A 72089-nucleotide genomic window follows, 5' to 3' on the forward strand; every position below is an offset into this window, starting at 1 on the left:
GATTAGGCATGAATGTCTTACAGGGGGCTGGGGAGGGAGGGCTCATAATTCTGTCAGCCCCACCTGGGGAATACCTGCGGGCTAGCAGCTGTGAGGTGAGCCAGAAGAAGCAGCCCCACTGGGCAGTCTGTGCTCCAAGACCAAGTCAGAGCAAAGGGTTCCTAGTGTCTTCCATTGACCAAATGATGTGGGCAACGCAAGTGAGAGAGAAAGGATATTCAGGCAGCCTAAGGGGCGACAGGCCTCAGAAGAAAGAAGCCAAACGTCAACATCTCTCAGGCATGAGCAAAGGAGCAAACAGTGAGCTAGATCAGTGCTCAATGAGGGAGGTCAGGACTGGTGCTGGTGCACACACTGTGACCAGTCCACAATGTTGAAAAAGGACAGAAATTGAGAACAAGCCTTAGGAAAATTTTAGAGCAGTTTGACAGAGTAATTTTCTGTTGTGGAATATGATTATTTAAATTGCAGGTTTATTTTTTTATGTCTTTTCTTTCCATTTCATTTTATTAGCAATTCTTTTTTCTTTTTGCGGTACCCTCACTGTTGTGGCCGCTCCTGTTGCGGAGCACAGGCTCCGGACGCGCAGGCTCCGCAGCATGTGGGATCCCCACTCAAACCTGCAGTTTCAACTCAAGCACTCAAGTCCTTGAAAAATCCTTCTCTGATCCACTCAGCAATAATTAAGTTGCTCCTTTTCCCAGGATCCCAGATAGCAGTGAGCATATCTTTAGTGTAGCACTTACCTCTTTGTGTTTAATTATCGTTTTACTAGACTTTTTTCTCCTCTAGACCATGAGTTCATTGAAGGTAGAAACCATGATCTGTTGTTTTCCTGAAATTCACAGCATGGTTTACAGAGCCCGGTGTGATCAGGCCTCTGTATTCCTCTCCTGTCTTATCTGGCCACACTGTGCATCTTGCTTTCAACTCCCATACCGCACAGACCTTTATTCAGTTCCAATTCATCATGTGCTCCCCCACTTCCAACCTCCCCATACAGTCTTCCCTCCTGCTTGCAATGCCCTTTTTTACTCCCTTGAACGCTGTCCCTGAAAACTGTGCTCTTTGTCTGTCCCTCAGCTAAATGTTACTTCTTCCAAAAACTTAATCTGAACTTCCAGACCAAGGGAGGTCCCTCTGTTTTACTCTTCCAAGACATTCTGTGCTTCTTCCTGCACCATTTTGCACTTATTGCAATCGTGTGACTCATACCACCTCACTCAGGTATAAGAGATGTGCTATTATTTAATTTTCTAAGTAAAATTAAATCTGATTCTGAACTTCCCACTCACCAGTGTGTGGGGAGGAAATATCAAAGTCAGTCATGTTTTTGCAAGACTGTTAGAGTACAGAATTCTGAAGGCCTCTGGAATGCCTAGGACTTGGAGTAAGGGCCTCTAGTCTTTAATCCACTGTGACCCATGATGACTGCTAAGATACTCATCATCCAGTTTGTGGTTCATTCAAATACAGAAGGCCTTGGTGCTTCATGCCAAGCTTTTGGGCTCCGTGAGGCCCTAGAGTTCTTTCTATCTATCTATCTATCTATCTATCTACCTATCTCATGACATCCAGGGCTCTATCACCCAAGTGGCCCCCTACAGCCACCTTCCTCCGAGGCCCCAAGACTTTCCAATGTGCCACTGCCCCCAGGACTGTAATTTTTGCTTCTAGCCCTCTGAGCACCAATCTCACCCCTAATATTCACAGGGGCCAGAACAAGAGAAAAGTAGAGGCTTATGTATCATACATTCAAATATTTTCAAAGTTACAAACCAAGCCAACAAACTATTCAATGAGTTCTATTGTTCTGTGATAACATATATACCTTCATAATTTCCTGGAAGGCCGCATTCAAGTTAAGAATCCTTGGATTCCTCAGTGTCCCATACTGGAACATGGTGGCCTAATCATAATTGGTCCTTATCTCATACCCCCAGCTGCATCCCACACTCTGAGGGGCCTCACATGCAACTATGTGGACTCCCCAGCCTGCAGAACCAAGCTGTATCACACCCCTGCAAATAGCCATCCTTTGGCCACCCTTCAGGACTAAGGTACTCAACTGGCAGGATAGGATGGACCAGAAGATGCTCTAGAAGGTGAGGCTGTTTGGATTGAGAATGCTGGATCCCAGGCACCCAGAATGCAGTCTAAAGAAGAGTGCTCAGGGTCTAGGTGGGCATATTCCCTCAGATCCACAGACTCTTCAAGAATGACCGAAAGAGAGCCAGAGCAGGGCTCCGCAAAGCGTGGGGCCCAAAGCAAGGGCCTCTCTTACCTGGGTCTGAGGGCAATCCTGAGATCAGATCCTTAGGCCTTGCTGGGACTAACTTGTCAGCACACAAGACGAGACACCAGAAAATAAACTTATTCAATATGCTAAATCAGTATTAGTTCAACTAATACTGATGTGTGGAAACCAAGAGGAAGGGCCACCAAGCTGTTGCTAAGCTAAGAAACAAAATCAGTGTTTCGTGAAATTTTATAAAAAATATTACCAGTTTTACCAGGAAAAAGTACAGTATTCTGTAATGAAAAGTTTGAAATACATACTTTAAAGCAAATTTTTTCTTTAATGCAGAACTTCTCAGAGCCTTTAATGTAAGAATGTGGCCTGTGAATCTTCAAGTAGGCAAATAAAGTAGGTGACATTTTCCAAACTTGTATGGGCATGTATATGCCTAGGTGTGTGTGTGCTCAAGCACACACCTGTACACACATGCATAATATATCTCTTGGCATTCTGAAAATGCTATGAATCAAATAAAACAAAATCACTATAACAGCCAGAGTTCTTGAGTGCAAGTGACAGAAATAAAATAATTAAAAGGAAGATTATACTGAAATAAATTAATTCCCAACCATCACTACTTCCTTATGTCATAGGGAAATGCTAACAAATAATAAGTAAAAAAGCAAAACCAAGATGCAAAAGAACATGAGTCCCCCCCAACCAAAAAAAGAAAGAAAGAAAAAAGAGATGTACAGAAAGTCCTAGAAGGAAATACAACAAAATGTTAACAGTGTTTTTTTACTGCTTGATAGCTTATAAGTAATTTTAATTTTATTTAGGTACATGAATTACATTTGTAAGTATAAAAATAAATATTTTTAAAATGAATCTTTCCAAATATAAAAGAAAACTTGTCCCAAGGCCAAAATTTTCAAACTCCCTGTTCACAATTTTCAAATCCTTCCGGATTTCATAAACTTTGATAATGAGTTTTTCTAATTATTAGATGATCATTTAAGTTCCATATTACCTGAGGATTTTTGAAGCAGTAAACAGTATTAAAGCTCTTTTTATGCCTTTTACATGAGTAACTAGGATATTATATAGAAATCACAATTCCAGTAAATTATTGACACTAATGGTATACCAAATCCCTGTTGTCAGTAACTAGTATGGTCACCACTAGTCAGCACTATTGATAGGATCTCATAATGAGGAACTCTAGATAATGCTTGCATATAACTTGAGATAATTCAACTTCACAGATAATTTCACTTTTTCCAATCAAAATTACCTCTTTATTAAAATAGCAACATAAATATTAATAAATTTATTCTTTATTAAAAAGAAATCAGAATTAACAAGGAAAAAAACCTCACAACACTACCCTAAATAACACCAGTCAAAATGAAATAAAAACAGCAATTATAATCCATTATTTTAAAAATAGCAACAATTAAGAGATTACATACAAAAACTTTGGAAATGCAGTCAAAATTGTGCTCAGAGGTAAATGTATAGCCTTATGTGTCCTATTATTAAATAAGAAAGAAGTAAAAATCAATGAACTAAATCATTAATTACAAAGAAATATTCAGAAAACACAAAACAAACTTAAGAATAAAGAAGGAATTTTAAATGATTAAAAGTTATATTAATGATGTACAAAACAGAAAAAATAGTTAAATGTTGGTTCCTTTAGAAGACTACCAAGTCTAATAAAAAAAAGAAAAATGCAACTAAAACGATTAGAAGTGAAAAAAGAGCTATAACTATTAATATAGAGAAAAATATTTCCAATTATAAGATTATATGTTGAGGACTGCTAACAAATTTTTTCTTTTTCTTTTCTTTTTTTTTTTTTTTTTGGCAGTACGTGGGCCTCTCACTGTTGTGGCCTCTCCTGCTGCGGAGCACAGGCTCCAGACACACAGGCCCAGTGGCCATGGCTCATGGGCCCAGCCACTCTGCGGCATGTGGGATCTTCCTGGACCGGGGCACGAACCCGTGTCCCCTGCATCAGCAGGCGGACTCTCAACCACTGTGCCACTAGGGAAGCCCCAAATTTTTCAATTCTATGAAAATGCATGATTTTCTTTAAAACTGTTATTTTTTTAAATTGATACTCAAGAAATAGTAGTTAACCTGTCTAAGCCAAAACCATAGAAGAAAATTTAAATTTTTTCAGATAATTATCTTCCACTCACCCTGAAAAAAGCTTGGGGCCTAAACTGTGCTATGGGTGAGTTCCTCCAAACCTTCAAAGAACAGGCAATTCCTACACTCTATACTAATCTAGAGTACGGAACAACATTTTTTTGTAGCTGTTTAAGATAGAATTAAAAAATGTAAAACTATAGTCCAATCTTATTCATGAATATAAATACAATTATCCTAAATAAAATGTAAGGAACTGAATTCAACATGATTGTACTAAAAGAGGAAAAAGAAAACAAAAAAACCCATGATGAAATAGGATAGATCTCATGCAGAAAATAATCCAATATTGAGATATCTAGTAATATAATTTATTATAAAAATAGGCCACATGATCTTCTCTAGTGCCCAGAATATGTTTAATATAATTCAACAACAACTTTTAATAAAATGCTTAGTGTACTTGAACAAGGAGACCACTTCTTTAGCCTGGTAAAGAACTCTATTTCAATCAAACAGCTAATATTAAAAGCTGGTGAAGTATTACTGGTATTCCTAAAAAGTCAGGAATAAGAACAAAATTAATACCATCATATATTTAACATATGAGGTATTAATATTGTAAATAAAGAGAGAAAATTACTATTAATTATACTTCAAATGATTGTCTACTTAGAAGAGAATCACCTAGAAAAATTAGTGAAAGAGTTCAGAAAAGTTACCAATTACAGAAATCAATAGCTTGACCCAACAAGGAGCAACCAGTTATAAAACATAATGTGAAAATGATCCCAACAAAGATATAAAATATCTAATAATATAATTAACAAGAGATATGCAGGACCTACAAAATTACTGAAAAATATATAGGAAGCCTTCAATAACCTTGACATGCGACAAGTTCCTGAATGGGAAAATTATTATTACAAAGATGGCAATTTTCCCCCAATTAATCTATAATGTTAAAGCAATTCTAAACAAAATGCCAATTTCTTTTGGAAACTGGCCAAACTATAACTAAAGTTTACCTGGGAGAGTAAATGCACAAATATAGCTGAAAACATTTTGAAAAAGAAGAGTAATGTTTACCCCATAAAAAAGTTAATCACACAATAAAGCAAATTATAAAATGACAATAATTAAAACAACATGGTTCAGGAATAGAGGATACCAAAACAAAACAAAACAAATAAACAAATAACTAATAAATCCAGAAACCACTCCAAGTACATGTAAAAATTTAATTTTGATAAATGTGGAATTTTTAAAACAGTGGAAGAGGGCTTTTTCAATAAGTGATGATGCAGCAACTAAATAAATATTTAGAGCCTTAATCACATCTATATCAAAAATAAATTCCATTTGGAGTAAAGATTTAAATCTAAAAAAATTAAAATAAAAAAAATAGACAACTATTTATATAACATTGAGCTGGAAGAAGAGTTTTTCAAACATGTCAACAAAAGTAGAAATCATGAAAGAAAAGATAGATTTATCTAAATAAAAAATGTAATATTTCTATATATCAAAGACATCATGAATTAAATTGGCACATATATGACAAGGGGCAAAATATCTGCAGCAAATGGAATAAACAAATTATTAGTGGTTAGTGGTTTTAATGTATAAAGAGTTCTTACAAATCAATAAAAAGTGAACTCCCAACAGAAAAATGAGCAAATGTGTTCATTTATTCCTTTAACAGATATTTATTGTTCAACTAGTATGTGCTAGGTATTGTGCTAGGGGCTAGGAATACAATGTGGAAGAACCTAGACATCCAGACACAGTCTCTTTCATTCTTTCCAATATGGGAAACACAGACATAAAAAGTAAATAAACAAATAAATAATGTTACAATTTGAGATAAGGAATTCAAAGAAACAAAAAAGTGAGATAGCAAATAGGAGGAGAGAGGTGAGGACTATTTGCAAACAATGCTCTGGGCAGGCCTTTTTTAAGATGTTGTATTTAAGAAGTTATCTAAAGGGTTGTGGTTGGGGAGAGGATAGCCAAGGAGAGCAGCTTAAGCAAAGATAACAGCATTTACTAAGCCCCTGAAGTGCAGAAAAGATCTTGGCATGTTGGAGGAACCAGTGTGGCTACATCATGTTGAGCAATAAAGAGAGGAACATAGGTTTGGAGAGATAGGTAGGGATCAGATTGTACAGAACTCTGTGAGTCACGGTAAAGGGTTTAGATTTTATCTTACAATTTACTCAATTCAATTTAGGAGTAAGGTCACTGTTGCAACTCTATGAAGAATGTATTGAAGTGGGTCATGGGTCAAGAGTGGAAGCAGAGAAAACAGGTAGGCTGGCTGTCATAATAAACAGGTGAGAAAAAATAGTGATTAGAAGTAAGGGTTGGCATTGAAGATGGAAAGAAGCAGACAGATTAAAGATTTATTTGGGGGACAAAATGGATATATTATGCCAGTCTATCTGATGTAGGGGAGAGATGAAAAGAATCTAGGATGATGCGTAGGTTTCTGGCTTGAGCAACTGGTTGTATGGTGGTACTCTTTACTGTAATAGGGAAGATGTGGTAAACAGGTTTGGGGTGAGAATGAGGAATTCGATTTTGGCCATGTTAAGTTTGAAAGATCTGAGTCATTCAAAGGAAGATATCAAGCAAGCAATTAGATATGTGAGTCTAAAACTTAGAGGAAAGGTCAAAGTGGGAAATATAAATTTGTAACTCATTAGCATAAAGCCAGTACCTAAATCCATGGAAATGGAAAAGATCCTCCTGGGAAAGCACATAGAAAAAAAGAAGAACCCAGTGGAGGTGAAAAACCTCAACTTTTCAAAGTTAGGTGGGAGATAGAGCATAACATTAGGAGTGAACAGTGAAGCAGGAAGAAAACCTGGACAGAATAGTGTCTTGGATATGAAGAGATAATCTTTAAAGAAGCAGGAAGTGGTCAAGATGAGGACAGGAAAGTATCCTTTTGGACAGGGTAATATGGAAGTGCCTGGTGACTTTGAAATGGGCACTTTCAGTAGTGGTGGTGGGGAAGTCACATTGTGAATTGAAAAGTGAATAGAAGATTAGAAAATGAAGACAATCTATAAGGATAACTCCATAAAGAAGTCTGGTTATGAAGGACAGCTGAGAAATGGCTAATAGATGGAAAAGATGTGCACAAGGGAAGCTTTGGTTAAGATGGAGAACACTGGAGCATGTTTGCAGGCTGATGAGAATGATCCATTCAAGACACAGATTAATAATGCAGAAGAAAAGGGAAAAGCTAAGGAGAAAAGTCCATGAAAAGGCAAGAAGGGTTGGGATCCAGAGCACAAGAGGAGGGGCTGGACTTTGCAACTTCCTCCATAGTCACAAAAAGGAAGTTGGTGGTTGCCAAGCTAGCTGGGTTGGGGGTGGAGGGGTCTTGTGCTGGGAAGATGAAGTTTGTATGTAACATCTTCTATTTTCCAAGGGAAATTTAAAGTAAACAGAGGAGGGGATCAGAAAATTTGAGGAGAGTTGAAAAGGTATAAACAGTCATTTTAGAAGTGGGAAACTAAGACTACAGTAGGAACAATAGCACCAATTTGAGGTTTGAGATAATTGATTCAAAGTAAAACTAGTTGACTGTGTTGTGTGATTTTTCTTAAAGAAAATGTCCAATTGTCCCAGTCAGGCCAGTGGAAGGAGATGGTAAGGTTCATCTGGAGTGGGGATTTTACCAGGAAAGTAAACTGGAAGAAACTGAGGCTCAAGACTACTGAGGGCACTGTATTTCAAGGAGGATGATAACAGTGATGGATCATGGGATCTAGGCTAGACAAGAAAGGAAGTGAATCCAAAACATAGGCTGATAAATACTGGAAAAAATGAGGTTAATGAATTAGCTGTCAGTGAACAAGGGATCCAGGAGGATAGGAAGATGGTAATCAGAGTGGAATGTCTGATAATGTGTTAGCTCAGGTCCTCCTAGAAGCAGACACCAAGTCAGGGTTCAACTTAGAAGAGTTTTATTGAGGGAACATCTGTGAAGGACAAAGGAAAGGAATCAGGAGCAGGGCGGGGTCTTCATATCATAATTCAAGTCTGGCACCTAGGAAAGGAGAGGGAGATTGGGCAAGAAGAGCCTTAGACTGCATGCAGCAGGGTTCTAAGAAAGTTTCAGCCAGGCTGCTGAGGAGTCCCCATGCCCAAGCTGCTCGTGAGGGGAGTCCCGGCGTCTCACTAATACCCCGACTGTGCTCAGTCATGGACTAAGGGTAGCCCAGGAGACGCACCGGCCTCAGCGCAAACCCAGTTGAGGATGCCCTGGGATGGCAGTCTAGAACGTGGGAGCAAGGGCTGATTCCGAAGGGAAGAAATGGTCATTGGGGATGAAGCTACAAGGAGTGGACTGGAGGTTGGAGTTCAAGTTTAACCACAGTTATGGGTCACACGACTCCAGACAGTGCGGGTCACCAGCTTGCTGATGATGGGATTTGAGGTGAAGACTCATGTGGGAGCTAGTCTTTTAAGAACGAATAACGAAAGAAGCTGGCTAGGAACTTGACAAATTACGAGGAGGAGGGAAAGAGTCCAGTGGCAAGATTCTCAGAGAAGCCGGGATTGTGGCAGACGGGATGAGGAAGTGCTGCTCAGCAAGTAGCAGCGACTAGCAGGGAGGCCTTCCTCCCCACCCGCCGGCCCTAAGGCACACGGTCCGCCTGAGGGGCTGCGTGGGACAGAGTTCGGTAAAGCGCAGGGGGACGGCAGGTCTGCGATGGCTGAGGACCCCAGGGAGATCGCCGACGCCCGAGTGGACTTCGAGAGTTCCGGCGGGTGCGGCGGGTCCGGCGGGAAGGAGAGGCGCGACGGGCGAGGCTTGAGGTATGGGCTGTGCCGGGGGCGGCAGCGTCCGCCGGCGGCCGGGCGGCGGCGCTCACGGGGGCGCGGGCTTCCCCAGGCCGCGGGCGGCGTGCTGGCGCTCCCGGGCGGCGCCGCCGCGGAGCTTGGCGCGGCAACTGGCGGCGGCCTGGCGCGTGGTGACGGCGCCCGCGGGAGGGCAGCGGCTCCCCGGGGCGGCCGGGCGCAGGGCGGCGGCACTGCGGGGCGACGGCTTCCCGAGGCTTCGGCCCGCACGGGCGGCAGCGGTCCCCAGGGAGAGAGACAAAGACACGCCGGTTAGAAACGGGCCGAATGCGCCGGCGCCTCCCAGCTAATCAAGGAGCCGCCAACCCAAACTCGGCGCGATGCCATTTCCGCCCAACAGGTTGTCTGTCACGTAAACACAGGAGATAAACCTGTGTTGATCAGAGGAAAACAGCATCCAATTGAAGTGTCATTATACACGTTTTTGGCAATTTAGGGAAATGTACCAAAACCCTTAAATTTTTTTAATACTCTGACCCAGAAATTCTAATTTTAGAGTTTTCCCTTGAGTAATTATGAACACATGCAAAAATTTCATATGGGGTATTCAGTGCGGCATCTGTAACAGCAAACAACAGGCAAAGAAAATGGAAAAAAAAAATTTAAGGAGAAACGGGGAATATCCTATATCCAAAAATACAATTACAGTCTTTCTCTTATAGTTGATACTAACCTGCTATTAAAACAATGCTGGGATATAACTATTCATATGGAAAGGTATACTAGAATGAATGAAAAAAATTAGGTTCCTCCCCATTTGTAGTGGTGGGATGTGTGTATACTTTATGTGCGTACATGTGTATACACACACAACACACCACACATGTATAAAACAATGGAGAGAAACACTCCAAAATGTTAAGTGGTTATCTTCAGGTGATGAGGCTGCAGGTAATCTTTATATATTTCCCAAATTGTATACAATAAGCGTATCTTTATAATAAAAAATTCAAGTAATTTAATAAAAGGTATTTTAGTTCATTCTGATGTACCCATTCTAACTTTATACCAATTCAAAATTATATTTTATATTGTGTAGCAAAGTGGTGGACATCAAAAGATTTTAAGAATGAATGAATGGTCCACAGAAGTAGTTTATCTTCCTCAAAAGTTCTGAGTAAATCACAGTATTTCAGAGCAGTTTATGCCTTAAACGTTATGCAGTTAATCAAAACCACTGTCTTCTGTGAAGTTATACCTTATTTTACTCTATTAAGCATTTCTAAAGAAAAAAAAAAAAAGCTTTCTGGGCTGCTAACGAACATAATTTGATTTGTAATCTCCACAGACTTAGGAACACAAAGTTTTCCGAAAAAAAATTACCATACTTTTGGAACAAATGTTTTAGATAATACCAATGTTTTCACAATGTATTCAATAATTTGCTCTTTAAGTTGAAAGAACTTAGTGGGAGCAAAACTAAAATACTGCAATAAACGAGAGTCTAAACTTTACATCTTGGTCTTCCAGTCATAACAAATTTAAATTTTTAGCACTCATTAATACCAAGGGAATCTGTTTTGCTAAACCTTGTTCCAGAAAAATGTGTACGATGACAATAAAATTATACTAATGTAACGTAGGGATGGGATTCCAGGGCTTTGTTATTAAACTCATAGAAGATCCATTTAATACATAAGTTCCAATGATATTTTAAGCCAAAGTGACCTCAGAGTTGTCAGATTGATTTTCCTTAACGATGAGTAAATCCAAGCTTAGATGTTTATTGGAAAGCTGCTTAAACAGATGATGACCTAATCGACCACACCATCCTGCAAGTTTCCTTCCCTCTGCAGGTACTGGATAAAATGATCATGTCTAGAGACATACCTGTAGTCAAAAAAATTATCAGAAATAAAATATACAAAAAGAACAAATCCTAAGTGGTCAAAACTTTGTGTTAACCAACTGCTCAAACAAAAAGTGTGCATGAGGTTTTTATAAAGCAGTGTCTCGCCAAAAGCCTTATTTTACACCAAATGATTTAACATAACAGTATTAAATGCAGATAAGACAGAAGAACATTTTTGGGGCGCTATCATCTAACTTTCATTTGGTGTATCATGTCCACACAGCAATTTCAATTTAATTCAACATTTTTGAATTCAACATTTTTGAGTGCCTATTATGTCTCAGGCACTGTGCTCAGACACTAAGAACCAAAAAAAAGACATGAGATTCCTTCCTTTGAGAAGCTCTATCTAGAAAATTACCTTCAGATTATTCAGATAACTCCAACCCTAAGGCTAACCTGAATCCCTAAATCACGCTGCAGTCCTGCCAAAGCTTTCCTTCTCATATCCTTCAAATGAGCACTTTCTAATTTCCTGTCATTCCTTTGCTCAAATTCATCCAGAGCGTCCCATTGTCTCCACACTAGCAAAATTATTAGTTCTTAACCTTTTAGGGGAATCAAATAATAGTCCGAGATTCTGCTTAGACATGGACTTTGTCCTCCAGAAGCATGCACAGAAATGCATACACCATATACTTTATTTCACTGCACTAGAAACTGATTTCTTCAACATAAGCAATATACAAAAACAAATATTTACAAAGAAAGGAATCCCTCCCTCACATTGTTATTTTTCATGAAAGAAAACTGGTGACTTCCTGAAAGAAATTTTAAAATTCTAACTGCTTAGTAGTAGATCTGAGATTTGGCTTGAGTTGAAATTGTAATATGGACTTTGACACAGCAACACATACATAATCTTGGATAATCAATTATAACTTTTTCTCCATGGTAACAATTGTTGAAATCCTTGACTCACAAAGGTACACAGAACCAAAGCAGAATTTCATAGAATGCTTTGTCAGGTTAAGGTAGCCTGTGTACTAGAACACTAAATTCCTCTAAGGCTTTCAAGTTGAAGTCAAGTCACATTATTTCCTCTGCCTTCAAGTTCAATTAAGACCTCTGGAAAGGCAGCACATTTCTTTCTGTCTAGTAGAGAAAAACATCATGTTCTGTTCCCATTTCTTGGCAATACCTCTTGGAAAGGTGGTGACGGCTGCTGACATGGAAAGTAATGAGGCACAATGACATGTGGCTATCCCTCATCAAAGCAGGAAAACCATGATGTATGCCTGACATCACAAGTGTACATCTGACCTCAGAGTGCTATCATTTTTTTCCTGCCATCTGAATAATTATCAGAGAGAGAGGGAGAGATATTATCTTGAAGATATTGACAGCCTTGCCAGTTTCCAAAAAGAGTCCTAAAATGAAATTCTTTGTTGATGACACCAGAGAGCCCATGAAAACGTGAAGGCTGATGCACTGAGAGGCATCAGTAGTGTTATCCAGTTGCATGATGAACGGAAATGGCATGGCGCCCATTTTTTTCCAACCCTGGAATGAATGATATCATTTGACAAACACTGCCTCAATTCTCTTTCATGGGCCATATTTAAGAAACTTTGCGCCAAACTACTTGACTCTCCACTCCCCTAACATACACTATTATTTCCCACCTCTATGCTTTTGTTCTTGGCATTTCATCCATCAAAAAATGTCTTCTCCCTCCTCTCATGTATTCAAACACTGCCCATCCCTCAAGACCCTCAGCCATTCTAATTAGCTTTCCCTGATTACTGCAGTCTGAAATGATCTATCCATTTTTATGAACTCCCACAATGTTTACTATTTATAACTGTCCTCAAAGTGTGGTTATGAGACCACCAGCTTCAAAAATGCACCATAATCTGTATTTTTACAAACACCAGAAAGAGCTGTAGCAATTTCTCCACTGTTTTCCTAAACCTATTTTGCCATTCTTAAAAAAAATAACTTATCCCCAGATGGATGGAGAGGAGAAGGCTGACAACAATGCTTATTGTTGCCCGAGTGACAGATCAACTCATCTCAATTATTCCTTTCTGTACTCATTTTCACACAAGAAGTTTGATTTGTCAAGTGTGTGTTCACCAGATCGGTAATGCCATTGTTGACTGCTGAATTTACCACCATCATAACTCTACCCCTGGATTGTTCAATCATTGCCTCCCAGTTCCATGGCCACCTGCTATTCAAAGGATTCAGACCATTTTCAAAATAACTTTACACTCTATGAGAAAGAAGTTAAGCAGATTTGAAGTTAAGGTAAGGTGATTAGATGGAAAGGCCTACAATCGACATCATCCACTCAAATAAGATATAAAATTACCTATATCCTAGAGCTGAGCAGTAACTTGAAGATTATCTCTTCCAACAGATTCACATTACAGACGGAAGAACTGTGGGGAATGGGGTATTTTGGAGCAAGAAACTTAAATTTTAGAAGTATCAAAATCTCAACAAAATGGTAGCAAAATCATGCAGAGTCAAAAGGGATTCAACATGAATGATAAATGCAATTGAGTTAAAAGAATCAAGAATTAAACAATGAAAATAACTCAAAATGTGAAAGATGAGATTGATCAGTCATCTAAAGAAATGGCCCTTTAAAAGACTGTCTTTGACATTACAAGTACCAAGGTAACCTGAACTTAATACCAGTTACATTTATTAATATTAGTTATCATTTATTTACTGTATGCCAGGCATTGGGCTAAGTGTTTTACATACATTGGTGCAATTTTATTAAACTCTAATGGGGAAAAAAAATGTGCTAAAGGAGACAATCTATAGTATCTGTAAGAAAAGAAATCAAGAAAGCAAAAGCTGGCCATCTGTCTGCATCCTGGTCTACGAGAAAGGATTCTCTGAAAATTGATGAATATCTGGTCTGAGTGGCAAGTATATTCCTATGGGAAAGATGAATGTATCATACTACCAGAGCTTGCTGATACTGGTCACTAACAGCTGATTCAATGCTCATCAAGAAACCTCATTATAATTTAGTATATTTGCCTACTGGGAGAAAATACACTGAACCATAAACATGAGAAGCCAGTGTCCCTGATACATCTCATGACAAATTTAAAAAGTAGTATTGTGGTATTTATACACCAGTATCTATGAGGCTGGTCAGAGTGACACAGTCCTCAAGCACCTAGTCACCTTGCTAGGTGAACCAGTAATGCCCCTAGATGAACCAATAGGGCCAGCCTTAGAAAGTAGTGACCATGTGAAAGTTACTTGTGAGGCCTAGCAGGGAGGCTAGCCTGCCCTCTGTCTTGCTGTTCACCATCTTCAAACTACAATGCCACATGATTTCAAACACATGCATGCAAGGAAGAACCATTTAATTCAAAACAGGAATAATGGAAAATGGAGGAACAAGATATAGACTTGTTTCTCCATGTTCCAGAGCACTACCTTGTGAATTTAGAGCTTAGTTTCTACAGCAGAGAAGGCTGAAGATTTGTGTGGTTTTTTTTCTTTTTGGTTTGTTTATGGCACCAATAAGTAATTATTTCATTTATTAAAACAATTAGTCACCTAAGCAAAAAAGAAAAAGTTCGAGTAGAACTTGGACACATAAACTTTTACCGAAGAATAAAGATTAAAACATTTCTCACGTCCAAAAATATGCACGATACGCAGTTACTTAAGGGTTTTGTTTCTGTTTGGGGTTTTTTGTCAGTTTTTGTTTTCTGATGATACCTCTACAGGCGAGAGATCTATATAAATACAGCAAGGTCCTAACATGACTTATCACAATTCTTGACAAGACTTGAGTTCATGATGTCACATCAAGAATTCCAAAGTCAGAATGCAGTAAGAACCATTAAGACCCTGTGTCCAGGGTCAAGGATAACACACATAAAAGTTGTGCTAATGCTATGAACCTCAAGGATACAATTTTATTTGTTCTACTACTGAATTTTAACTATTGTGATATTATGAAAATATACTTCTAGTCTGATTAACTTTTTTCCAATCAATAATGGAATTATAATTAATACTATTTTCAAACAGAATTACTCAGTAAATGATACATGGAGAAGTACTGCCATCTTTAGGGAGAATGCAGGATTACTAATTATCTAAAGTAAAATTCAAGTATAAGTACTTGGCCTCTATGACTCTTAACATGGACATTTGGTATGGTTCACATTTTTTTTTAATGGATTTGTCTCTTGTAATATAGTCTGGTCCAAAAGATGTAAAATCAAGCAGTGTTAATAGGCCCCACTAATCTCTGAAAAATAAAGCAATAATTGCATTGACAGAGAAGCTAGCCAAAATAAACGCTGAATGATCAAAATTAAGGGTGTATTTTTATACAGATGACCATGAGTCATCTCAAGAAGATTAAAGCACATAGTTAAAACCTGTTTTGAGAAACAAATGAAAATTTTTTTTCTGATTTGCATATGAGTTTGGAGATTAGAAAATAAACATTTGTGCTTTAATATTTATAACACCACTGCTTGTCACTGGCACTAAGATATTAAACTGCTTTGTACATACCATACAAGTTTTTACACAAGTTTAAAAGTAAATGATTTCCCTGAAAATTTCACCTGCCATTTCTTTTTCATATATTAAAGAAAATATCCCAATCAGCTATTCTGGGTAACTAGTAGTAATAATTATTATGTACATTTCACTTTAGCATTTATCATAAAATAAATCCATGACCATGCTCTCTTTCTGAAAGAAATGTGAAATACCACATTATGTTGCACATGAGGTACTCAATATGATATGCTAGAAGCAAAGAATAATTTAACACTTTGTTCACATTAACTAAAACTGGTTATTTAAATGATAGGAAGTAAGGTAAAATGGAAAGTTCATGGACCAAGGGATAAAAACATCTGTGTTCTACAATTTTCAGACATAATGTTAAAAAGTGAAAAAAAACAAGGTACAGTATAGTATGCTACCATTTGCGTGAAGGGGAATATATACATTTATATAATTATATATACATAAAACAGATCTCAAAAGCCCAAGAAACTGGAAACTAACTTCTTAACTCTGGGGAAGAGAATGAGAAAACCAAAAGATGGGGTGGGAAGAAAACTTACCTTTCACAGTACATCTCTCTGTACTGTTTAATTTTGTTAACATGTACATGTTATTACCTATTAAAATAATCTTTAAGAGATAGTTGGTCTCTATTTCTGACTTCTTCACTGACCTTGTGCAATCACTTACCTCAATTTTCTCCATTTTAAAATGAGGTTATACTACATCTCTATAGTTCCCATCTACAATTCAACAGAATTTTGGCTCAAAAGAAGGTATATACAAAATGTATATACCAGATGGCTAAATAAAATAACTATAAGCCTGACTTTGCAGTGACTTACATACATGATATTATAATTATTTCTACTCTGCCTGCTCTGTTCCCACCAGGCTACAAAAGCAGCATAGTAAGCAAAAGAATCTGGGAAGAAAATTCATGTTTGTGAACTTGATAATGTTTCTCTTCTTTGTTTTTATTCTTTATCAAAAGTAAAAAATCTGGTTAGTCCTGGGAGTTCCCTGATGGCCTAGTTGGTTAGGATTCCAGGCTTTCACTGCTGTGGCCTGGGTTCAATCCCTGGTTGGCGAACTGAGATCCCACAAGCCGCAGCCAATTAATAAATAATAATCTGGCTAGTCCTCTTTATACACACACACACACACACACACACACACACACAAACTATTGCTTCTAAGATACAGACTCTCAAAACATATTTTGATACATGAGTAAATATTAAAAATAATTATAAAGAGGTAGAATCTTGTGGTAGAGTTTAAAAATGGATCCTGGGTAAGGAAAAAGTTGAAAAATCACCCCTGTATTCCCCTAAAATTAGCCCAAGAACCTCCTAAAAATCATCCATAATCTTCATAAACACAAGATACTAGCAGACCAGGCAGGGTAGCCAAGGGTAGAGCAATAGAAGGTTTAGACAAGTAAAAACAGGACATGAAGAGGATACTGACATCTGGAGAACAGAAAATGGGGACAGGCCTGATGATCCATTCATTCATGACCTTACATGCTGTAGAGCAAAACTGTTAGTCTTGAGACTCAGAGGGCTTACAGTCTAATCGTGGGGACACTGTAATTAAATAATAATGCATTAATAACACAAAGGATGAAAGTGAAAAAAACTGGTAAATGTGAGTTCATCAGAGGAAGAGGTCACCATGGGTTGGAGCTACCAAGAATAGATTCATAGAAGAAACAGCACTTTAAATCTGTGTGATAAGCAAAATAATGATAGCATGGACAAAATAAAGTCAGCAAGGGGTATCAGTGCTGGTAGTAGGATGATAAATTTAGTTTTAGTCACAGTTTGATTTTAAATAGTAACTTGGCAAAAAAAATGTTAGAAATTATTTTTCAAATATTGGGTTGCCAAGTTTTCTTGATAGAATACAGGAGTGATGACATGATAGAGATATATCAAAAGTGACTGAACAGGCTCAAATATAAGATTAATATGCATCTAGATACAACTTTTAATAGGGCAGGGCTCTGAAGTATGAGAAACTCATACCTATACAGGAGGCTTGGCAACCCTCTTCCAGTATTTTCTTGCAAGTACCCAGTATTATTTCCTATCACAACCTTCATACGCAAGAGTCAGCTCCACCCAAAATACAACAAAATGAGGAAATCAAGAGGTGCCGGTTCTACCTTTCCATTGATTAAGATTGTGAGTTGGGTCTGCTTGATGAAAGAGTTCTGTGTGTTTTACTACATGAAAAAAATGTCAAAAAAACTAACCTCTCTCTCAACGATCTAGTAACCTTGTGAAGCTAAACGAATAATATAGAACCATGTAATAACTTTTGGCAAGATACATATTCAAGGTATTATCTTATGAATAAAGAGTGTGTGCGTGTATGTGTATGAGTGTGTGTGTGTGTGTGTGTGTTGTTATTGGTGACATACTGATAAATCTTGTAAGAAATTTCTAAACAAAATTTATCTCTAAAATGTTGGGCAAGAAAGAATATCAACAAATATAAAGAAGGTTATTAAACAAATGAAGTCCTCAGTGCAGAAAATATAAATTCTAAAATTCTACTCTACCATTCATTTTTGTTACAATCCTTCAAACATCTAAATACACATATTACCTTTTTTTTTAGTAATCTCTTAGTGATTTACTGATGTGAGAATGAGTATACAGAGGCTTGCTGGGGGGAGGGAAAAATCAATGTTTAGAAACAAATTTATTTAAAAAGGAAGATCTGAAATAGGTGTTAGTTAAAAGTTTATGATTTAAAATAATTCTGTGCTATAGCAATGTGCCCTGTGTTATTTTGACATGGCTGTTAGGTTTATGCTGATGTCTACTGTTGATTAATTTAAAGTTCAAATAAGAAAATGAAACCATTTTCAAAGCATTAAAACAGAAAACTTTAAAGTTTTTTTTCTCATTTTACTATAGATTATAAGATTATAATAAAACGTTGTTTTATTATAGTTATCCTCTTCTCTTCTAGGTTCAAGTCTGTCAGTATTTCTATTACTGACTTCCGTTTTAAGTTTCATAACTCAACCATAAAATCTGCTCTATTGAAACCTGACACACAGTCTCCTGGGAATTCTTCCCTTTAAAGGCAGATTTTAAAAGTTAATCAAAAGTTGGATAGCTTAAATGGTATACAGACCTACACTTTCAGTATTAAATCATTGGTTTCGATCCCAAGCAGGACTGACTTCTTAAAAGTCATTCTGCATACCCTCCTAAGTATACGCTGGCCAGGGCAGGGTAAATAGGCTGCTTCATTTCAGTTCCAAGAAGACAAAAATCTCTACTTGAACTCTAGTGGTTAGCTAGACGGCAAGACCTGAAGTTTTATTGTTAGGTTCTCCCTTCAGAAAGGAGGTAAAAAGAGAGAAACCAGTGCGGAACACAGGAACATACATGACAATGCAGGGCCTAGTTTTCATTTCATTGTTATTTTAAATATTCACCAGTCCAAATAGTGCAGCTTGGCAAAGTAAAATTACTGTAATTTATTTCATAATCTGTTCAATGTTTAATAGCATACTTTTGCCCTCAGAATCTGGCTATGGATACTAAATTACTTAAGTTTATCATATGGATTATGTCAGATTCTATTAGTTTACCCAAATGGCTTCCTCCCAGTTTTCAGAAATAGTTTCTGCCTTAGTCAGAGACATAGGGACTAAGTCACAAACAACTCCTGGATAGACCAAAGCCATGGGAGTCCACAAACACACCTTCTTCAGTCCAAGAACACTGATTGTTTTATTTTTAAAAGTAGGATATTTCCTTTTTAAAGAAATAATCTTTTAAAAATAGGTCTTACAGAGTTTTGAAAAAGCCCTCAAAATACAAGACGGATTAGTTCACACTGCCTAATACTATTACAAGTTAATTATCTAGCACTTCTTAAAGTAGTATCAAATACATGCTATATTATAGATTTCATACGTTGCAATGGGGGTGGGGAGTGGCAGTGGGGAGGAGAACCGGTGCTAGCTAAACATCATTTCCCAAATGAAAAACTGAAATAGGAAGGCACTGACCTAAACTGTATAATAAACCAAAAGAATGTGAGAATTAGTATGGTATGTTGACTCTATTCCTGCCAGTAATCTCTACATTTTCAACCACCACAGGTACACGAATGATCCCTCAATCTCCAGCCCCTGCGCAATCTCTCTCCTGACCTCTAGTCTGTATATCCTACTCACACTAAGCATCTCCAATATGATGTCCCACAAGCACCTCAAACTCAACATGTCTAAACTTTAATTCAACACTTCCCCGGAAAAGTGTTCCTCCTCCTGTGAGTAATAAGCAAATTAATCCCTACCTTGAAGAACGGTACCACCTACCTGCCCAACCAGAAGGCCCAAACTAGACACCATCTTCAACTCCACTTCAGAAATTCCACTTCTGAAATAATTATAGTATCTGTATCCATCTCCATAGCCTCAGTGCCATTACCTAAAATTAGGTCCTTATCACTTCTTACTTAAATTTCTGAAACTGGTTTCTGTTTGATTTCCCCACCACAAATCTTACCCTTATCCCATCTCCAATTCAGTCTTCTCAATGCTATCAGATGCCCCTGGCTTAAAATCCTTCAACAGCTACTCCTAATTTTGAAAATATGATTCAAACTACTCACTTGGTATATAAGACCTTTCTTGATTCGGCCATAATTCCTTCCCTTGGTCTACATGTGGTCTCATGTCCTCTGTACCTACCTGGAAAGTTTGTCTGCCTAGCTAACTCAACTTAAAAATGAATGAATGAATGATGAAAAGCCTTCGCTAAACCCTCAGTGTGCCTTAATATTCCACTTCTGTGTATCCTTGTAACATGTTCTTCTTTCACAGTATTTGAGAAAAGGAACTGCATTTCTTATCTCTGTAACCCTAGCACCTAACTAAGTGCCTCACACAAAGCAGGAGCTCAAAATGTCTACTGAATGGATGAAGTGAGTCAACCTAAGACAGTGAAATCTCAAGAATATTGATGAAATTCTGACTTTTGAAACCTGAGCAGGCTCCACAGGGAGAGGGAGATTAATTTGCTTATTACTCACTAATCTGTTTCTAGATAATATTTTAAAATAATTTTTTCATTTTCCATTCAATAAAAGTTTGCTAAATTAAAATCTTTAATCTTTAAAAGGCAAATAAATTTCTCATGTCAAACACAACTAGTCCTACAAGTAATAAACACATTAATTAACATGTGGTACAGAGGCCTGCATCACTCGAGGCTAAAAAGGAATCTGGGTTAAGTCAACTTAGCAAATACCTGTTTGTCTGCATGGCTAGGGTACCACCTATGTATTAACAACAGGTCAACAAATCTAGCTGCCACTACTCTACAGCCCCCAAATCAACTATAGTCACATCAGCATTAATGTGAGTGTGGGGTAATATAATTGTTGACTCTCATCCTTAGGGAAATAAATGCAAACGACAGAAGGGAGAAGCCCATTACTATTTCAGAAAGGCCAGAACTACAGACCAAGGTCTGTGAAAATGTAGGAAGATTCTAGGACCCCGTAACTTTTCTGCCTTTGCTATCTCCTGTTTTCCTATACTGATAAGCTATCTATTATCGATCCACTCATTCAACAAATATTTTTTAAGGACTACTATGTCCCAAGCATTGTGCTAGGCACAGGGTCTACATAACTCTCCCCAGTCTGTTACATAAATCTCTCCAGTGTGAAGACAGACATTAAACAAATCAACGCACAAATATAAACATAACTAAAAACTGTATTCGATGACAATATGGAAAGGAACATGAAACAGAACTGTAAGGGAGACTACTCTAGATTGTCTTTAGAAGTGACATTTAAGCTGAGACCGGACAATGAGTAAGTTAGTCAAGCAATGAACCTACAGTAACAACAGATCTGTGTTTTAGGAAGGTAGTTCTGACAGCAGCATGGAAGACAGATTAGAGAGGAGGTCGGTTAACAGATTATTGCAGTAGTATAAATAAGAGATAGTCCTAACTAAACTATTAAAGGTGGAGATGGCAAGGAGGACCCAAATGTGAGAAACACTGAATTGCAGGATGAACAGGCATTCATCACTGATAAGGTAAAGAGTGTAAGAGAGAGAAAGAAGTCAAGGTATTTCCTAGGATTCTAATTAGCCTAGGTAACCAAGAAGGTAGGAGTGTGAATAATTGAAACAGGGAACACATAAAGGAGAAGCAAGTTTAAAAACAAGGTAAGTTTGGCTTACTGAGTTTCCGTTGCTGGTAAGATATGGAGAAATATCCATGTGGAGATGTCTGACATGTAACTTTGAAAACAAATGGTCTAATAATCAGAATCGCCAGGCTAGAAAACAGGTCTGGGGTCATCTTCACAGAAGTAATAAGGGATGCTTTAGGAGTGAAGGAATCAGTAAGAGTATTAAAAAAAGAAAAGAAAAAGGAGGAAGGAAACTCTGATCATATTTAAAGACCTAGAAACAAAATAAAAGTCAGTGGCAGGAGAGGAAGAATCAGAGTTCACAGGACCATCAGTTCAAGAAATATTTATCAACATCCACCATGTTTCAGGTACTGTGCTAGATGCTAGGGGTATAAAGAAAAGACAGGAGTTCTCAAGATGCTTACAGACTATGGGGAGAAACACAAATAGATAAATTCAATATAGTTATAGATGGGGCACTACAGAAACACACAAGGGGGAAACCCAGCCAAACCCAGGAGATCAAGAAATACTCATGGAGAAGACAGTGTATGATCTAAGGCTCTAAAATTAAGTAAAATCATGCAAAGAAAATTGGTAAGGACAAACCAGATGAAATCAAGAGAATGCTCCTAGACTTTTGGAATGCTGAACAGGATAACAGGTTATAGAAAAGAACTGGAAGAAGCTGAGAGGCTAAAGTGATTTAAATTGGAAAGAACAAAGTTAAGAGAACCAGAAGATGAAAAAAGCAGACAAGAGGTTTTGGTAGGAAGTTTACAGAAGATTCTGGGGGAAATGTTACAGAAGGGAGATTGAGAGAAGCTGCCAAGCTGTATGGGGATCTGGGAAGAGATGGGTAAAGAGAACTTGTATGAAGCTTGCTGAGCTTAATGTAATTGTACCTTTCTATCTCCTTAGAAGATTTCTGTAAAATAGTAAAAAGTTCATTACTTTCCAAAGATTTGGAAACTTGTCTGTTTCTTTTGGATGCAATACCATGCTGAGACCAGCCCAAAGTGACTTAGTTACAAGTGACCATGAAAATCTTGGAAAGGTATATTTTTGTAAGCATTAATGGTCGTAGAGAGTTCAAGCATGATGGGAAGCAAGAAGGCACTAGATTTAGCATTTCTGTGGTCACTGATGGCCTTCAAGTGAACTCTCAATAGAAATGTAGGGGTAGGGAAAAACTATATGGTTCACATGTGAATGGTATAGGCATGGCTCAATATTGTTCATTCACTCAACAAATATTTATTGAATGCCTACCATGTACCAGGAACTACCCTAGGCCCTGGGGAATCAATGGTGACCAAGGCACAGGTCTCCTAAGAGCTTAATGGAGAAAGGAGACAACAAAATAGACAATTACAGTATAGTGAAATTAGTGCTAAAGCACAGTATGAGAGGACATGAAGTTTGACAGTGAAAGGAAGGAGGAACAGATGGCAGTAACTAGACTGAAGGTAGTCTGGAGGGGAAGTTTACCTTTTGGCTGAAAGTAATTTGAGCATGTCTGTAGGCTGAGGGGAGAAGTTTGTGGAAAGGGAGACAGAGATGAGGAGGAGGAAGGAGAGGACGGTTGGAGGAAGGTCTGAGGAAGAAGACTGGCAACGGCAGAAGTGTTGGACTTGGACTTCTTCCTTCAAAGAACCAAGGAAGGAACCGAAGACAAAACTGTGATGCAGAAGGGGAGCATAAAGAAATGTCTTCTACCTTTTGTCATGATATAGGCAAGGCTGCCTCTTATCAAGGAAGCAAAATAGGACTGGAGGCTTTCAGGGCAGTGTAAAAGTTCTGAAGTAGCAATGTGAGAATTGGATAAATGAAATAACGAATTCTAATTCCTAAGATTACACAAATGACAGAAGAGGCAATCAACAATTGTATGCTTAGTTTGTTTAGATCTGGGAGTGGAATATGAAAGTGAAATGTGAGATGCATTTCATAGAATTGAATAGGGATGAATTAAACAAAGGTAAGTCTTAAAAAAAAAAGAATTATCAAAAAATCACTAAATGTACACCCAGTGTATAACTGATTATGGATTATTTACCAGGGTATACAGTCAGTACAGCACTCCCATGAATTTGAACCTGTCACCACTACTTAGTAGCAATGCCAGAAGCTAGGAGGCTCAAATTAAAAAGTCAGGAAACAGGGCTTCCCTGGTGGCGCAGTGGTTGAGAGTCCGCCTGCCGATGCAGGGGATACGGGTTCGTGCCCCGGTCTGGGAAGGGTTCGTGCCCCGGTCTGGGAAGATCCCACATGCCGCGGAGCGGCTGGGCCCGTGAGCCATGGCCACTGAGCCTGCGCGTCTGGAGCCTGTGCTCCGCAGCGGGAGAAGCCACAACAGTGAGAGGCCCGCATACCGCAGGAAAAAAAAAAAAAAAGTCAGGAAACAGAAGCCATCAGCAATAGAAACAAAGAGGAATTCACAGGTAGAGAAGCTATATACACTAGAAGATGAGGTAATGGGAAAAGACGCTTAAAAGCAAAGACATATTGTGGACTAATATAAGCCTAAAGATAACTGATGTAATGTTGCTGCTTTCCTTCTCTCCTTCTTTCCACATTCTCCTAGCTGTTTTATGCCAGGTACATTGTGAGGCATTAGTGATACAAAGAGAAGACATAATTCTTGCTTATAAATTCAGAATATGTTCTTGTACCCATAGCCTAATTTTTACAAAAAATAATCATAATAAAACTGAAAGCTGTTTTGAGTTTTGCTACTCAAAACTATGCATTGTTCTATAAGACATTAATCACAAGGAAGCACAATTACATCATAAAAAGTTCAACAACTTCTTGAACAATTACCAAAAGGTGCTGCCAAAAACGGCAGCAGGTTAAGTACCCATAAACTAATATGTTCTAACTTAATAAACTGCTGTCCATCTTGGCTTTATCACAGACGTTACATCTGACTTTTCCTTAAATGGCTGGATTAATACCAACAAAAAGGCAACGAACATCAAATGGCAAAGCAAGATAACCAGAAACTATTTGGCAAGTGCCAGAAAGTATTTTGGCAGCAAACTGATAGCAATTTTAGTGATCACTGTAACAGTATTAATACATATTTATTGAGCTCTTGAGCCAGGCATTGTGCTAAGTATATTACATACAATATATCATTAAACTTTTATAAATTCCCACAATAAACCGACCTATACCGCATTTCCTAATACCATCATTATACAGACAAGAAAACTGAAGCTTAGAAAAACTAAGTAACTTGCCCAACACACACAGGAGCCAGGACTTGAACTCAGGTATGCATGATTCTTAAAAATCCATGCTTTAACCACTGTGTGATTCTGTTTTCCCAGAAGAATGGAATAGTGCCAGACACATGATGAACACTCAATAGTGCCTGTCGTTGAAGGAATGGATGAGACGATATAAAGCAGCTATTGCAGAGTAAGCCCAAATGCGGAAAATACAAGAAGAGCAGAAGCAATACTTTAAGGTTTCACTAAATCACCAACTCAAATTGTGCAGCATAATTGTGGGTGTCTGGAAAATCACAGCAACTGACAGAATGGCCTAATATGCTGTTACAGGAAATGTAATGGCTCTTTTTGAGTGAAAACTTCAGGCTGCCTATGAATCTACAAAGCCAAAGACGGAAACAGCATCAGGCAGTTCAGAAAAGGAACTGCAGGTGCTGATTAGAAAATTCTTCCCCACATTTTCTCAGTATGGAAAGGATCGTTGGTGCTGCACTGACGAACAGTCAAGCCCACAGGTTACCTTTAATTCTATCACCTTTAAAATGAAAGAAAATGATGTGTACTGGAAAGATTAGTACATTTTAGAACTATCCAGATCCCTCTTTTAAAAGACTGGCACCAAAAGATTCCTCTTACTAGGTCCAGGGCCATGTTTTATGGCACTGACTCTGCTACCATGATCACCAACGACAGGACCCACAGAGAGCACCTGTCCCAGGAACAGCCAACCTCTGAAGAGCAACCTATGACCAGCAACCTACGAAGAGGCCTAGCATGGGAGATTTGCCCAACAAGAATGCACCTAACTGAACCAATCAGATTTTCTCTTACAGAAGTCTAAATTCAAGCTATATGGAGAAAGAAAATACTTGAAAGACACAGAAGAGGCAAGCAGTGGAAATAATGAGGCAGTTATATAACCACACCGAGAAGATATCAAATGACGTAATTAGTGTCTTTTTTTTTAAAGTAAAAGCAGAGTCTGACACGGGGAGGGGGAAGGGTAAGCTGGGACGAAGTGATATAGTGGCATGGACACATATACACCACCAAATGTAAAATAGTTAGTGGTAAGCAACCGCACAGCACAGGGAGATCAGCTCAGTGCTTTGTGACCACCTAGAGGGCTGGGATAGGGAGGGTGGGAGGGAGACGCAAGAGGGAGGGGATATGGGGATGTATGTATATGTATAGCTGATTCACTTTGTTATAAAGCAGAAACTAACACACCATTGTAAAGCAATTATACTCCAATAAAGATGTTAAAAAAAAAAAAAAAAAGCAGAGTCTGAGAAGGGCTAATAGCAGCAGAGAAGCCATACTCCAAGGCAACACCCAGTCCCTAGAGTTGCATTATTTTTTCCGGCTTCTTTAACTGGTTGAAATCCATATGGTGAAGCCAGTTTGTACAATTACTGCTAGGTTGCCTTAAGGCCTGGCCCCTTCTGTCTTAGTTCCCCACACAGCACTCTCTAACGAACCTCTCTTGACCAGCTACAGACCAACTAAAACCCTGCACTCGCAGCAGCAAGCACATAGCACAATGCTCTATCACGGGCACACATGCACTCACACACCTGCAATGAGATGGCATGGCAAGCTGGGTGGTGACTGGTAATCCAAGTACTGTGGGTCTTACTTCCATCTTGTAGAATCTGTGGTTTGAAGACACTGTGTTCTTTAGCTCTAGTTAACTGTTTTAGAAAGAAATGACCTTCAAAGAAGTATCTTAAACCTTAAAAATTAACAATTCATATCATTACAGTTATACACTTAGAAACTGAAAAGAGATCCAGGGCAGTTACAGCAACAAAACCATTTCCTTGAAAAGTTTCTTCCTCTGGTGTGTGTTTGTATCCAAATTTCATGGTAACTAAGTGATTGTGTTCACTTACAATCTTAAGAAACAACAGCTGACTAGTCAAGACAGCCAGGCAAAGAAAGGGCAAATTGGAAAATCATGAAAACGCTTTGAGGAAAGTTTAACTTGAGGATATAAATATTGATGACTCACAAATTTCACTAAGCGTGTTCCCTCTATCTTTATGACAGCCCCACGAGCCTACCTTATGTCCTCAAAGGCTGCCCATTCAAAGGAAAGGAGAATAAGGCTCAGAAAGTCTCAAACATCTACAAATGTCCAGCATGTTGGATTCCAAGGAACTTAGTAAATATCTAATGAGCAAAAGGCATGAAAATGGCATGGCCACTCTCCTGCAGAAACTTATACAGAACGACCCTAACAACTTATATGACAAAAACCCAAGAACACTACATAAACATCTTTTCCCTAAAAGTTAATTTCTTTTCATGTAATTCAATCACTTGTGCACACAATGTTCCTAGTACTTGGCTATTTTTTTTTCTTAGAAGAAAACTATTCCTCACTTTCTCTTCCCATCCAAAATAAAAACTACCAGACACAACCAGTACTTTGGGGTTTAAGTCTACCAAAGCATCAATTTAGCCAAGAAGAGTCTAAACTTTTTAAAAAATATATTTTTGCACAGCTTAGAAAGAAAGACTGACTAAAAGCCACAGTTCCATTTCTCAGAGCTAATTTATTCTCAGGATAATTCCACAGATAGAAGGAATTAAAAACTAATATTCAAAACCTGGGTTGTAAAGAGAGTTCTATGCATTTAGGGTTCATTTTGGTGTAATAATTTCTCCTCTGAACATAACATTATTACATGCTCTTGCATCGAAAGTGTTACCAGACTATACAGGAGCAGGACACCCAGAGAGGCTGCAAGTCATTATTGCTCAAGCATTCAAAGCGTTTTTTTTTGTTGCTTTGGTTTGCCTATTTTTTTCAACCACCTCATTCTGTTTAAACATTACTACGTTTTGTGTGCCAGAAACATGCTCAGATACCTGACATAAGAATTTGAGTATCAGAATCATTAAGAAACCACACAACCCAGGTGTTGGGACCCCAGCACTTGATCTGCAGATCAAGATATGAAAGTTCATCCAAACCTAGGGACAAAGGTTCTCTGGTGTTGCAAATTAACCCTAGACACAAAAATTTCTAAAATCGTCATCTTATGGTTAAAAAAAACAAGATCAAGAACAGGGAGATGTACGGGTAAACCCTGTTGGTAGATAATTTAACAGTACTTGGGCCTCAAGTGAAATGTGGAGTACTGTCACTAATGCCTACTATTGGCAAGACTTTTGAAAAGTACCATTTCTTATTTCTTCATGACACATTCACCAAAGAAATTCCTGACTTAGCCCAAATAATGCTCTCCTGAAGAATCCACTCTTTCCACAACCAAATGCTTGCTTTCAAATAGTAATGCATATCTACTTTAGTTTCATAGAAATATTTGAACTATGTTACTCAGTTAATATTTGCTCCATGTCAATACTTTACACATGACCAAAACCAAAATACTGTGTGATAGAACAGATACTAAGAGAATTTTAAGACAGATGGGTTGTCCTAAGGAGTAATGATAAAAACAAAGCCTAAACAATGAATGTGCTTAAAACTACCTAATACCTTTTCAAGATGAATGAAAAACTTGAGTAGGAATGATAAACTAGTAATAGCTGCTTAGAAGAAAATTGGTGGCAAATAATAATATAGTTGGTTGTCCTCATTTCCCAGTTAAACACAAAAGCAGCAGTTAAAATCTGATGCGTAGCAATAAACTCTCTTCTAATGCACACATTTCCATTTAAACTTAACTTTACAAGGTAATAAAAAGTTGCACATTTATACTGTGAAAATTACTTACAGTAATCATATCTAACATTTATTGTAACATGACAAGGACCACCCTGTTTTACATGTATTTTTCATTTTCTCCTCAGAACAACCCTATCAGGTAAGAAATATTATTCTCATTTTATAAATGAGGTTAACTAGGATACAGAATGCTTAAGTAACTGAACTTGCCCAAGGTCACACAGGAAATAAATGGTGGATACAAAAATTTCACCAACGAATCTAGCTCCAGATCATTACACCAAACTGCCAACAAGTAATGTAGTGACTGTACTTTGCAAATGATAAAATCTGCATATATAAGGTGCACTGATTAAGGGAACATGCTTTGTGGTCAGACTTAGTGTTAAGTCTCAATTCTATAATTTACTAGCTATGTGAACTGGAGTAAACCATTGAACTTCCCTAAGCTTCAATTTTTCTATTCTGTAAAGTGGGCATGATGAAGGAACAGTTCTTACTCCATAGGGCTGTTGGTGGATTAGGGGCATTATGCATATAAAGGATTAGCAAAGCACTTGGTATATAGTAAGCACTCTATACACGTTAATTACTATCAACTAATACTAAGAATTCTCTTAATTATCATAAACTCTCATTTTAGTACTGGTGGCACTTTCTAAAATAAATTAAATCTATCAATATTGAGATAATAAAAGTTTAGGAAAGTAAGACCCAAAGCCTCAAAGTATATGACAGCACAATTCACATGGAAAAGGCTACTACTTACTTTAACATCATTAGCAAACATTTATTTAAAGTGTCCGGATATACATGAAAACGTGCTAGGCACTAAACAGAATTATCAAGACATAGTCCCTGACCTCAAAAATACACAATCAAGCAAATTAATTCTGCTGAGTGGGCACAACAGCACAACCTCCAACTCCGGGCACTTTCTGAACCAGATGCACCTATGGTGCTCATTAGGTTCCCCTCTGTTTGTGGTATGATAGTGGTGAACATATGTAGAGAAAGAAACTTCAAAATAAATAATAAACCTGACAAGTGTAGAATGATAAAGATTCAGGAAGAAATGAGCTGTTTTTCCACACTCTTACCTTCTCAAAAAAATGTTTTAGCTATCTTGGTACTAATGATCTGTTAATTAACCAGAAGAGAAAAAAGGAAACAGCTGGAAGCTCAGGACTGAGGTCAAAGAAAAAGGGTACAGAAACAAATTATAAGAGAGAGAAGGAAGGAATTTGGAAAGTTAGAAAAGCCAAAATAATTGTAGGTGACTTTAAGTGAAACACATTTTATTCTGCCGTCTAACATGTGCTTTATGCCTTAGAAACCAAACAACTAACAGCCGTACTTAAGATTGCTGATCCTTACTCCTTTTCAATCTTGAGGTTTCCGCTAGCTCTTGAAGTCAGAGAAGAGAAAAAGAATAGCATAGAGTACAGAAGGATTCTGTCTAACACCACAGCCAACATCATGCTGCCCATATCTTAGAGCTCGGCCACTGATCAACTACGAGACTGTGTCTGAATCATAATCCTGATAATCTAAGGATTCCATTAGAAAAGTAAATTCTAAAACTCCTAACTAAGGAACTAGAATATTTCCAAGGGCCACTACAGGAAACCTGAAGACCTAATTTCTGAAGTTTTAGAAGCATTTCAAATCTCATTTTCAGTGGTCATGCTATTCAAAGAGATCTTTTACAACTTCACAGCAGGAAATGATATTCACTTGTGCTTCTATCTCTATACCTACTTGCCATAATACCTACTGGGAAACTCCTCCTTCTATACCTGCAGCCTCAAACTGTAGCAAAACCACAAAACTCCCCACTACTGCATCCACAGGCTCTCTAAAGCAAACCGAGTAGAACAGCCTACTGACCATAAGGCAATGTAACAAATACATATTCCTAAAAACTGTGAAGGTACTTTTCAACAATACAAGCAATCTGTGTCAGCCGAAAATTTGGCTCATATATATATATATATATATATATATATAAAACTAGGCTAAAAGTTAAGGATGGATAATTTATATATTGCTCAAGAATGTATACATTCAATGTTTTCTTCTTGAAGTAGGGAGTAAAGAGGGGAAAGAGACATGAACCCCCAAAATGGTTATTGTGCATTCAAGGTATATCTGCATGTTATAATCAACACCTGCTTAGGGAATTCCCTGGCAGTCCAGTGGCTAGGACTCCGTACTCTCACTGCCGAAGGCCAGGGTTCGATCCCTGATCGGGGAACTAAAATCCCACAAGCTAGGCAGCGTGGCCATAAAAAAAAACAAAACAAAACCAAAAACACCTGCTTAGTATCAGCCATACTTCATCCAGCTTTTGCTTGCACTATACAAACTTATGAAGTTGAAGCGCAAGCCATACCTTTTACTGTTTCTCCTCTTCCACCAAATTTAGGAATAAAAGTTATCTTCAGGAAGGAAGATGATTTGAATTCTATAGAAGAACTCTCAATTGATCAAACTGCAGCAAAAGTGGATGTAATTTGTAGCCAGAAATAGGTCTTAATATAAAATAAGGAGTTTCCGATGGTTCTTTACCTGCTTCACTACTCCCCCCAACGACAACAAAAAGTACTATAAATACTTGCTTATACAGCCTGTGTGTAGAAAAGCTTCTGGCACAAATTTCTTAGGCCTCTTCTCAAGACCCTCAAGCCCGATCCTCTGAGATGACAAACCTCAAGAGTCAAAATAAAACCAAAAAGGATGAAGACCAGAAAGGAATAGGAAGAACAAAGGATTTCTAATCACTTCTTACTTGTTCATTCTACTTAACTGGTCCTAGTTTAGTCTCTATGTTTCCCATGATCCATTAATTTGGCTATTATGATAAAATATTCTTAATCTCTCTAGGCCCTTCTAATTTAGACAAGTCCTGACATAATGATATTTTTTTCTCTATGACCCAGATGAAATATTTTTATAGTCCTTGGAACCCTTGATGCCCCCTCCTAAATTCCTGCTCTGTGGCTCTAAGTTACGACAGTGGAGACAAACTGTATGTGAAAGGTCCTGTGGAAACAGGTGAGTAAAGTAAGGGAACTGCAGCAATTGGGCTCTCCTCCACCAACATCAGGATATTTTTCTTTCTTCCCTACAGTATTTAACAAGTAAAGCAGAAAGGAAAAGGCCAGCATACACAACAGAGGCTGCAGCAAAGAGCTACCCCAAGCTTTTTAGGAATCCTCATATCTTTCCATTTGTTATAGGTACCTAAGTCTGGAAAATATCTTTGGAATATGTCTTGTGTGTAGGAATGCATAAAAGATAACACCTTGCAAAAGTCAAACATACAGGTTTAATAATGTGCAACTAATGAAGATGGTTTATAAATGAAATAACACCTACACATTTAGTTCCCTAAATATATTACACTATTAATCATTAAAGTTAGACCTATAAGTACAAGTTTTCCATATGTGGAAAAGTAAATCTGTTTTTAAATTAAAGAGAAATTATTACTCTAATTCTTAAAAATAAAACTATCAGGATAAATTTCAAGTGTAGCTGCTCATAGTCACTGAATAAATTTAAATTTGATAATAAAACATTTAAGTTTCAACCAATGCACCTTCGTTGAAGCACATTTAGCTGAAATAACTTCGAGTCTGGTTTATTTCCATCACATATAGTACATTTTTCCAACAAGAGCATGTACATTCAATATAGAACATTTCCAGCAACAGTTACAGTCTTTCTAGTTTCCTTTCACAGTATATTTTAGTGCAAAGCACTGGGAAGGGTAAATGTTTTTCTAGCTATGAAAGCATTTTATTATGACCTTGTGGATCTTCAACATTTTAAAATTTTATACAAAAAGTATATAGATGGACAGGGTCCCTCCTAAGTACAGGGATGAACCTATATAAAAACATGGTATATTCTCTGCTGTACCTTTTAAAATTATAATTTGACAAAAATTACTAAAAAATAAAATATTCCCTAAAAAGTACAAAATATTGATTACACAAAAACCTGTCCAGTATTTCATTAAAGATAGATGTACTTCTGTTTTCCCTAAAATCTTGATTACAAAAATGGACAAAAATTCATTATTTTCTAAATTTTACAGTAGGGATCAAATATTATCTAAAGTGGTCATTTAAGATTTTACTTGGGAGAGAAAAAGAATCAGGGTTTATACCCCAATCTTCCTTTTTCAGCAATATGTAAAGAAATAAACTAGTATTATAAGAAGTGGTTGTGCAGGGATTGTCTGCATCCATAAAATAGCAGTAAGCTATTTATTACCTTCATATTAACATTAGTAAATGTGGGGTCTTTTAAAAAAAAACTGAAAAATTAAGTTGCATCTATCATTAAAGTGCTTTGTATGAAACTTAAAGAAAAATAGGGGAATGTTTAATTTTCATAAAAACCTCAGATGTTTACAAATGAAGAATGTGATGATCCATGGATGAAAATGAACCGGAAGTTTCCTATAGTATATATTTTAGAATGAAATTTTCAAACATTTAAGTGCTATAGAACAAGTTAGAAATAAATGGATGTAAAAATAATTACAAATATTTAGTAGGCTAAATATTTATAATGTGTTGAGATTTGTCTTTTGGTCCTAACATACGCTCACTAGGAAATTATATATCTGTACAATCCAATAAAAATTCTGCCAAATAAAGTGGAACAAAACTAAAATCGCTAACTTATAAAGTCTTTGATAATTAAAAATCACCAGTGGTGATATTTTCTTCAGATTGTTGATCACTTAATCAACAAACTGCTGGAAAACAAAATTTGCAACATTTTTGTAGAAACTGTAGACCAAAATGCACAGGGGTGGTTAGCTGATGGACTGTGATGACAATACAAAATGTCACAGCTACTTGAAAGTGCTGGAAGAGGCAGTGCCTTAGAAACAAGTGGTTAGATGGTTATTATTTTAGTCAGAAAACAGCAGTTACAGTCATATATTTATCAAATTTTTTTCTTTTTTTTTCCTCATAGTACCATTTGAAGATGTTTAGTGGTTCTAACACCAATTTAAAGTCTTTCCACAAAAATGAACTCCAAACCTTTTCGTACATCACTTGAAGTTATCTGAGGAGAAATGGGAATAAATGAACACTTTTGAGTTTACCAATAAAACCTTATTTTCAAAATAATACAATAGTAAATGACTTCTAAAGGATGGTTTCATCTCAAGTTTTCCACACAAATAAAAAAATGTGTGATAATCAAACCACAACATTTAACCTACTGAGCACTCAAACTAAGTATACTGCTTTAGAACCTGAATCCAAAACTAATACTAATTAAATATATTAAATGCATTAATACAAGGGACACAGGTACTGAAGGTAAACTTTAAAAATATAGAGAGACTTGCAAAAACAAGTACAGGGAGTCTACTCCTTAGTTCATATTGCATTTTAAAAATCTACATTTGTTCCAAAACCCTCTAAAAAACTAATATTTTTTTCTTTCTTCCCAATAGGAATTTTATTTTTCTTGCAACACACAACCACAGGAGAAAAAAAAAAAAAAAAAACCTCCTTAATAATATTACCTATGTTGAAATGATCACCAAAACTTTATTTAAACAAAAAGGTAAAAATAAGAGGATCAGGGACCTAAACAATCACTTTTTCCAAAGGTCAAAACTAAAAAACAGGAACTAACACATACTCCCAAGGAGAAGGAAAAATAAACCCAAACTTTTGTTTATCGTTTCCCCCTTTGCCCGGAAGCACTATGTTAAACGTAAATAATAAATGCTAATTGTTCTAAATTCAATTTGGGGATTGTTTTTTCTGAGTGCAGCACTTTATTTAGCCGTCACAGATTAATTTAACAATAATTACAGTGCCTCAAAAGACTTTTTTCCTATAATTATTGCCTTCACAAATTCATTCTAATATACTTAACTTCCTACAATGTATTAATTAGTAGACTAAGTCACTGAATCAAATTAAACCTGTGCAAAGTTAGTTAAACAGAAGACTTCTATTGTAAACATAAGCCAATATAAATGTATATATTTTACAACATTGAGAGGAAATCACTGACCCTGTGCCATCTACCTATAACTATATTGCATTGTCCTGTGGAAGATAAGTTCTGAAGTTAACTTTTGTTCCCAAGCCACTGGAATAAAGGTCACTGAAGAGGTAAATGCGATATGCACATTACTCTTGCAGTTCCCACTGCCGTAAGATAAATGGAAGCAAATGTGTTAAAATGGAACCAGCTATATATTATGGTCAAATGATTTTTTTAGTTCGATGGGGGGAAAAAAGCAAAACTCTGTAACTGTTCCTCACCAGACAAGAGCCTTAGATCTTGTACTTCGGCCTTTGGTTTTGTTTCCTTCAGGTGAATTGGAAGCATTTGCCTTATGAGTTTTCTTATGATGTTCAAGATAAGTCTTTTTGGCAAATGCCTTTCCACATTTATTGCATCTGTGAAGAGAAAAGTTTTTTGTGACTTTTACTTCAATACCAACATCAGCTACTTCATACTTTTTACTAGGAGAGTTAGAAGTGCCATCGTGTTTTGAATCACTATGTTTTGCTTCGTCTCTTGAAGGGCCTCTTTTCGCCACTTTATTTAGAACAAAATCAATGGGCTTTTTTATAGCTCTGATCTCTAAACTGGCTGTTATTTTCCCAAGATAACGGGATGACTTTTTATGAACCACAGTTATATGTCGTATCACATCTCGCTTCCGACGAGTTTCATAAGTGCAAAGAGGACACTTGTAGAATTTAACATAAATGTTATTCCCATCTGTGTGCAATTCAATATGTTTAGTCAAGTTCTGTTTGGAAGTAAACTGACGTTTACAAAGTTTACAGTAAAGTTGCTTAAAGTCAAAGCCAGCTGAAAGTTTTGGCTTCCTGGTTTTTTGCTGGCCACCTGCAGCAGACGGACTAGTTGATTTAGGGCTTTCAGAGTCTTGTTTAACTTTATTTTTCTGTGCTGCCGGTGCATTCTTTTTTTCATTTGAATGATTTGTTCCCTTTAATTCATTCTGTGGAGAATGGATAATGGAAGGGGGTGAAGATTCTACAGAATCTGCTGGTTCAACTTTAACTTTTATTTCTGAACTGCTGGCAGTATTATTGGGGCCTTTCTCTCTTTTAGAGTTTGTTCCAGAAAGAGTTATCTTGTGGACAATTTGCATATGTCTTTTAAGCATTATTTGTGAACTATATTTCCTCTTGCAAAGGAGGCATTTGCATGCAGTTAAATTGTATTCAGCCTTTGAAGACGACTTTTGTTTTCGAGCCTTAAAAGATTTTTTAGGAGAAACAGAATCCAGGAACAAAGGTTGCCCAGGCTTTGTTGCTATATCAGGAGTAATTGAATCCCTCCTTAGTCCTCTATGAACTTCATCAAAATGCCTCCTTACATTCGCTTTTGTAGCAAATGATTTACAACATACTGGACAACTCCTACTTAATGGAACTAGAACATTCTTACTGCGTCCTTTAGAGGATTGGTTTGGATTCTTTCGTGTTTCAATGTACTTTTTTAGTTCTTCCATTTTTTTCTTGTGTACTTTTCGAATGTGACGACGAACACCTCGTCTGGAATTGAATTCTTTTCTACAAAGACAACATATCAACTGGTGACCAAAATCAGAATTGTCAGAAGTTTCCAAGTCAGCCTGTGATTCCTGCAGTTGTTCATCAGATGTAGGTGCAACTTCATCTGCAACAATTTCAACAGGAGGGGGCTCTGCAGTTTCCACCTCTGTGTCTGTAACTGGAACTGTCTTAGACTGTTCAGTGCTAGTTTCCTGTATTTGAACTTCAGGCTGTTCAGGAGTACTGCTTGACTCTGTGACTTCAGTAGGATTATCAGTCCTTGAAATATATTGAAAAACTGCATTCTGATTAGTTTCTATGGGTTCTAGCTTAATAATGTATTCTCGCTTGTCCACACTTGGATATATGGCTTCTAGGAGATCACTTATGGCTTGGCTTTGTTTATCATTTACATCAGGAAGGTCTGTTAAGGAAAAAACAACATTTTAATCTGAAATAATTAGCCTGCTCTAGCCCTCTAATATTTTTAAATGTATTATGAACCTCTATTTTAAAATTTATTATATTACTGGTTTGCATTTATTTTTACAAGAGCATTATCTACTTCTCAGTATTTTATGAGTATAAAAACAAGTATTAATTAAATTAAAATTTGCTTTAATTTACAATCTCATCATGGTACACAAATGTTAAGGAATAGATGCAATCTGAAGAGTTACTTCTAATAAGGGCCCTTAATATAAAATATTTAAGCACATGGGTACAATAAACAATAAAAATAGTATTTCATATTTTTAGGCTAGCAAAGGCAAATCAAAGTTCTCATAACCCAAGGTGGATAAAACACCATGAAGAATGTTACTACATATAAAAATAATTCTTTTTTTAGAAAATATAACAGCATTCCTACTAACTTAATCCATAATAAATAATCTCATCTAATTGTATAGGGACATTTGAACATCTTATGGAAAATGAAGAAGATTTATAGGAAAATATATAAACATGAATAACAGGATGTATAGAAGTGTTTGCTAAATTCAGTCCTATTACATGTCTTCTTAACATGGCAACCTATTAAAACAAATGATTAAAAACTACAGATTAACTCCAAAAACAGAGCTAGTTTTACTTATCTGAGCAATAATTACACCATCTGTAGGCAACCTAATATTCCTACTGTAACAGAGTTGTCTAACACTGGTTATGTTTCTACCTAAAATGTTAAAATCTAGCTACAAGCATAGCATCAAATCTGGTATCTAATTATAAATCAAGAAATGACTCATCATAGCTCTTCTAGTCTACTAATCTTTCTTTTTTAAAATGGATAAAGTGGTATCTATAAGAAGAATTATACTTTCACAGAAGTATTTCTAGAATAAGTATTGCAGAAGAGTGCACAATAATACAGCAAATCCATTTATCTACTTCCCTCTAAAATTCAACTAAACTTTATTTCACACCAAAAAGTAACAAAGAATGACTACCAGAAAATTAAATTCCTACTAGTTCTTTAATTAAAAGGTTAGATTTGAAACTAATCTCTATAGACTACCTTTTCATTTATATTTCAAGGATAAAAAGAAGTATAATAAGATTTAACAGTGGTAGGGAAAGTTTCCAACAAATATGAAATTTCTGTTTCATCTATGTCCTATAATATACTTTAAATCAGCTTCATGCTAATAATTAAAGCAGTACTTTTGATATTTGGAGCTCTGCATTCCACTTCCCTCCCAAAAAGGTTAAGAGGAAAAATGCACAAGATCCATAATGCAACTGTAATATCAAGCTAACAAAATAAATTCTATATTTTGTAAGTCCACAAGAGTTAAATCCCTGAACAAGAAATAATGAAAGTAACCTATTACTTATTAAAATATTTTAAGGAATTTACATTATTCTTTAAAGCAAGAAAATAATACCATTATATATACTGCAACTTAATCATAGAGAGAAGAGACAATATGCTTAATTCAACAAACATTTGGTTCCACAAAGACTTTGTTAGGCTACTACCTGCCTTTACCACATAAAGCTATTTCAGATCTCAGGTTAGCCCATAACACAAACTAATGTCTGATAAAATGACTTATCTAATAAACTTCACTGAGAATAAAACTGATCTTCAAATCAAGACCCAGAAAACACTAGAAAGATCAACAAGTATTTTTTAATGCTCTCTACAATTACCAAAAAAATCAACTCATTTACTCATTCTTTGCTCTATTTCCAACTTTCTCACTTACTTAAGGAGGATCTAAGTAAATGATGAGTCATATCTGGTAACAAGTTTTTAAGAAGTAAGGAGGAAAAATACCAACACCCTCATCAAGCATTAATATTTTAAATTACAAAAATCCTGGATATAAACTGTATAGTCCATATAAACATTCAAATATATCCAATACTTTAATACAAATATACTCAAAAATCTAACCTCATATAACTTTAGCAAAATCCAAATGAAAAACACTGATATTAAAATATCTATTTAAGAAACTGAATATAACATTGAGTCAAGTATTTTACCTTACTCTCTATCACTAAATTATCTGTAACTAGACATCGATACCATTTTAACATAAATGTATAGCTGTAGTATAAGAATACATAGCAAAATGCGTAATTGAATATATGAATAAAACTTACTGTCATCCATCTGGAGACTTGGTGGGCAGTAGAATTTTTTATGGGTAATTAAATTTGGTAATCCTCTGAAGAGACTGCGGCATAATTTACATTCAAAAATAGTGTCCACATCTTTTAATAAAATATGCTTAAGTTGTTTAGTTCCTGAAGGAAAAAAGAAAAGAAAACTTAACACAAAAGGTAACTTTAAATGCAGTTTTAAACTGGGCAACCACTGTTGACAATCCAAAGGTGCAGTTTCACTCTTTAAAAACAAAATACAGGCATTGCCAATGTCTACCATACTATACTCAGAACTAAGTTATAAACTAAGTTTTAAGCAAAATTCTACTATCATTTGGATATTAGGACAGCTGAAATTGATGGTCTTTTTCTAATTCAGCAGCCAATCAATTCCTGGGCTATCTTAACAGTGGTTCCAACATCTGGTTGATCATCACAATGACCGAGGAATAAAGATGTACATGACCCACTCCTGGAGATTCTGATTCAACAGACCTGGAGTGTGAACAGAAGAATTAAATGCCACCCCAACCCAAGTTTTTGGCTGGTTCTTCCAGCTCTCTTTCACATTAGGAAGTAAACATGAGTAATACACTTTCCCCGATTCCTTAAAGAAGGTCAAAGCTGTGTCACAGGATTGTCTGTGACTTTCTTTTTAAATTCAGCTTAAATTACTTCGGGTTCTGGGGCAACGTGGGATTATGGCCATTCAGTGTGAGAGTAAAGAATCCTTGTCCACGGTTTTGAATTTTGCTTAGGTCTCTTAATACCACTAGAAATTTACTCAAAGCCTTTCTCCCTCAAAAACTCACTCTAATTGCAATAAATTAAATATTGATATAATTACTACTTTAAAGCCCGTCTTTTCCACTAGATTATAAATTCCAAGGCAGCCAAGACCAAGCCTGCCTTATTTACAGCTAAAAAGTGTTCAGCTCTAATAATGCTCAATAAATATTTGCTGAAGAATTGCCACTGATCTATGGAATCTAAGCATTATTATGATGGAAGATCAAAAGGCAGAGAAAAAATAAACAGCAACAAGCACTCTTTAAATCTTTAAAATAAAACACAAATAAAAGATCTTCTGTCACTACTTCCTACAGGTCTTTGACGTAGGTAAATTGACAAAAGTGATCTGCAGTGTTCACTAATTAAGGAGCCTTTGGTTTCCTCAAAAAATGATAATAATATTGACTTAAATTAAAGAAGGGAGGGCTTCCCTGGTGGCGCAGTGGTTGGGAGTCCGCCTGATGATGCAGAGGATACGGGTTCGTGCCCCGGTCTGGGAGGATCCCACGTGCTGCGGAGCGGCTAGGCCCGTGAGCCATGGCTGCTGGGCCTGCGCGTCCTGAGCCTGTGCTCCGCAACGGGAGAGGCCGCGGTGGTGGGGGGGCCCGAGTACCGCAAAAAAAAAAAAAAGGAGGGGAAAAAAAAGCGTCCTGAAAAATACTTCAAGACTATCTAGGTGCACAGTGTTCCATCATTCAACAAGCGCGTGACTATTAAGCTCCAAGACTACTAGAGAATAAACACCATCTCAGTAGCATAATTAATACTGTAGGATCCATAAAGGTTAAGCATTTCTGATTCAATCTTTTGCAATCTGTTTATATTTAATTGTTGTATTAATCACCATGTTGCATTTTATCATTTTGAAGACAAGCCAGCCCTCAAACTTCTACTGCAACAAGATTACCACATTATCAGAACTTTACGAAGTCTTTAGAGATTCCAATTTTGATTATCACCTAGTCGTGTGACCTTAAAGGGCTATATAGTCTTTGCACCTTGGTTTATTCATCTTTTAAAACAAACAAACCAAACCCATCTTGGAGAGTTATGAAAGAAAATATGAACCTAAATTCTAGAAGAACTAAATTATAAATCCAGGTTTCTACTGAGAAAAAAAAAAAAATATATATATATATATATATATATAATAACTTCCACTATTTCCCAATCCAACTCAAGGTTTAATTTGGTCCACTAGACCATACTACTGCAAAATCAGAAAACACACATTTTTAAAGATTCAGAGGATAGCTTGGGTATTATACTTTGTATAAAAGTAAGTTCACACACACACACACACACACACACACACACTTCTCTAGCTTATTTCACATTACAAAATATATTGGCAATAAAGTGCTAATATATTTAGTTCATAGTTAACCTCATAAGTCACTGACAAACTATGAGAGGTAGGCTGAAGATAAAAAAACACTTTAGATAAACCTCTCCAATTGATCTACATATAGTTCTCGGTAAGTGCAGGTGGGTGTGTTACCAGACGGAAGAAAACATGGGAAAATTCTGCACTTTAATTATAAATTAAAAGACCAGCTAGACCCATACTACAAATTCAATTCTGCCTCTAAAGGTAGTTAAAAAGGATTGAAGAGGGACACAGAAATAATCTGAACTAGGATTAGTTTAAGAATTCTACTGAAGATATAACTAGAACATACAACATAAAGTTATTTGTAAAAACGTAAAACTGCATCTTGAAATCAGGTTCTCTCAATCAACCATAAAAAAACAAAAACAGTATCAATTTCTTCTTTAGTCCCAGTTACACAGTTATATTCAGTAGAGAGCATAAATTTATTCCCAGTAAGCATCCCCTTCCAAAAAAAAACAAGTTGGGGCTAACCCTGACTCATCAATCTTTTTTTTTTTTTTAACATCTTTATTGGAGTATAACTGCTTTACAATGGTGTGTTAGTTTCTGCTGTATAACAAAGTAAATCAGCTATACATAAACATATATCCCCATATCTCCTCCCTCTTGCATCTCCCTCCCCCCACCCTATCCCACCCCCTAGGTGGACACAAAGCACGGAGCTGATCTCCCTGTGCTATGCGGCTGCTTCCCACTAGCTATCTATTTTACATTTGGTAGTGTATATATGTTCATGCCACTCTCTCATTTTGTCTCAGCTTACCCTTCCCCCTCCCCATGTCCTCAAGGCCATTCTCTACTTCTGCGTTTTTATTCCTGTCCTGCCCCTAGGTTCTTGAGAACCATTTTTTTTTTTTAGATTCCATATATATGTGTTAGCATACAGTATTTGTTTTCCTCTTTCTGACTTACTTCACTCTGTGTGACAGTCTCTAGGTCCATCCACCTCATTACAAATAACTCAGTTTCATTTCTTTTTATGGCTGAGTAATATTTCATTGTATAAATGTGGCACATCTTCTTTATCCATTCATCTGTCGATGGATACTTAGGTTGCTTCCATGTCCTGGCTATTGTAAATAGAGCTGCAATGAACATTGTGGTACCTGACTCTTTTTGAATTATGGTTTTCTCAGGGTATATGCCCAACAGTGGCATTACTGGGTCGTATGGTAGTTCTATTTTTAGTCTCTTAAGGAACCTCCATACTGTTCTCCATAGTGGCTGTATCAATTTACATTCCCAACAACAGTGCGAGAGGGTTCCCTTTTCTCCACACCCTCTCCAGCATTTATTGTTTGTAGATTTTTTGATGATGGCCATTCTGACCGGTGTGAGGTGATACCTCATTGTAGTTTTGATTTGCATTTCTCTAATGATTAATGATGTTGAGCATCCTTTCATGTGTTTGTTGGCAATCTGTATATTTTCTTTGGAGAAATGTCTATTTAGATCTTCTGCCCATTTCTGGATTGGGCTGTTTTTCTGATATTGAGCTGCATGAGCTGCCTGTATATTTTGGAGATTAATCCTTTGTCAGTTGCTTCATTTGCAAATATTTTCTCCCATTCTGAGGGTTGTCTTTTTGCCTTGTTTATGGTTTCCTTTGCTGTGCAAACGCTTTTAAAGTTTCATTAGGTCCCATTTGTTTATTTTTGTTTTATTTTCCATTTCTCTAGGAGTGGGTCAAAAAGGATCTTGCTGTGATTTATGTCGTAGAGTGTTCTGCCTATGTTTTCCTCTAAGAGTTTGATAGTGTCTGGCCTTACATTTAGGTCTTTAATCCATTTTGAGTTTATTTTTGTGTATGGTGTTAGGGAGTGTTCTAATTTCATTCTTTTACATGTAGCTGTCCAGTCTTCCCAGCACCACTTATTGAAGAGGCTGTCTTTTCTCCATTGTATATTCTTGCCTCCTTTATCAAAGATAAGGTGAGCATATGTGCGTGGGTTTATCTCTGGGCTTTCTATCCTGTTCCATTGATCTATCTTTCTGTTTCTGTGCCAGTACCATACTGTCTTGATTACTGTAGCTTTGTAGTATAGTCTGAAGTCAGGGAGCCTGATTCCTGCAGCTCTGTTTTTCTTTCTCAAGATGGCATTGGTTATTCGGGGTCTTTTGTGTTTCCATACAAATTGTGAAATTTTTGTTCTAGTTCTGTGAAAAATGCCATTGGTAGTTTCATAGGGATTGCATTGAATCTGTAGATTGCTTTGGGTAGTATAGTCATTTTCACAATGTTGATTTTTCCAATCCAAGAACATGGTATATCTCTCCATCTGTTTGTATCATCTTTAATTTCTTCCATCAGTGTCTTATAGTTTTCTGCATACAGGTCTTTTGTCTCCTTAGGGAGGTTTATTCCTAGGTATTTTATTCTTCTTGTTGCAATGGTAAATGGGAGTATTTCCTTAATTTATCTTTCAGATTTTTCATCATTAGTGTATAGGAATGCAAGAGATTTCTGGGCATTAATTTTATATCCTACTTTACCAAATTTTATAGCTAAATTACCAAATTCACTGATTAGCTCTAGTAGTTTTCTGGTAGCATCTCTGGGATTCTCTATGTATAGTATCATGTCATCTGCAAACAGTGATAGTTTTACTTCTTTTCTGATTTGGATTGCTTTTATTTTTTTCTCTTCTCTGATTGCTGTGGCTAGGACTTCCAAAACTGTGTTGAATAATAGTGGTGAGAGTGGGCAACCTTGTCTTGTTCCTGATCTTAGTGGAAATGGTTTCAGTTTTTCAGCACTGAGAGCGATGTTGGCTATGGGTTTGTCATATATGGCCTTTATTATGTTGAGGTAAGTTCCCTCTATGCCTACTTTCTGGAGAGTTTTTATCATAAATGGGTGTTGAATTTTGTTGAAAGCTTTTTCTGCATCTCTTGAGGATTTTTGCATCTATGTTCATCAGTGATATTGGTCTGTAGTTTTGTTTTTTTGGTGACATCTTTGTCTGGTTTTGGTATCAGGGTGATGGTGGCCTATTAGAATGAGTTTGGGAGTGTTCCTCCCTCTGCTATATTTTGGAAGAGTTTGAGAAGGATAGGTGTTAGCTCTTCTCTATATGTTTGAACAAATCAACTGGTCAGACCACAACTTTTAAATGTTCAGAGCAGAGTAAGCTTCCCTGTAAAAGCAGCACCTTTGTGACATTTTAACTTTAGTACTCTTCTCCTTTTTCCTCTCCCTCTCCTTCAACAGAATCCACACCAACCTCCTCATAATCCTTCCCAAGGGCAGTCATGTCCTCACGGGCCTCAGAAAACTCTCCTTCCTCCGTGCCCTCACCACATACCAGTGAACAAAGGCACACTTGCCATACATCAGGTCAAACTTGTGGTCCAGGTGAGCCCAGGCCTCAGTGATGGCTGTGGTGTTGCTCAGCATGCACAAAGCTCGCTGTACTTTGGCCAGGTCTCCACCAGGTACCATAGTGGAAGGCTGGTAATTAATGCCAACTTTGAAGCCAGTGGGGCACCAGTCCACAAACTGGATGGTACGCTTGGTCTTGATGGTGGCAATGGCAGCACTGACATCTTTGGGAACCATGTCCCACCATGGTACAACAGGCAGCAAGCCATGTATTTACCATGGAGAGGGTCACATTTCACCATCTGGTTGGCTGGCTCAAGGCAAGCATTGGTGATGTGTGCTACAGAAAGCTGTTCATGGTAGGCTTTCACAGCTGAGGTGACAGGGGCATATGTGGCCAGAGGGAAGTGGATAAGGGGATAGGGTACCAGGTTGGTCTGGAATTCTGTCAGATCAACATTCAGGGCTCCACACTATTTGACCTATCAACCTATTCAGGTTAGTATATGTTGGGCGCTCAACATCAAGGTTTCTACGACAGATGATAGATGGCCTCACTGTCTACCGTGAAGGCACAATCAGAGTGCTCCAGGGTGGTGTGGGTGGTGAGGAAGGAATTGTAGGGTTCAACTACAGCTGTGGAAACCTGAGGGGCTGGGTAAATGGAGAACTCCAGCTTGGACTTCTTGCCATAATCAACAGACAGATGCTCCATCAGCAGGGAGGTGAACCCAGAACCAGTTCACCCACCAAAGCTGTGGAAAACCAAGAAGCCCTGAAGACTTGTGCACTGGTCAGCCGGTTTCTGAATTGGGTCTAAGACGAGGTCAATGATCTCCTTGCCAATGGTGTAGTGACCTCAGGTATAGTTATTGGCAGCATCTTCCTTGCCTGTGATGAGCTGCTCGGGGTGGAAGAGCTGGCGATAGGTGCCAATGCAAACTTCATCAATGACCGTGGGTTCCAGGTCTACAAACACTGCCCTGGGCACATGCTTGCCAGTGGCTGTCTCACTGAAGAAGGTGTTAAAGGAGTCATCTCCTCCCCCAATCGTCTTGTCACTTGGCATCTGGCCATCGGGCTGGATGCCGTGTTCCAGGTAGCAGAGCTCCCAGCAAACACTGCCGATCTGGACACCAGCCTGGCCAACATGGATGGAGATGATAGCTGCTGTTTTGCGGCTGCGAAGCAGATGGCAGACAGGAGGAGGAGAGGCTGTTGCTTCTTACAGCGCGACTCTTAGGCGGTCGATGTAAGAGAACCTGCCTGACTTATCAATCACAAATGCTCCACCACCCTCACGTCACCTATGCACATACACACATACAAACACAGCTGTGTTGATCCAGGCATACCAAAATTCTTTCAGGTCCTTGGATTCACCAAATTCTCTCTCACTTGCTTTTCAGGCCTTCACCTATGTTTTTTTCTCTCTGCCTATAACATTCTCTCATTTCCCTGGTCTGGCTCACTTCTAGCAATCCTTCAGATTCCAGGTTAGATGTCATTTCCTCCAGGAAGCCTTCTCGGACTCCTCCTGTTTTTTGTTAAGAATTCTTCCCCCCGGGCTTCCCTGGTGGCACAGTGGTTGAGAGTCCGCCTGACGACTGCCGATGCAGGGGACACGGATTTGTGCCCCAGTCCGGGAAGATGCCACATGCCGCGGAGCGGCTGGGCCCATAAGCCATGGCCGCTGAGCCTGCGCGTCCGGAGCCTGTGCTCCGCAAAACGGGAGAGGCCACAACAGTGAGAGGCCCGCGTACCGCAAAAAAAAAAAAAAAAAAAAGAATTCTTCTCCTATATTCCCCAGAGCACCCTATACATCTATACATTACCCCGCTATCTTGTAATTAGTTACTTTTCTGTATCCCCATTAAACTGGAGGCTTTAAGAAGACAGAAGATATCTTTGATGCTCACCACTGTACTCCTAGCTTTCAGGACCAGGACTGATGGGCATTTGTTAAATGACATACTGAAGAGCCTTCTCTGTGTTTCATAAAACCTTCCCTACAAGTAAGATTTCTTTTAAGTCTCTGTAAAGTTGACCAGAAAGTCAAAAAAGGGACCTGAATGATTTTCCAATTCTGCTTACATACATTCCAAATGAGAAAAATAAGATGTGCCCTCATTCCATAAATACAGGCAAAAGTTATTCCCTTAGTTTCAGTTACCATTTAAGGTTTTGTTGGTTTCCCATGGGGACATAACTGCTTTATTCTAATCAGCTACCTTTTTCTGATTGCTTTGCTCAGCAATCACTGAGCAATTAGACACAGCAACCACTGTGCCTCTGTCAACAGTTAAAACTTTCTACAACCTGAAACACGAGACAAGACAGCAGCAAAAGTTCATCTAGACAGTCACAAAAGTTCTTCCACAACTCCTAACCCTGAGAGAGAGAGAGAGAGCCATGCTGCCTTACCCCTAATTATTCCTTTTCCTATATTTAACTCTCTTTCTTGCCTTAGGTTTTTAAATTATCTTAGAAGTCACTACATACTGCTTACATACTGCTTACATAGATCATCAATCAGTATCTTTCAAAAAACCAGCCCTCCAAAGGGAAAGCTTTTTATGCCTAGAAATTAACTAATTAATGAATATTTCAGATTATCACGCATAATGGATGTCAATAAAATTTAGTTAAACCTCATCAAGGGTTTCTCCTGTGCTATCAATTAATGCCAAACACATTGTATATACTGATAAAAATGTTTAAAAAATTATTTTCAAAAGGAATCAATATTCAATTTTACATTAGGTTCGGTGGCAGTCAGTTGACATGACATATTAATTCTAACTCTTCAGTGCTAGACAAAGATAAACTTTCCTTTTCTCCCTTAATATACTGATATGTTGATCAATGATAAGTTGCAGCAATAATGATTTTTAAATAGTATACTGCATGCTTTATTGCTGACTCACACATGAGCTCAGTTTCTTTAGGATGACTGTTTAACCACAATATCATCCCAACACCGCAAGCAAATCTGTAACTCGTGTCATACCTCCTGAGTTCCAAGACCAGTATGAAGGGAATTTCGTACTGATCATCCTTAACGTAAGAAAACTTAGGAAAATTGAAATTGTTATCTTAAAACCATCACCTACAAAGGTTGGTTAAAAAAAAAATTACTAAATTATGCAACACTGCCACATACGACAATAAATTTATAAGTAGAATAAAATTATTTTAGTGCCTACTTGGTGAATCTTTCGTTTAGTCTTACACACATTTATTGAACACCTATTAAATACCAGGTACAATGTTATTCACTGAAGACATGAGAAGTGAAGGATACGATCTGCACCCTTGAGAAATTCCCTAATAGAAATGGCTGCTCTCCTAGAAACACAGCCCCAGATGAGGTGATTTGAAGATGAATGTAAGAACAACAAATAAAACAAATCTACATTTTTCTTATTCATCCCCAAAATATGCAGTCTGATTTAAAACTTCCTACAGTTGCTATGTATCAACCAAAAAAAACCCCCAAAAAATCCATCATATAACATGGCACTATCTTATGTATCTCTGATAAATCACACTTCCAGGACAGAGGCATCACCATCCAGTCATAGCTTACACTAACTCCAAGAAATGTTGCTTTAAGCAATAAAAAATAAACAAAAACTCTTCTAAGGAAGTAAATGACCAAACTTAAATTTAATTAATGACAATAGCAAACATCACACAAAGCCAATTCTCATTTTTCACTGCAATTTATTCCTCCCTAAGATTCAAAAAAGATGCTACTTGCAAATAGTAGTAATGTGTTCTATAGGTAGAATCTTTTTTCTATAATACAGTTGACCCTTGAACACAGGGGTTAGGGATGCCAACACTCTGCACAGTCAAAAATCTGCATATAACCTACAGTCCTCCTTATACTCCCTTCCTCCATATCCTCACTTCTGCATCCTTGGATTCAATCAACCAAGGATCATCTGATACTGTAATATTTACTATTGAAAAACTCCGCAAAAAATAGACCTGCACAGTTCACACCCATGGTGAATGTTCAAGAATCAACAGTATAATACTGTAAAAAGAGATAATATATATTTCAAGAATTCAAAAAAAGATGTCAACTTCATATTAAAGACCAGTTATGAATACTGGACAATTTCCCATTTTTCTGCTTCTAACCTTAGGGCATTCCACAGCTCCTTTGCCTCTACCAGAAGACTAAGCGACTAAGAAAGAATATTAAGCTCAATTAATCAATTATTTATAAATACCTCATGGAAGTACACCTTTTTTGTTATTTAAAATTTTGTTTCCATTTGGGGAGAAAGGTTGGGAAAAGAAGGAAGCTAAAATAAAAGTTAATAGAGGGAGGGTTGGATTGGGAGTTTGGGACTAGCAGATACAAACTAATATATAGAGGACAGATAAACAACAAGATCCTATTGTATAGCACAGGGAACTATACTCAGTATCTGGTAATAAATTAAAATGGAAAAGAATATGAAAAAGAATTAATATATACATATAACTGAATCACTTTGCTGTACACCAGAAACTAACACAACATTGTAAATCAACTATTTCTTTAAAAAAGTTAATAGATACGAGGGAAATTTGAAGACAAAAAGTCACAGACATGATCCTGGAAGGACTGACACAACTAAGGAAAGGCTCGAGCAAAGGGCAGGGCACAGTCAAGGTAGTACCTGAAGCCAGGATTCAAAGCAAATAGCATGTCTCAAGTCACCCAACCATCAGGGATTTCAGAGTAGAAAATCTGCAGGTAGGGGCAAAACAGGCAGCCTTCTAAAAAAAATGAGGTATCTATCTATGGATAGACGTCAAACAACAGTGGCAAGTACTGTTAAAAAACCAAAGATACCTAACTATGCAGAGTCAGCTACTCCTCGTATTAGGAAGAAAGTGAGGAATATATGCTCATATGTGTGTAGAAGGTTTCTAGAAGAAGACACAAACCATGTAGCTGTGCTGTCTGAACAAAGACACTTTTGTATTTCTGTATACCCTTTTATACCTCTTTATTATTTTTTTAAACAATTTATTCCAAAAAGAAAAGTCTATTCAGATTATAAGTTAAGCAGATAGAAATAGAGAGAGATTAGAGGTTAAGAAGTATTTGTAATTTAAAGCCAGGAAAACAGTCCAAAGCAAAAGCTGAAGTGTGAAGCAAAGAAAATGAGTCAAAACTGGTCAAGCAGTCAGTACAGCACACATGGGGTTTGGTAGACCTAAAAAATGAGTCAACTCCTTCCTCAGCCTTTTACGAACTTCCAACTTGGGTAGGAATTAATACCAGGCCAAAGAGAGCCCAGTTTAGGCAGGAGACCATGAACCCTTTAAGCAAAACTGATACCGGAGCTGAAGACAACTATCTTGAGCTTGAAGACAAAGGCAGATATCCTAACACATTACTACTGCCCAACCTGGTTTAGCCTGTGAAGGTTAACAAGAGCAAAAGCATAGACTTCGAAGTTCTATCTTCAAATACCTGTCAGATACAAAACACCACCAAGATTGTTCTTTAAATGCAATGTGTGTGACCCAGCTGTAATGGAAAGAGCCTAGAAAGAGATGAGTCATTGAGGGGCTGCTTGGGAGTAGAGTGAGACCGGGAGAAACTTACACGAGTCTCAGGATGAGAAGGGATCTTAGACCCTAAGTCATGAGGCCCCAACTTCCAGCTCATCCTCTCAAGGTTTCAGTCAGCCAAGGCTTAAATACCTCAGTGCTAAAGAAGAGCTAACTTAGGAGACTTGAGATTATCCAGATACGTAAGAGATTACTATCTTGAGGAAATCAGAATTACTTAGCTATGAGATACACTAATGAAGTAAAAGAATTCCTTTTTTAATCCAAAATTAGTTTCTTTGTACCATTCAGCATATTTCTAAATCATCTCTAATTTAAATGATAGGGTACTTAGAGAATTTAAATTATAGTATTTTCAAAATTTGCTTGGGGAAAAAAAAGAAAACTCAGAAGGCAAATTTACCAGGGACATTTAAGAAAGAACATATTACCCATTTCACAGTCCCTTTCCTTCAGCTTTGTAAAGAAACAGTAAACACAGAAAACAGATACAACCACAGTGCAATGAAAAAACACATAATTTCCTTTTTAAATATTCACCTTCCAAAGTTAAAAAAATATATAGATTTTGGGTACAGGAGCTTATTGAGAAGGTATTTTTTACAAGACAAAGCACAAATAAATGAAACAATTCTAACTTCTTAATCAAATAACGCTATAATAAACTGAAGCAGTATAAAATAACTTCGTTAATCCCAAATTATGAATTTTTAAAAAAGAAACCTATAGCAAGGAATATGACTAAGTGTAAAGCTATTACCTTCATTTCCATGATATAAGAAAGAACAAAAAGAATTTTTATCTCTATACTAAAAGTAGCTAACAGAAACTCTAACTACAGATAAAAACTAACCATTCTTCTGTTATGCCAGAAACGTATTTAAATACTGCCTCTAATTAGAAAAATTTTAATTGTATTTACCACAGGAGAATTTGACGTATTATTTATTTCTGTTAACCAAGGGCAATTATCAAAAGTAAAAAACAACAACAAAAAACACAGTAAAATACGTTATACCACCATCCAACATTAAGCATAGGCATATGGTATACACGAAATACTTACTGATTTAAATATACATAAAAGCAATGCCATAAGGACTACAGATGAAAAGTGTAAGAAATGAATCTTAGACTCAGAAATTAACTTTATTTTAGATTAAAGAACAATCTATTTCTTAGAATCCTAAAGTAAATCAAATAGATACTACTTCCCTTTAAAATGATTTAAAAACAAGCACCTCAAAAAATTTCTCAATACAAAACAAATGGTTTCATATAAATTATCTTTTTCTTTGAATCTCAGATATTTTTCATTACGATATAATAAGCTTTAAAATAAGAACAAAAGATATTCTAACCCTTTAATTGCCCACCACTTAGGTGTCCATCAGTCATGTATGTTTGCTTGTTCATATTTGATTTAATAGCCTGCAATGTCAGAGAAGCCAAATCCACAAGAGGTGGACAAGTGGATCATAAGAATCACAGCAACCTAAGACTTTACAAAACACTGTAGTTCTAACAGTTCTCAACCATTTATACTTAGTGAGCAACACCTACTTTAGAGCACTGGATTGTAACTGCACAAATATACTTATTATATATCCATTATTATAGTAATCTAATGGAAAGAAAAGCTATACAAATATATCTAAATATCAGGGCTGGAATAATCTTTTTTCTATCTGTGCTCTACTAAAGATATTGAAACTCCAGGGTTAGGTAGGAGATGGTGAGTCACATAAACAGAGATGATAAAGTAATTAATCTAGAACAAGGGACATCTCAGACATTCTGAGTAAATAATCTACTCTGTCAAAGCTCATAAAGACCCTGTATAATCTACTACCATCCTTTGAGAGTTTATAAAGAACATGCCAAAAAATAACAATGAATCTTTGCCAGCAAATATACCATATATTTCTTTAAACCATACTAAATACTTTTTAAATTAGTATATAATATGTAGTACTGAAAAGGAATCTGTATCAAGTCAATATTTACTCATCCACTTTTTAAAAATGACAATCAAAAGTATTCTGTAAAGAAAACCAATGTATACATTTTATTTTTAAAAAATTATTTCTAAGGATTTCTAGGTAGTTTTTAGCTACTATGTGAAGATTGAAAATACATCCTAAAACATTCATACCTGATCGAAAGCACTCAATTATTTGCTGAATACCAGATTTGGATGTCTGTAGTGGTTGCTGTAACAAAGGAGCATCTCCAGGTTCCAGGATATAAACTACATGGAAGACAAACACCCAACCCAATCCCCACAAAAAAAGGGTTATTTATTTAAATCATTTACTATTGAAGTAAAACAATGGTTTGCTATAATCATGTTAATGACAATCACACTTTTCTGTATATACTCCAACATTATCTTTGTAAGGCAAAACGAAATAATGGGGAAAATGTAACTAAAATTTTTCTCAATTCAAGGTGAAATTAAGGCTACTGAGACTATGCATTAAGTTCAAATGCAAAGATCTTACTATTTTGGTGTTAGTTAGTACATATTAGTCATGTTTGCCTTTTTATTCCCCTTGAAGAGGAACCACTATATTTAACCAAAATTCTTGGGCAATGATAACCTAGCCACACCTCATAAACCATTCCAAAACTCTCCGGACAATCTAGTACAGCTCTCTGGGCAATTAAGAGAGCAAAACTCAAAAACCACTACCTAAGGAAAGAACTGGTCAAGTGCACAACGACAGATGTACAAGAAAGTTCACTGCAGCACTCTGCAGTACTGTAAATAATTGAGAAAAATTTCAAACAACTTAGAAGTCTCTCAAAAGGAACCAGACTAAATAAACTATGAAATATCCATACAACAGAATCTCTCACGGCTCTTACACAGCATGAGCTAGGTCTACATGTACTGACAACAAAGGATGTCAATACTACATTCCTAAGCAACAAAAACAGGTTATAGAATATGACCTCAATTATATTAATACATATTTCAGTAGCTACAGAAAGAAATAAATTTAAGGTATATGTGTGTCCATGTATAAATGCTAATATAAACACAGAAAGTCTGATGGGATACCAACGAAATTTAACAATGGTTCTTTCCATCAGGGTGCGCTTATAGGGGTGATTTTCACTTTCTGCCTCACACTTCACTAGCCTGGGCTTTTGGAAGTGTGCACTTTAGAAAGTAAGCATTTTTATAATAAGTAAAAATAATATTCCCATTGTAAAAGTAAAAATTTTCATATACAGAGGTCTATATCATCCCTGCTTTCCAAAATTCCCAGAGTAGCAGTATAAATATATAATATAAATAAGATTATGGTAATAAGAAACAAGGTAACTGAAAAGGAAAACTGAAGTTTCCCATCAGATATCAAATAAAGAGATAGCTGTGGTGGAGAAAAACTGGCCATTTTAATTACCTCTTTTTTTTTCAATATGTTATAATGTTTTGCCGTCTTAACCCAGATGATATTTTACCATCATCCGCTCAGTGTGAGAAGATAAGGAGGGTTACTTCAGTAATGTGTGCCGCTACTGCTTCAGGGCCCAGGCTTGGACAGCATTTAGCTGTCTGATCAAGCCTGCTAGGCTATGTGTAGAGACACAGCCTTAGATTCTCATTTTGGTTTCAACTCTTAAGTTCAGTGTACACAAAGGGGAGGAACTATGTCTCACGACCAAATCATTCCATTAAGCAAAATTTTCCCAATTTTAAGAGAAACTCTGAGGTATTTTTAAGAACATACACACAAATACAACTCATTTTGGGAATATCTGACATTGGCACTAACTGCAGTGGTTAAGAACAGAAGACTCCAGACCTGGACTGATTGCGCTGAAATTCTTTTGCTACCAATAACTAGATACCACTAGGGCAAATTACCCTCTCTGATTTCTCTGTTCTCATCTCTAAAATGCAGATAATAAAAGTACCCAAATCATAGGGTTGTGCGAGGATTAAATTAGCTAATGCAGGTACCTGGTTATATCAGAGCCTGGAATATAGTAAAGGCTCAATAAATGTTCTAGCACCATCATCATCATAATCTACAAATCAACTGCCTTCCTGACACCAAAAACTGAAAAATCTTTTCCAAAATCTAAGAGAAGTAGAATGCAACCCCTTAGAGAAACAACAGAAGTTTGTAAGTAGACTGATGATATCATTTATTTAGGTTAGATGTTCTTTCCAGTATTTGTACACTGTAACAACCAATAACTGATTATAAAAAATAACTACAGAAGATAGGGTAGAAGTTATACAATTTTAAAGAACTAAAAAGCTCGAAGGCCTGGCTCTCTAAGTGACAAGAATTCTAGAAAGGAAGAATGAAAAAAGAGTAATGAATAAGGGAGAAATATGGGGGAAAAAAATGGAAACTTCTCCTTAGAGCCCCCTTTCCTCATTTAGGTACATGCTCCAGAAAACTTCCTGTAATACATTAACTTCCACTTCCACATAACAACATCTGATTTTAAAGCTAGAGCAAAATTTTGTTACCCATAACCATCACTGGTACCACCAGAATAGATACACATCCTGAGATACCATTCAAAATAACCCCAGGGTTAGTTCAGTTATGAGTGGACACATTCATTTGGTATACACATCTGTGTAGGTCCCCTTGTAAGAAACTTTTCTTTCTTCATGAAAACATACTCTCAATCCTAAAAAAACTTTATATGTTAGTATTTTATAAAATTTCCTCTTACATATCCTAACATCCCTCCCAAGATCAGGTTACATGACCATTCAGGAAAAAAAGAGCATCTCTCTCCAGCCAAAAAACACAAACGCTCAGAAGTTAACACCTTGCTCTACATCCTTCCAAGAACACACTTCCCAGAATAAAACACCTACTTTTTTAAGAGTCTCTCCTACCTTAAAATAAGCCCCTTAAAATATCCTTCTACCTATGATGTCTGAGATTTTCTTTCAAACAGTAGAGAGTAGGGGAGCAGTTGGAGGATGGAGAAGGGAATTGTGGGGAGGGGAGAATACAGATCAAAAGAGCTTGTCCACATATTGATAACTGATGGAGTTGTGTAATGGCTACATCAGGTTCCTTATACCATTCTCTCTACTTCTGAACATCTGAAAATTTCTCTAACAAAAAACTTTCTTAAAACATAAGTAAGAATATTTTACATACACTGATAGACTTATAACACCACCCCTCAATACAAATTGATCCATCCTATCAAGACCTGCTCAGGAACACACTGCTCTCATTCAGAACTCACCTATCGTTCATAATCCAAAGGAGGTCAGACCTCTTGGGACAGCTCATTAAAAGAACTTCTCAAACATATGTCACTGTCTTTCCTCCATCTGAGGGCATCCTCTTTTTAAAACTACCATAACATATTCCTCTCAATAATGGAAACATCCTCCCACTTGGCCCATACCTTCCTCTGAAATAATGACAATTAGCTACCCCGTAAGTTAAACTTTTGGCTTTCCACTGAACTAAATTCTCAGAAAGTGTTTACTTCTAACTAAGAAAGTGAAGAAACACCAACCACTTTTGACATGACAGTCTGAAAAATAAGTTGCATGGGAAAAGTTCCTGGCAAAATAAAGTTGAAAATTTTCAATTAATGCAACTTATCTGAATTTGTGTTAATGAGGGAGAAAAAGCAGCAGAAAAGTTCCAACACATATTTAAAAGTTCAAGTCTGGAAAACCTCTTTAAAAAGACATTAAAGTATCTAGAAAACTTTAATTACCAGAATATATACTTTATAAATAAGGTATGGTCACAAATTATCTTACTTGTTTACTTACGTCTATCTCCTCCCACTCAAACGTTCCATGAGGGGGTGAGCTTATCTGTTTTGTTCACCACTTATATCCCCATTGCCTTGAATAGTGCCTAGCCCCTAACTGGTGCTCAATAAAGATTTGTCAAAGAAATAAAGAAATGAGTGACCAAATAAATTTCTTCCTAAATAAGAAGGTTTTAATACGATGATTTAATTAACTAATGCAACTCAAATGACTTCTCAGAAAAAAAATGGAATAAAAAGACAGTGGAACACAAGTATAAGAAGTCATTCACAGCTTTGTACTTCAAAACTAGCAAAATCCATTCAACATTTGGCAAAACGTTAAGTGATATATCATCACTTCAAAGATACAAAATATGCAGCAGAAAGGATGGTGAAAGGTAGGTAGATCAGGGAACAGTTGAATAAACACTGGATTCCACCCTGGGATTGCCTGTTTTACTAGAAGAGGTATTATTTTCAGCAAATCAGTGGGGATAGGGTCATAGTACAAATTTTATTCTCATGTGTACCAAAGTGTTCCGAAAATAGTTCTTCCCCTTTTACCATTGCCATTTTTTCCCATTATACAAAAAAAGTACTCTACTTTACATGAACTCTACTGTGACAAAACCAAGTACATTAGCGCAGTTAAAATACTCCAACAAAAAAACAAGCAAAAGTATTAAAAAGTCCTAATAACTTTTAGGTCAAAAATAATGATAAACAACTGCCTTTGAACTGTAACAGAAGAGCCCTTAGTTGGCTTAGTGACTGTGTATTCAAGGATTCCCTTTTTAAGCTGTACCTCTAAATGTTTGTGACAAAGCACATCATACTTCTAATAAGCAGAGAAACCATTAAGAGTTTATATATCACATTTATTAAAGTGTTGTAATACTCTTCATGAGCCTTCAAAAAGCAACTTCTTCATTCCATAAATTCAACTCAAAAGAGTTCCACTGAACAAACTATCCTAAAAATATTTATGTATTCTATCTAAATATTCAGATTTTGCAACAATGTGTTCTGTCCAAGAAATTTTTTAAGAGGTTCCACTTAACAAAACCTGATTCTTCCAACAAGTTGACTTCAGCAAACTTTTCTTAGCCCAAACTAAACTCATTTTTAAGTTTAAGCATTATTCTGTCTTTAAGCACTATCAAAGCACGAGAAACTTAGTTTTTAAAAATTTACATGAAACAGCTTCCTCGAAGATAAATGCCAGTATTCTACTACCCATTTTTCCCTTTCTCTTCAGTTTTAAACATTCACAGACCATGAGAGTATACTACTAACTGCAGGCTGCCTTGAAAGAAAAGGAAAGGGGATTGAGTAATTGATCTTGTGGAAAAGATTTAAGGTGACACTTGCAGTGCTTTTTTTAAGAGATCAAGCAGGGGAGATCTCTTGTTTGTACAAGCTTTTAGCTTCATAACTGGTTTTATGCTGGGGGAAATTATAGCCTGCTTAGTTAGGAATGTCTTCTTGGGCAGGAGGTAAGGAGAACTAAAAGGAAACAGAAGGCAGAGCGGCTCTGGTGGAGGGCAAAGTAACTGAAGGAAGGCGTATACCTGGTTCACAGCATCCGTGATGATGGTGGTCAGTCTGACAGTATTTGTCCCTTAAAGGCATTTTCAGTGGGCGCGACCTACTTTCCTTTCACTGTAAGAAGCTCTTCATTGCGGCTTGGCTGTTGAAAGAAGCACAAACCCGTCACTCAGCCTGAACTTCCTGGGGGGGTTCTGGCTGCATTTTCCAGAAACGTTCCCCTCACCCGCCCTCCGCTTGCCCTCCGCTTTCCCTCCACAGCCCTGCACCCTCCTCTCGAACTGAGAAAGAAAAACGCACGAAGGCTTCTTCAGCCCGAACTCCCGCACAGGTTCATCGCCCTACCCGGAAACGCAGCCCCGGGCGCGCAGGGCAAGGGCCTGGCCGGCTGCGCGGGCGGCGGCGGCGGTGGCGGCCTCGCCTTCCCGGGCGGGCGCGCGCGGAGACGGAGGCGCGGAGCGCAGCGGGCACGGCCAGCGCCGGGGCCCGTGGGGCGGGGGGCGCGGCGGCCGGGCGGCCGAGGTGTAGCTCCCGCCGGCGGCCGGCCCACGTCGCGCCCTCCCGCGACGCACGTGCGCCAGGGTCTCCCCGGCTGAACCCCCGTCCCCCCAACCAAGTGCGCCCAACTTACTGAACTCTTAGGGCGGGCCGACGGGCGGGCGGAAGGAAGGAAGGCAGGCCGGACGGCCGCGGGGACAGCCTGGCGTGAGAGGCGGCTTCGGGCCCCACCTGGCGCAGCCTCGGCGGACCGCGCGAAGGGACCGGGGTTCGGGCCCGACGCGCTCCCAAAGATTCCCCGCCGGCGCTGACGCGGAAGCGCCGCAGCTCACCACGTCCCTCCGCGGCCCGAGGCGACGGCTGTGGCGGCGGCTCACGGCGTCCCTCCGCGCTGTGGAGCTGGGCGGGCGGGCTGACGGCGCGCGGGCGCAGGCAGTTGACAGGAGGTACCGCCCCGCAGCCGCTGCCGCCGCCACCGAAGGAGCCGGAACCGGAGCGGGCAGGACCCGAGGCGCCCCTTGCCAGGGCAACGGCTGCCGCCGGAGCCCGGCTCCCCTCAGCGCCGCTCCACCTGCGACGGTCCCTCAGGCTTTTGGAGAGGGGCGGGGAAGGATGGGGGTTTCCCCCGCCTTGGGCTCTTCTTGGTAATAGTTGTTGTTTCAGGAAACTTTATTAAGTCAGTCTCTCTCTTTCTCTGTCTGCCCCTCCACGAAGAGCCTGAGCTGCCGCCGCGGAGCGGGTAGGAAGGGGGAAGCAGAGACTCGCCGGCTGCGACAGGGAGCGACTGACTGACCCCGGACGGAGATGGGGCGAGGGCAGGAAGTGACAAGCTCTCGGAGTGGGTGGGGGGAGTGTGGCCGGCACGCCCGGGAGCGCCGCGCGCATGCGCCCAGCCCGGCGTCCCCGACGGTTGGGTGGCGACGCTCTGCGGCCGGGCGCGGGGAGGGAGCCGGGGCGGGTGGCGCGGGACCGCGGCCCGGGTCTCGAAGCGGCCGTACTCCCGCACGTCCCCGGCGGACTGGGAGCCGAAGTCCTGGGCTTCGCGGGCCGAGAGGTGTGAGGCCCCTGGTGCGGTGATTGCGCCCGGGAGACGGGCTGCTGGGCAACCAAACTGTTGCTATCGCTTTTCTTCTTTCGGTGGAACCGAAACGGGAGGCTTGGAAAAGCAAGGGAGGGAACTGTAGGAAAAGGCTTGGCAAATGCGTAAGCCGTAAATCGTGGTGATTCCGAAAAAGTTGTCAGCGCATTTATAAATGGTACAAGTGGAACTTTTTTTGTTTTTAAACCCAACAATTTCCGAAGTGTGTCTCTCAGAACTTAGGGGGTTTTAGCAGGTCCTTGGGAGGAATACAACCTAGTTGGTGGAAGATCGGTATTGATTGCAGCTGCGCTCCGCTTCTGGCACCTGAAAGTGAAGTTGGGTCACGTGGGCTGTACGCACTTTTTCTCATCGGCGCTCTCTTCCAGCTTGGAAAATCTCCCAAGATCGCAGTGGTCTGTCAAATTCAGCAAACCCGTGTGCCGCTGCTCGGGGGCAGGAGAGACGCCTCCCCCGCCTTCTCCCCGACGCCTAGGATAGAATTCTTGCTTCAGAAGCAAATATGAAAATTTTAAGACAGAAGAAGCCCCTTTGCTTTATTTATCTCCATCTCTCCCCCCCCACCCCCAAGATCCACTTCGTAGTTAGCTTGCCAGTTTTCGGATCCCTGAAAAACAAAGTTTCGTAGATAGGCTTTTGGAAAAACAAATGAGTGACTGAAATCTATTTTCAGAATTAAAAGTTAAGTTTGTAGTAGATCCAGTAATTGATAAATTTGTTACTGTAAAAATATTGAATGGAACATTTGCATAGGTCCTAAGGGATTGTAGCAGCTTGATTATAGGGGTGATAGGAAAAGGATAGGAAAATGAAAAACTTTTAAAAAGGAATTCCACGTACTGTACATTCTACATACTAACTGGTCACCTTAGTATGTTTGATCTTTTTATCTGTCCCATTGTCAAGAAGCAATACAAAACATCAAACTAAAATGAAATGCCACAATTTATAAACCAGTGTAAAATAAACTACGTCCACATGATGGTGTTATGAAGCCAATTTAAAAAATCACATTTTTTTATAATATTGTGTGTAATATGCTTAAGCAAAAAAATAGAAAAAAATTTTATACGTGACCCTTAACAGTGGATTTTATTTAACATTGGACATCTTTGGTAAAATTTGTGGTGAAATATTGTCTTCACTTTTGGAAGATCTTTTCCTACTTTAATAAGCAAATTTATCATGGGTTTAAAAAATGAATATACAATTTTAAGTTTTCATAAACCTGAAAAGGCATCTCTTCGGATATGTAAGAGTTGTAAATGTTTGCTGACCAGATGTGAATAAAAAATGTTTAGTTTCCTGAGTAAATGCAGTATTATTTATATTGTACTTCAAAGTGGTCATTACTAGAGGGTCCTCAAAATTGCTTGTTAATAGAATAAGTTTTAAACAATCTTTGAAAAATTAGAATTATAGACAAGATTGTAATGTGCATGTGGGTAGAACAAATACTGAACTCTGAATCATAGAATTTTAAAGAGGAAAAGAAACCATGGAAGTTACATAGTAAACCTTACTTTATAGGCAGAAAACTGAAACCCAGATAGGTTAACTGATGTGCTGAAGGTCACACAGTTAACAGAACTGAGTCTAGGACCTAGATCATTCCCTTTATAAAATAACAATGCTAGTATCTGACATGTTTTGAGTAATATGTTTTAAGCTCAAGCATTAACTCATTTAATCCTAACAAGAATCCAATGAGATTTTGTTATCATTCCATTCTTCAGGGGGAGAAACTGAGGCAAAGAATGGTTAAATAACTCATCAAGGTTACAGCTGATAGGTAACTGAACCAGCATTTGAACCCAAATGGTATGGCTCTGGAACTCATGACCTTAGTCACTATGTTATGCTGGCTATACTGTGTTGCCTACACTGTACCACAGCTGTTTTGGATCACATTGTATGTGAAAGATGAGCCAGTAGATCCTGTCATTTGTGAAAGGTATTAAAATGCCACGTACAAGTTCACGAAGTGGGAATGGAGTTGCTGAAATCACAACTGAATTTCACAGGGCCCTAGAGTTTAAAGAGACTTTGAACATCTTCTAGAATTTTCACCCTACCTCTAAAAACACTATGCACAAACCATCACAGAAAAAGTATTTGTCTTCCCTTTTCGTTGTTCACTGCAGCAACCTAGGTGACACATCATTACAGCTTTAAGGAAATTTTTGATCCTTAAAGTCTGCAAGTGCATCCTAATGATTAACCTAAGACCCTCTTTAAAAATATTCCCTCATCTTCAAGGCTAGAGAATATATATGTGAGTGTGTGTATGTGTATATATTACATATACACATACACACACATATATACACACACATATATACTATTACTGCGTAGCAAACCACCCTAGAATCAGTGCCTTAAAGCCATTTTATGTGCTCTCTGGCCTTGTCTGGGATCGTGCATGTTGCTGCTACAGTCATCTGGCAGCTTGACTGGGTGCACTCATGGATGGCAGTTAGTGCTGACTATTGGCTGGACCTCTCTCTCCCCTTGTAGCCTTTCATCCTCAATATTATCCTGGGCATCTTCACATTGTGGCAGCATGCCAAGCAAATACAGAGTGGGAACTGCAAGACCTCTTGAAGCAGAAACTTGGCATCACTTCCACCACACTGTATTGGTCAAGGAAAGTCAAAAGGTCAGCACATATTCAGAAACTGGGGAGATAAATTTCCCTTCTTTTTAAATTTTTTTAATTGAAGTATAGTGGATTTACAATATTGTGCCAATCTCTGCTGTATAGCAGTGACTCCGTTTTATACATATATACATTCTTTTTTTAATATTCTTTTCCATTATGGTTTATTCCAGGAGACTGGATATAGTTCCCTGTGCTATACAGTAGGACCTTGTTGTTTATGCATTCTGAGTGTAACAGTTTGCATCTACCAACCCCAAATTCCCAGTCCACCCCTCTCCCTCCCTCCCTCCCCCTTGGCAACTACAAGTCTGATCTCTATGTCTGTGAGTCTCTGTTTTGTAGATAAGTTCACTTGTGCTGTATTTTAAATTTCCCTCCTTGATGGGAGGAGTAGCCAAGTCACATTTCAAAGGGATATGCATATAGGAATGGAAGCAATTATTGTGATGATCTTTGCATGTAGTCTATCACAATATACAATTATTTCAAGAATGATACTAACTAAAGCTGCTGGATTGCTTTTCTTTTTCTTAATGCTTGATGATGCCTTTAAGAAGAGCATAACAAGGAAACACTAGTCAGACCAATTCTTTAAACTAAGTGGGTCAATTTGCTGGCCTTGTATAAATAAACTTTAGTGATTCCTTTACTTTCCTCATCATTTTGTTGCTTTCTTTAAGATTTTCCCAACTGTTCTAAACAAATCTCTCTAAAACACAGTATAAAAACCTAACAACAAGTAGAAGCACTTATAGTTCCTATAGGACATACATATTCTGGTCCAGATTTTTCCAGCTTTGATTATGATGTGGCATTTTACAACACAAATAATTAAATTCATAATTATTTACAAATCAAATTATGGACCAAAATAGAGGCTGAAAGTTTAGAAAGGGTCATGGAAAATTGATTTAGAAGGACAAATATTAAAGTGTTGATCTATTATCAATTCTAGAACTTAACATCTAAGCAAGCAACATAATATGAAAAGGGATGATAATGCTTTCCCTAAGATGTTTATTTTAAGGACAGTAGGGAGTAGGTTGTACCTGCTGCCCTGGAGGTAAGTCACCTACTAGGAACCACCCCCCCCACCCCACACCCCGAACATGGACTTAAAGTTTCCATTCCTGGTGCTAAAAGCACACTTAGGTCTTCCTGGCCAGGTGACACAGAGCATATACCATGGTGCCATGTGACACGGCACCAAACCATGCCTTACAGGTCTTCCATTCAAATGCATTTTAGATAACATTTAAGTGAATTCCATTTTAAAAAATGTTTTTTGTTATAGGGGAGTATGTTCATAAGTAAGTCTGTATTATAATCTAATAATAATAGCTAAAGATAATTTTGTCACTTATTGAACTCAGACAAGGTGCTAAGTGCTTTCTGGTTTTTCACTGAATCCTTACCAAGTTCCTGGGTTAGATATTATCCCATTTTACAAATTAGGGCACAGATAATTTGTGTTTGACCTAAGATTTAAACGTAGGTCTGAGTCCAGGTCCTGTACCTCAAGTTACATGCGTTCGGATTATATATTCTGATTATTCCTAAAATTTTATCTTCAGCTCAGACCTGTCCCTGAAGCCTCTAAGCTCTATTTCTAACTACCCAGGAGGCAGATAATCTGAATTTTCCCAGGCATCTCAAAATTAGCAGGGTCCAAACTGAACCTACCTTCTCACGAAACCTGTTCTTCCTCTTCCAAATTTTAATCAACAGTGTTGCTATCTATTCAGGCTATCAAGGTAGAGGCCTTGGAGTCATAGAGAGGAGCACATGCAGAGATGCAAAGTAATGCAAGTTACCTGTGTACAAGGTTTCTCATCTCACTTATCCCCAGTGTCTAACCTAGCACCATTGGTTATACCTCAGAAAAGTCTAGAAAATAGTGTCCTCTCTCCATGGGCACCATCAATCTTCTAGTCCAAAACCTCATCTCTGAACAATTTCAATAACTACCTCCATGGTCTCCCTACCACCATCTCTCCCTCTCTCCATTATTCCACACCATCAACAGAATTATAGTCCAAACAAATATAATAATATTACTTCCCAATTTAAAATTTCTGTTGACTGCTCATTTTCCATATGAAGAAGTCAAATCTCAACAAAAACCATTAGTAGAAAGAGCACATGGGGAATCCCTGGTGGTCCCGTGGTTAGGGCTCTACGCTTCCACTGCAGGGGGCCAGGGTTCGATCCCCGGTTGGGGAACTAAGATCCCACAAGCTGTGTTGGAAAAAAAAAAAAAAAAGCATTTATTTTGGAGCCAGAAAAATCTAGGTCTTAGTCCCATCTCCACCATTCATGAGTTTTGTGTCTCTAAACAAGTGAGAACCTGTCTTGAACCTCAGTTTCCTCAGCTGTCTGCTACTTTCAGTGTTGTGGGAAATCAGTGAATGAATAAAGTGCCCAGAAGGACCTGGAACACAGTTCAGGTATAACAATAATAAATACTTACTATTATACTTGTCCCTCCCACAACTTCACAACTTTATGCTCCAAACAAACTTGCTGGATTTCTCACCCTTTGCAGAAATCAACAAAGCAAACAGTAGTTTAGCTGGGTGGGGAGGGAGTGTGGGACACAAGGGAATTTTAGAGAGAGATGATAGAGTTGTAGGTTATGTGGCTGTGTCCATTAGTTAAAGCAACTGTTAAATAATAGAACAGTGGCTTGGGTAGAAGCTTGGGAAGTGTACTGGGAGGGGAGGGGTGCCAATTTGGGGGCTACTGGCCATTTTATAGATTTTGACCTAATGACCGTTATATGTATATTTGCCTTGTAATACTTCAGCAAGCTGATAGTTATGTTTTATGCACTTTTATGAACGTGTATAATATTTCACAATAAAAATTTTTTTAAAGCAGCTGACGTAGGTTTTAATGCCTCTGAGCTACATCTGGCATAAATTAGAAATGAGTATTGAACTTTTCAAGGCTTTGAGCCTTTGCACATGCTACTCCTTACACCTGGAAATAAATATCCTTCCCCTCCACCTGGAAAGCTCCTATTCATCCTTCAGATGTCACTTCTTCTGAGAAACTAGCTCCCACAGACAAATAACTGCTCCATTTTCCTGCTCCTGTAATAAATCATTCTGATTAAATGGCTGACTCTCCCATTAGTCTGAATTCGTCAAGAAACACATCATAACTTATTCCTCTTTTGTTTTGCCATCACCTAGCCCACTACATGGCACATGATAGGCAACAATTAAAAGTTACTAGATGGGCTTGAGTGAACAAATTTTCATTTCAATTGGGCTAAAGAAGAAATAATGACAACATTCATTCTTTGCAATAAACATCATAAGAAAAAGTTTAGTGGGGAAAATCAATTTTACTGGTTTAGTTTAATTAGGCCCCTGGCCTAATAGGACACTCATTTTCAATGTAGAGAACAACCATACGAGGACAATTAAAGGAACCACTATTGTATAGAATTAGTAATGCTGTAGACTATATGCCGTAGCTGGACACTTGAAACTACTAACCATTCATCATGTAAAACCATTCATCAGGATTGTGTTTTTGTTTTTATGAGGGGTGGTTATTTTGGTTTGGTTGGTTTTTTTAACTTTTTTGTTTTTAACTTGCAAATAAATGGGATTGTATTTTAAGCAATTTCTGCTTTTTTTAGATATCATCTTTGACTTTTTAACTTTTAATTTTGAAATAGTTTCAAATTTAAAAGCAAATTGAAAGAACACAAATAATTCCCATACTCTACTCAGATTCACCAATTTTTAACATTTCATCATATTTGCTCACTTGCTCTCTCTCTCTCAATCCATATACATATCTGATTTTTTGAACCATCTGAGGGTAGATTCAAATGTACATCCTGCCCCTTTATCCTTAATTACCTCAGTGTGTATTTTCTGAAAGCAAGGATTTTATTATCTTACATAAGCGCAATACAGTTATCATATTCAGCAAGTTTAACACTGATACAATACTTTTATTTAGACTAAGGTCTATGTTATAATTTTGTCAGTTATCCTGATAATGCCTTTTATGGATTTTTTTTCCTCCAATGTAAGACCCTATCCAGGATCACATATTGCATTTAGTTGTCATGTCTCTTTGCTTTCCTTTAACCTGCAATAGTTCCTCAGCCTTTCTTCGTCTTTCATGACAATGACATTTTGTTCAATACGGGCCAGTTGTTTTATAGAATGAGTCAATTTGGACTTGTCTGATGTTACTTCATGATTAGATTGAAGTTTTACATTTTTTGAATGGTATGTAATACTTGATGTGGTGTCTTTCTCAAGGCATGGAATGCCTGGTTGATAGGCTTTGTTTTTTTTTTTTGCACCTAGCTACGTGGCTTGCCCTAACCATTAGGCCACCAGAGAACTCCCAGTAATCCTTTTTCTTAAGTTGAGATATAATTGACATATAACGCTATATTAGTTTCAGGTGTACAGCACAATGATTCAAATATATTCGTATATATTGCAAAATGATCCCCACAATAAGTCTAGTTAATATCCATCACCACAGAATTATGAAACTTTTTTTCTTATGATGAGAACTTCTAAGATCTACTCCTTATTAACTTTCAAATATATAATACAGTATTATTAACTATAGTCACCATGCTATACATTACAACCCCAGGACTTATTATTTTATAACTGGAAGCTTGTACTTTTGACCCCCTTCACACATTTCACTCACTCCTTCCCACTCCCACAACCCCCGCCTGCAGCAACCACCAATCTGTTCTCTGTATCTATGAGTTCAGTTTTGTTTTGTTTTTGTTTTTTTTTAAGATTCCATATATAAGTTAGACCATATGGTGTTTGTCTTTGTCTGACTTATTTCACTTAGCATAATGCCCTCTAGGTCCATCGTATTGTGACAAATGGCAAGATTTCTTTCTTTTCATGGCTGGATAATATTCCACTGTGTGTATATATACGCACATCAATGGAGACTTAGGTTGTTTGCGTGTCTTGGGTATTGTTAATAATGCTACAATGAACACGGTGGTGCATATATGTTTGATATTAATCTTGATCACAGGTTTAAGACGTTATTCAGCTTCTCCACCGTATAGTTACTGTTTTTCCTGTTGTTATGAATAAGTAATTTATGTGTAGATAACAATGGTTTTATTATAGAGACTCCTTTCAACTAGTGATCTCAGTAATCTTACTTAGGTTTTAGAAACTATCAAAGCAAAATTAAAGAGAGTAAAAGTTAATTGAACTGACTGTAATATAATTAGAAACTATGGTCAATTATGTAACTGGAAGCTGTTTTTTGGTTTACTCTTATATGATAAAAAGTTAGAAAAATATTTGTTATTACCCTGGGTGTTGATTTATTATCAGTAAATCCATTCAACCAACGTTTGCTGAGTATCTGTAATATTCCAAACATCATGTCAAGCTGAGAATACATTGATGAGTAAGACCAGGTCTCTTCCCTTTAGTAAACAAAAATTTCCTTAGTGCCTATGCACTGGGTTCTAGGAATACATCCATGAATAATTTGGGAAGTTCTTACCTACTTGCAGTTTATAGTCTAATTATTGAGGAGCTCCCAATCTAGTAATTGTGACGCAGTAAAAACCTGTATTGTTTCATGATAATCACATAAGACAAGCACATGAGAGATGACTGAAACCATGGACTTATAAGGTCTATTCACAACAGAAGCATGGGGGCGGGGGGAGGGGGTGTTTGCAGCATGTTTTCATCTCGAGTTAGAAAAGCCATGATAACAGATGATGAATAATAATATGTGGTTTTTTTCCAAGTAAATATTAAAATGTTACTAAGACCTATTTCTTTAGGCCAGCTAACAGATTACCTATTATTATATATTAACAGAATCATTCATCCTAAATCGGAAGTTGTAAATGTTTTGTGCTTCAGGTTGAACAACAGTCATGAAGGGCTTTGTATTTGATATTGTACCATCAAAAAGACAGTCTGGGGGATTCCCTGGTGGTGCAGTGGTTGAGAGTCCGCCTGCCGATGCAGGGGACACGGGTTCGTGCCCCGGTCCGCGAAGATCCCACATGCCGCGGAGCGGCTGGGCCCGTGAGCCGTGGCCGCTGAGCCTGCGTGTCCGGTGCCCGTGCTCCGCAACGGGAGAGGCCACAACAGTGAGATACAGTGAGATGCCCGCGTACCGCTAAAAAAAAAAAAAAAGGGACAGTCTGAGTTTTTCATTCATTCTCCTAACTGCTCCTCCTTATGGCCAAGAAGGTTTATTTGAATGACTGAAAATAAGGCTGCAGTTCAGGACTGTAGAACAGAATGTCTTTTATGTAACTCTAACTTCATTAGTATCTTGATCTAAAATACCAAATCCAAAATCTTCTCTGGAAAAGTGAGATGATGCCTCATCTCTAACAACAAAGGATCAGAAGAAATGTACATTTTTGACTTATGAGAACTGAGTCAACACATGTGCCTTAGGTCTTAATTCCAGTTGAATACATAGACTACTATGTACCAGACTACAGTACCAGACTATAACCTACAACAAAATGCTGTATTAACGGAACATTTTAAGTAAATAAATGGTGTCTGCACTTATTATATTGATTTGAGATTTTAAGTAATTTCTAAAATAATTTCTACAAAATGATCACATTTTTATCTTAAATTGGCATTAATTTTTCCCATTCAAACGGTCTAATTTTCTCAAATGAAAGTTGCATATTTTACATCTGAGAAATCTCTAGAATTAGAGCCTCTGCAGGTAGAAGGTACCTTATAAAAAGTCAGGAAGCTTGCTTGGGTGTTTCTTCTACTTCAAGTCATCAGTTATTGTCAGTCAGCAAACAGTTAAAGCAATTTCAGTGTTGTAATGATCATATGTGGAGTAAGGAAAAAAGTTAGATCGGTGAGAATTTTGAAAAAGAGCATCAAGGAATTACTCTCTCCACTCAAGAAGAGATGTTTCAAGTTAGAATAAAGCCCCTCAGGATCCAGAGTGTCGAGATCCTTGGTAAGACCTGTGTTGCTGGGCAGTACTACGTCATCCAGTAACACCTAGATGCTGGAGTTAATATCACTGTTTTCAATGCCATAGAATGATGCTTTCTTCTTAGTAATTTGTGGGGGAGTACCTAAAGTAGTGTCACTCTCTCTTCTAAAATAAATGTCTTTGTAAAAAAGTGAGTCAAAGTTCAGTGTGTTTCTAAGCATCTTATTGCTAAAAGAGATGGTGTGGCAACTGTTAGGAATGGCAGTTTCATTTATGGAACAAAGTTGCTTTACATTTCTCAGAACCTTATTTTTAAAGAAACAATTGCTATAGGATATTCAAGAATTCCCCTATCCATGTTAGTTCTCTTTTCTTAATCTCTTGTGAAACTGGAAATTGTAATACAATAAAGTGAAAAAAGTGAAACTTCTCATTTTTTAATCCTTGTCTTTCTAGTCTTAGGAAGCTCATTTTACTTTATTTTATTTTATTTGGTGTTCAAATACACTAATTTTATTCGAATTTGTATCCATAATTTTAAATAAAACAAATAGCTAGGAAGTTCATTTTAAACACACAACCCAGCCAGATGAATGAAGATGCAAAATAATGCACAAGTCAACTAAATTAATAAAATGAATGCCTAAAGATTGTTCAACTTAAGTGCTATATTTTATGCGGAAAACGTCTGAGACGTTTGTATCTCATCTAACTCTCCCTTAGGATTTTAGTTAAAGAAAACAGAGAACTCATGTCTTCTGGGAATTACAAAAAGAGTCTACAGAAGGTATTTTATAGTCTACGTGTTCATCCCTACATCATCCTTGTGTTAAAAGAGAGGGGAAAAAATTCTGAGAAAAAATATAAAGAGATGGCGAGGGGAAAGCAAAAGTTAATGAACATTAGCTGAGTCACTACTCTGGACCAGACACCAGCCTAGGCACTTTACATACATTCATTATCTCACTTACCAAGCAGTATTAAATAGCTTTATACTAGCCTTCATATGTTCACTGAGCATGGAGATATTGTCTCCTGATGTGACCTATGAAAAAAATCACTTTGCCCAGTCTAAAATGCTCTAGCTCTGATACTTTCACGAGGGAGACAGAAAGGTTGCTGCCGATTCACAGGAATTGTCACTACACTACCAGGAGAAAACGTGTGCGGAAACTCCTGGCTATCTACAAATCCAGTATTTGGCAGGAGCATAGTTGCTGCACATAAACCACACTTAAAATACTGGGCTCTGTCTGGACACTACACTTTTAAAAGAGATACAAACAAACAGAGGCACATTCACTGGGAGAATGACCAGAAAAGGGAAGAGATAGGAAATCATGTCCTACCTGGAGTGTTCGTACAAACTGGGGAAATGTCGCCTAGCCACTGAAGACTTCAAAAATACATGAGGTGTCAGATGGAAGAGGAAAAGTATGTGTTCTATATGCCCATCCTTGCCGGGTGCAAGAAGTGCAGGAAGGCCAATCTCAATATGATAGAATAAAGAATTTTCTAACCAAACTGTCCTTAAATGGAATGGATTGCCTCAGGAGGTGATAAGTCCTCTATCAGTTGGAAATGTGCAAACTTTGACTGGGCCCTTGGCAGAAATATTGTAAAGGAGATTCAAACTTAAAATGGAAGACTGGGTTTAAAAAGATGACTCTGAAGTTATTTCCAACCCAGACATTGTTCACAAATGACTGGTGATTGAACCAAACCTTCGTGCCTCGGAACTCATAGTTCAAAATACAACAACTCGGAATAAACTTTTCTCACATGAACCATACAATAAGAAATCAGACTTTTCCTACCCTTCCTAATTCAAAGTTAGAATATACAATGTTACTCACTGGTTTTTTCATAAATTGAGACACCAACCAACAACTTGACCTGTTAATGCCAACACTGGGATCAGGCATCATTGGTTTATCCTCTATAAATATCAAGGATGGAATTAGAGTATTTTGATTCATTCATGTAACAGCTATTTATTGAGCACCTATTATATGCCAATAACAGTGCTAGGGATTGGGATGGGAGATATAATCATGAACAAAAAAACATGACCTCTGCCCTCAAGGAGTTTACAGTCTAGTACAGTTGCTGTCTCCCTACAGATCACATGAAATCTACTGTTTCCATGCATGTGCCTTCATTAATTTACTTTCTGATTAAAAATGTCAAAATAATTAAAACAGAAAAAACATTTTCCTTCTATTAAACATTCATCAGAAATATCATGATTATCAGCTTAGAAGGACTCAATTTACATAATCTGAGAAACCATATTCTACCAAAATACATCACTGCTTATATTTATGGAGTTAGTACAAATATACATAATATGTAAGAATGTTCTTTGCTATGATTAATTTATATAGACAAATTAATTTGCATGAAATGTGACTCATTAAGAGAATATAATTACTTGAATAATCAAAAATTATTTATGAACGTTAATTAGCTGGCATTTTGCAGTTTCCAGATAGATACTATGGTCTAGATCAGCATTAGAAACATTTGTGGTTAGTAGTCTGGTTCTTACATACCCCAGTAGTTTGATTTGCTGCAAAATTAAATTTACAGTTGAGCTGGAAGTTTGGTAGTAGGATTTAGGTTAGGAGCTGGAAAAAAATTTTACAAGATTAAGTCATGTGATTTAGTTGACTGACATTACCAAGAATAACATATGAAAACTCTGAAGACAGAATCTATGAAGCCTTAAGTTCCTGCCATATACAAAGCCACATGATGAGGAGATGAATTCCTATATTCTTGCAGGCCTATTCAGAATTGTTTGCAGGTAAAACGACTCCTGACTTTGTAATCGTGGTTGATTAAACCAGTCATCATTTCACGAGTCACAGGCAACATTATACAGGCTGGCACACACTAGGCACACACTAGGCACACACTAGAACATTTTTAAATGAATGAACAAATGGGCAGAAGTGGAAGTAAACTCAGAATTAGCATAACAGGGGTTAAAAAAAGAGAAAGTGACCCACTCATTAACTCATTCAATAAATATTTTCTCATCTCTATAATTAAATCGGGCACTGTACGTCAGATACTCTTCCGAGGTATATAGGTGTAAGCAAGACCAGACATGATCGTACTACCCTTCAAGAAGTTTAGTCTAACTGAAAAGACAGATACTAATCAAAAGCCACCCATTAAAATGCAAATATAATATGCATAATATGAGAAGTGGCATGATAAGAGGTATGGTGCTACGAGAGGGTCTAACAGAGGGGTCTGACCTTGTCAGGGAGGTCAGGGAAGCCTTGCTAAAGGACATGATGACAAATAATTACCCAGACGAAGTGAGGCTGAAGGAGCGTTCCAGTCACAGGGTCTGGCGGCTGCAAAGGTCTCATGGAAGAATGAGGGCCAGTATGCCTTTGCACAGGAGGCATGGTGTGAGATGAGGCTGGAAAGACCCCTGTAGGCCATGAGTGGTGGTCCTTTAGT

The 72089-nt window shown here is 37.7% G+C and overlaps 1 protein-coding gene and 1 pseudogene across 3 annotated transcripts; both read right to left on the reverse strand.

The window, feature by feature from the left end:
- Window positions 1–7928: 7928 nt before the first annotated feature.
- On the reverse strand, window positions 7929–58672 carry ZNF800 (zinc finger protein 800). Of its 3 annotated transcripts, none has more exons than XM_029233879.1 (6): window positions 58016–58654; window positions 57408–57526; window positions 52223–52318; window positions 38972–39115; window positions 35087–36779; window positions 7929–9471 (listed from the first exon to the last, which is right to left on the reverse strand). In XM_029233879.1, the coding sequence occupies exons 2-6, from the start codon at window positions 57466–57468 to the stop codon at window positions 9285–9287; spliced, it is 2181 nt and encodes a 726-aa protein (XP_029089712.1). In that variant the 5' UTR covers window positions 57469–57526; window positions 58016–58654; the 3' UTR covers window positions 7929–9284. The 3 variants fall into 3 exon arrangements, with proteins under 3 accessions (XP_029089712.1, XP_029089710.1, XP_029089711.1); XM_029233877.1 differs by lacking the exon at window positions 7929–9471 and adding an exon at window positions 32085–33863 and having other exon boundaries at window positions 58016–58672; XM_029233878.1 differs by lacking the exons at window positions 7929–9471; window positions 52223–52318 and having other exon boundaries at window positions 35083–36779.
- Window positions 44232–46236, reverse strand: LOC114901759 (annotated as a pseudogene).
- Window positions 58673–72089: the final 13417 nt, after the last annotated feature.

The sequence above is a fragment of the Monodon monoceros genome, unplaced genomic scaffold (assembly GCF_005190385.1).
Source record: "Monodon monoceros isolate NGI ecotype Baffin Bay Population unplaced genomic scaffold, NGI_Narwhal_1 Super_Scaffold_2, whole genome shotgun sequence".
Classification (NCBI taxonomy): Eukaryota; Metazoa; Chordata; class Mammalia; order Artiodactyla; family Monodontidae; genus Monodon; species Monodon monoceros.

Bases quoted from the DNA above. Each gene is read 5' to 3' on its own strand.
- ZNF800 (XM_029233879.1), bottom strand. From the start codon at position 57,468: ATGCCTTTAAGGGACAAATACTGTCAGACTGACCACCATCATCACGGA. The intron at 39,116-52,222 runs GTATGAATGTTT...TTTTTCCTTCAG, and splicing joins AATTGAGTGCTTTCGATCAG to GAACTAAACAACTTAAGCAT. The intron at 36,780-38,971 runs GTAAGTTTTATT...TTTCCTTAACAG, and splicing joins AAGTCTCCAGATGGATGACA to ACCTTCCTGATGTAAATGAT.